The sequence below is a fragment of the Poromitra crassiceps genome (assembly GCF_964638095.1).
Source record: "Poromitra crassiceps genome assembly, chromosome: 11".
NCBI classification, from domain to species: Eukaryota; Metazoa; Chordata; class Actinopteri; order Beryciformes; family Melamphaidae; genus Poromitra; species Poromitra crassiceps.
Window position 1 is genome coordinate 1073286 of NC_139643.1, and position 72089 is coordinate 1145374.

The 72089-nt window shown below is 45.5% G+C and overlaps 1 protein-coding gene across 1 annotated transcript; it reads right to left on the reverse strand.

The window, feature by feature from the left end:
* Window positions 1-30298: 30298 nt before the first annotated feature.
* Window positions 30299-49204, reverse strand: LOC310785718 (zinc finger BED domain-containing protein 4-like; the record flags this gene model as incomplete). Its single annotated transcript, XM_083646854.1, has 5 exons — window positions 30299-30378; window positions 30618-30675; window positions 31270-31473; window positions 46844-47354; window positions 47877-49204. The coding sequence occupies 5 exons, from the start codon at window positions 49202-49204 to the stop codon at window positions 30299-30301; spliced, it is 2181 nt and encodes a 726-aa protein (XP_083502980.1).
* Window positions 49205-72089: the final 22885 nt, after the last annotated feature.

The window sequence follows — 72089 nt, forward strand, 5'->3', positions numbered from 1 at the left end:
GAATATTGAATATTAGTGGATTATTCATTTAGTCAGAATATTGAACAAAATATTTAAGTCAATATGAATGCTTTCATATCAAACATGTTTGATATTTAGGACTGAAAATCTGCGCGCAAGCCTCCCGTCATTATCGTTAATTGACCAGCGCACTGCAGGCATCAGATAGGCTAGCAAATAGCCTACCAACAGCACAGAACCATGTATTTTGGGGAAAATGTCACTAATTTAGATCACAATGATTGACCATTGAATAAAAAGTTGTTATAGTCTACCGAAGCCCCTGCCACACGCTTGTTAAACTGCCGTGAGATTCATTTGTCTGGGAAGCATATGCAAGTCTGTACAAACCATGTAGTTGAGTTTAACATTATACAGTAAAATGATAACAAGCCCATACATCATCTTCTTTCTGTTCGGCTACTACCATAAGCAGAAATGATACCTTCATTGTTGTGTTGATGGATAGTGACTGGACTTGTTAAGGGATGAGTAGCCTACACACGTTTCTCAGGTGATTCAGCAGATTCAAGTGATCTGCTGCCACCTATCGTCTAATAAATATTACTGCAGCCTAATTGTTTTCATCAAAGCGGCACCCCGCGGGAAAAGGCAACGCCAGCTCCTCCCGACTCTGCAGACCTCTGTAGTAGTTCCTGATAGAAGTCCTGGTTAAAAGCTGTAGCGGTAAGCAGTGTCCAGTCGTTTAAAGTCAGTGAGTTTCTTCAGTCTCTTGGTGCTGGCTTTGTGCTGTGTGCTCGGATGTGTTATGCTAGGCTAGCTAGTTGTTAGCCTAGCCTAGCGTACTCCTGTCTGTCCTGTCCGTCATGCCTAAACGTTGTTTTTTCGGCTGTGAAGGAAAGGTTTTGTTTGCCTTTCCAAAAGAACAAAGTTCCAGACAGCTATGGACAGAATTTGTTTTTTCGGGCCAACGACCACCGTTTTTGTGGGACCGGGGAACATAGAACCCTTCCTAACCTCCCCCAGACCCTAACCCAAAACCTAACCTCTCCCACCCCTCACGCCTAAACCTAAGGTCGGCATTGCGGGTGGTCGGCATAGCGGATAGACACCCCAAATGTTACGGAGAGTGTTAAAAACGGGGAACATAGGACCCGGGGAACATAGGACCCGGGGAACATAGGGATGACCCCACGACCACATGCCAATGTTTATATTTGTGCGAGGCACTTTACCGCAGATTCCTTCTCCAACAAAGGGCAGTATGGCGCTGGATTTTCAAGAAAGCTTTTGCTCAAAAACGGGGCTATTCCATCTCTAAAGGCGGCAGAAGAGCAAGCTGTAAGTAACATTGAAATGTTTGTCTTCTTGTAGTATTCATACCACCAACCCGAACCAAATGGCCCGCGATGTAATGTTGCCTACACATAACAACACAGCCATGCACCACAAAGCCTATGCCTGTATTTGAACCATAAACGATTAAAATCGTCAGTAAATGTAACGATCCTCCAACTACCTGATTCAAGTAATGGTTACTATTCCCTGTTATTTAGTTAATCATGCTGCACAATGCTCTGCTAATGGATTATTTCTGAAGACTAAAGTTATTTTATTATTGTCTTTTCCCAATTAGAGTAATGTGACATCACAGCACATGGGATGCCAAACTGACCCTGAACATACAGTGTCTGTTGCAACGCAGTTCAGCCATCACATAGTATCTGTTGGTACACAAACCACACAGTCCTACCCTGCTGCTTCTGTGAAATCTGTTGCCACACAGTTGGCCTACGGTACATTGAAACAACACGTGAGGAGCAAAGATGTGTATGTAATATGGGCAATAAATGGATGTTATTTACTGCTGGAGTTAGATAAAAGATCATTTTAATTTATAAAGTAGAACAGTGGTTCTCAAATGGGGGTCTGGAGACCCCCAGGGGTCCGTGGCACTTTGCCAGGGGTCCGCGAACAGTTTTCAGCTAAAAAAAGATATAATACTGTATATAGTTTTTTTGGCAAAAGCTTCATAGTTCAACAAAAATATTTAATGCTTCAAATCTAAAATGGTTCATGGATTACATTCTAATCTAACAAACCTATCAATTTAAAAGTCAAGCACGTTACCATGGAAACAATTAAGCTTAGCCCAAAATCACAAATCAGAATGAGGGGGTCCCCGGTATATTTTCTATCTTGTAAGGGGTCCTTGGCTGAAAAACATTTGAGAACCTCTGTACTAGAAACATAAAGAGATATTGGCATCACAGTATCACAAACTAAAAACTATATTTTCTTTGTTTCTAATCAGGCACACAGGTTAGAGTGTCCTACAACAGTGTTGCCACAGAGACCATCCAACCAGACCCAGATTTTCTCTCATCCACACCTGTAAAGGGTTCTGGGCTGGGGGTCAGACCAGCAAAGAGACCCCGCCTGGAATTGATGGAGGAGGATGAAATCCCACTATCCCAAGGCTCCACATATGAGCCTTCTGACTCCTCATATGAGCCTGGTAACACTTTGACAGATCCATCTGATACTAGGTAAGGCACTGTTGCTACTTGAGTTTTTACATTTTGTCTGTGGGTACAAATCTGAATAAACTTTTCACCCCTTTCCTGATAGTGGGATGGAGATGGGATCCAGTTCTGATCACAGTGGGCACAAGTACATTGTGTTTGAGAGCTGTCTCAGAGACCTCTTCCAGACCTGTCCAGTGTGCAAACGGGAGTGTGAGGTGCAGCAGCGGAACCTGGGGACCTTTGTGTCCTTAAGCCAGCTATGCCCCAACTGCCAATATAGCAGAAAATGGCAGAGCCAGCCAATGAGAGACCACACCCCTGTCGGAAACCTCCAATTGTCTGCAGCTATTTATTTTACTGGTGGATCTTTCTTTCAGGTGGAAAAGGTATTCAGAGACTGCAGTGTGTACATCAAAGTATGGCATATGTTTCATACAAAAAATAATAAGGATTGCTGTGCTATGTTCACAGATCTGCAAAGCCATGAATGTGCAGATATTCCAATACGACACCTTCAGGAGGCATGCCAGGATGTTTCTGGAACCTGCAATAAACCACAAGTGGAAGAAAGATCAGCAGATACTGATGCAGCGTCTGAAAGAGCAGAGCAAAATCGCTGTGAGTGGAGATATGAGGGCAGACTCGCCAGGTGAAGACTCAAACATGTCTGACTTGTTTGTTTTCTGTATTATGAATGCTGATTGCTTATTTTGTGAAAATATAATTGATTTATGTCTAAAAAGTACAAGATAAGATATATATATATATTATAGTAATTTATAATTTAATTTTCTTTTATAATTTGTTCTTATATTAAAAGGACACTCTGCCAAATTCGGCAGCTACACCCTGATGCACCTGGACAGCAACAACATTGTTGACATTCAGCTTATTCAGGTAAACTTGATGTATGGACAGAAAGTCAACAAGACTTGTGTGCACTTGACTATAGTGTGATACAAATATCACCCTCCCCCCCCCCCCCCCCTTCTAGAGCAATGAGGTTGGTGGCAGCGCACTCATGGAAAAAGAAGGAATCAGAAGAGGCCTAGATGTTCTGGAGGCAAACAATGTGACTGTGGATTACATTGTGACCGACAGACATCCACAGGTGCAGAAGTTTCTGAGTGAGCGAGAGGTCACCCAATACTATGATGTTTGGCACTTTGAAAAGGGTAATTACCACGATTTTTGTTGAAAATGAATACCGTATGATTCAGATTCATTCATTCATTTATTTAAAGAGTGGGACATTACACGTTAATGAACAGTACAGCCGTACAGTAAACATGTCAGGTTATAGCCCAAGGGCTAGTTTCCACCTGTAGTCCCATGGCAGGTTGATGTAATCATGAAGGAGAAAAAATATTAATAGTACAAAAAAGATTAATAATACGGAAGATTAGTAAAACCAAAAATGATTAAAACACACACAATTAATAGAACCAAAAAATTAATAGTACAAAATGTTAGTAAAACCTAAAATGAATAAAACACACAGAGCATGCAGCGAAACATGACAGATGTTAAGTGTGGTCACATTGTTGTTTTGATCTGAGCCATAATTTCAACTGGCCTTTGAAAGTGGCGAGACTAGGGCATTCTCTAATAGAGGGAGGTAGATTATTCCAGAGGGTGCTTCCCGTAAAGGATAAGGTCTTCTGGCTAAAAGAAGTTTTTCTAAAGGGGACCTCGCAGACCTTGTTCGTGATGGCCCGAGTGACACGGGTCGAGTTGGCGGTCGAACGATATTTGATGAAGTCAGCAAGAGGAGGCAGCGCCAGTCCATGTCGAACTTTGTATATTAGACAGGCAGAGGCGAAATTTCTAAAGTTCTCAAAACTTAGCATGTCATATTTACGTATGACATGACAGTGGTGATGAGAGAAGGGTTTTTTATCTAGTATTTTCAGAGCTTTTTTATAAAGTAATTTGGCTGGTTTGAGAGTAGTTACTCCTGTCAACGACCAGCTAGTTATACAATAATTCAGATGCGAAAGGATCATCGAGTGTAAAAATAAAAACGCAGCGTCTGTGGACAGACAGCTCCTTATTTGTCTGAAGTTATACAAGTGGAATTTAATTTTTTTGGAGATCATTTTAATGTGGTTGCTGAACGTTAGGTTGGAGTCCAACATCACACCTAAGTATTTAAACTCGTTAACCACAGATAATTCCTCTGACCCCAAGAAGACATTGGAGCGCGGAGGTGCAATGTTTCTTTTAGAAAAGAACATACAAACAGTTTTTTTTGCATTCAGCACGAGACAAGATTTAGTTAGCCATGCCTGGATATGAGAGAGAGCTGAAGATAAGACACGTGCCGCCTCCCCTGGGTTTTTAGCCCTTGTGAAGATAACTGTGTCGTCAGCATAAAGCTGGACATCTACATTAAAACAGTAATCAGGAAGATCATTAATGTACAAAGAAAAGAAAATTGGCCCCAAAATTGACCCTTGGGGGACCCCTACTGGACAGCTCAGGTAAGGGGAGCTGACTCCGCCAACCACAGTGCACTGCTCCCGGTGAGACAGATATGATTCAACCCATTTAATGGCCGCAACAGAAAAATTGAAGCTGGACAATTTAGAGAGGAGCACACTGTGGTTGACGGTGTCAAACGCCCTCCTAAGATCGAGGAACACAGCTCCCACACAACCATCCCTGTCCAAGGAGCCTTTTATTTTCTCCAAGAGCAGGACCAAAGCAGAGTCAGTTGAGTGATGTGGACGAAAACCAAACTGCATGGGGTGCAAGGGGGTCTGGCTCGTCTCAAGAAATTCTATAGGTTGTTTAGCAACCCATTTTTCAATGATTTTAGAGATTATTGGTAAAATACTAATGGGTCTAAAGTTGTTCATGTCAGATTTATCACCAGCTTTGTAGATTGGGGTAACTGAGGCCAGTTTCCATGCCTTTGGGACGGTTGAGTGCTTGATGGATAAATTAACTAAGTGCATAATAGGTGGCGCTAATGTCTCTTTATTTAACTTCAAGAAGCTGGTGTTAAGACCATAAACATCTTTAGCCTTAGAGCTGTTCAGAGCACTAATTATATCAATGACCTCAGGTACAGAAATGTCCTGGATGGTAAAAATTGGTACTCCATTGACTGTAGGGTTATTCACCATATTTACATATTATGAAACTAACTAAACATTCAAAGTTGTGCATTACACTATCAAAACTCTATGTTGTCAGGTTTGTCCAAAAAGTTGTCGGCACTGGCTAAAAACAAAGAGTGCCCGGTGGTGAGCAAATGGTTATCCAGCATCAAAAATCATGTTTACTGGACAGCCAGTACTTCAGATTCTGGACCAGTGAAGATTGCTAAATGGAAGTCCATGCTTAACCACCTTCAAAATGTCCACACTCATGAGGATCCGCTCTTCCCCAAGTGTTCTCATCCTGATAGAGTATCCAAAGACCCCAGCAAGTGGTTCAAACCAGGTTTGTATCAATCACTTTTCATCTAAATAGTACAGTAACTGCTAGGACATGATTGCAATAATAATATGGAATAACAATAAAATCAAACTATATGTAATATACCAAATTCAATGAGCACTTGTTTAAAATATGTTTGTAATTTCAGGTTCACTGGCCCTGTACAAAGTGGAGAAAATCCTAATGAACAAACAAGTTCTCGGTGATGTGGGAAAACTGAGCCATCACTACCAAACTTCCTCATTGGAGGCCTTCCACAGCGTCATTCTACGCTTCGCCCCGAAGAATGTCGTTTTCTCTTTCATTGGAATGCTGTGCAGGTAATAATTGTTTGAATAAATGGGATTAAGAAATACTATTACATCTGCTGGCTCACATGTACAACACAAAGCCTTTCGAATTTGATGTTGATATGTGTCCTATTTCAGCCTGACCTGAACTGTACTTAAAAAAAAAAATGTTTTTAATTAAAGACACAGGCTTCTACTTGTTTTTCAGGCTGTACCTGGCTGGCATGCATTTCAACGAGAATGCAACAACTTCAAAGGGAAAACCTGTCTACAAGCTAAGGTTCCCCAAGTCCAAGAAGGGAGAATGCACAGCAAAGCCTGTAAAGATGGAGCCCACATTCAGTAAGTATTAAATACAGAACTTTTATTATAAATAAGAAAATACACAATGTTACATTTGTCTATAGAAAAATCAACTTTGCGTATTCATTCCAATAGCCTATACAACAAACTTCTAACTTTAGTGGCATCAGTCATAAATTACAGTAAATGTTCTATTTACAATTTTTTGCAGACTATGTAAGTGACCTGATGAGGCTGGTGTTTGAGGACGTTTTTGAGCACCCCACCCGATACAGAGAGGAACTCCAGCAAATCCCCATCCCAGAAGACCTGAGTGCCCGGTTTGAGAGACCCTCAACAGAGGAGGTCATTGCCAGGCGTGTGTCGCGCTTCAATCAAGAGGCAGCCGGAACCCAACATAGTTTCCACGAGGATCAGGAAACTCCTGGCGTATCCGGCAGACGATGCACGCCGGTATTATCACCCTGTTATGCCGACCAAGTGCTGACCAACACCAAGTGACAAAACTGCGGTAAGCCAGGTACCTGTAAGATCTGAAAGAGAGAGTAGAAGGTACATTACAGAAAATAATCACTGTATTCGTTGTGCATGAATCAATTAAATGTGCATAAATGTATTAGTTTTCTGTAACTTTGGAAAAATAAAATTCTCAAGTGGTGAAGGTATGGCAAAGCTGTTTTCAGTCACAACTGGCTTGATGAAAAGATTTGGCTACACAGAATTGCTATTGCTAACACAGGTCTTGGCGATTTATCACACATAGGAATCGTTTTGAAATGTGGCTTCATAAAGTGTTAGAACCGATGTACTTAAAATGGCCATGACCGACCCCTCTTTTCCCCCTCCGTTTACCCTCACCCCCCCCCACCCCCCCACAGGCTGTTTGAGACACCTCCCCGCTCGGCATCCCGAACAGCACCATCGACCAGCACATCCCTGCTTCGCTGGAGGGAGTAGGTTAACACAGTAGTAGCCTAGCATAACACATCCGAGCTAAGACAGCACACAGTTGCCACCAAGCACCTGGAAGAAACCCACTGACTTTAAATGCCTAGCCCGCTTACAGCTTATAGCTTTTAACCAGGACTGCTATCAGGAACTACTAGATACTCAGATAAACTCAAAGAAGAAGAAAACTTGAATGAATTGTGAATTACAATTAATGTTATTGTTTTATTTTTGTGTATGTATGTGTATAGGAATATGAAAGGATTTTTTGAGAGCTGGAAGCAGTTCGTATCAAATGTAGCTTTATTTATTTTTATATATTTTATTTTTATAAAAGTTTAGACACTATTTAGGAATCTAGTGCTGCTTCTATAAATGTGAAATGTGAGTGAAAATGTATTGATTGGTTGCTAATAATCATTTACTCTGTTCATTGTTGATCGTTCCCATACCATCTTTTCAATGGGCTTGAGAGCCACATCACTGTGATTTTTGGGTGCTAATAAATCACTGGAAACGGAGACCATGTGATTTCACTAAGTAAATCGTGTGATTTCACTAAGATTTCAATGACTAAGTTAGCCCAAGGAGAGAATATAGTGCATATACTTGGTAATAGCTTTCACACTCCCATGTTATCCCCAAATCTATATTATACTTGCGCTGTTCGCGTCAGCTGCATTGAGTCACATTTTCGAGGAGCTGCACGCAGGCTCGCCAGCTGCAGCAAACCCCATGGCACATTCAGCAAGACTGGCTTTGACGCACAGCCATGTAAAGGCTTTTAGTTATAGCCTATACATCAAGTTGATGTATTATGCTACAACTAAACAGACAGAGATATTTGACTTTCCACACAACTTTCATTCAACTTTATCTAGCCTATTTCATGTTTGCATTTCTTGTTTTCCTTATGTCTGTCAGACAAGTTTTATTTTTTTTTATCTCTCGGGCTGTCCTCTCCCTGGGGAAGGTTTCTTTCAGAACAAAGCAGGAGAGTAAGTTCTATAGGAGGGCATCAAGCCCAAGTGCTCACTTTTAGGAAAACATTAACTGCACGTGTTTTTGTTTAGCACTGCACAGCTGTGTATACTCCTATTAGATTGCTCCATAGAGTAATGGGCCCAGAGAGTGTCACTGCTTATCTGTATCACATTTATTACATTTTACTTTGACAGGATGAAAGACTTACTCTTCAACTGTTCGCCTCCTAAGAGGTCCATAGTCTGCTCTGTACATGTTGTGAATATTTTGTAGGACGTATGGATTGAAGCAGTTTGGCTGGAGTCCTGGGTGGTCAGTCATACATGATGGGATATTTGGGACTTGATTCATTCTTCTCATGACCTTAATGTGGATAAAATAAAACCAATTTAGAAAATTGCAAATTCAGTCAGGAAGCAATACATACATACATGTCTGTGCAACTGAATAAAAAAAATACAGAACTATATCTCAGATATTTCGTAAATCCTTTTCTAAACAGTGGAATATTTTCAGACAAGCTGTTGGGGAAAAATATTCTCAGACTCTTAGCTTGAAGATATCTATCTCTTATTAGAAATGTGTATAATATGCAAGGATTTTACAATATGCACCATATTGCAGAAAACTTTCAGTAACGTTAGATATCCTGCAATGCAGGTTAGTGACACTGTCAGATAGGTATCTGACTGGTATATCTACGAGACCGTTGTGTGAAACAGCAGAATAACAGCTGCGTTACCTGTGGTATTTCCTGACAGCAGACATTCTCCACTTCAGTCGGCATTGTTTCACAGTTGCCACACGTACACCTATAACAAACGGGCAGATTTATTTATGTCAGACTAACGTTAATCCACACTTTAGTTTTATGTCAGGTCGGCAGGTAATGAGCATAATAATATTTACCAAACAGAGATGTCCTGATGAAGTCTTTGTTACTGCTGCTCCTGCTGTTCAATTTCGTCATTTTCAGGGTCCGATTCTGGTTCAAACATGTACGGCTGGATTCCATTCATTGCCATTTCAAATGGGATGCGTGAATGATGAATGAATGAGAACTGATTACGTTGCTAACACTAGCAGGCTAGTCTCGCTTCAACAGGCTAACGCTAGCTCTCTGGGCAGAGGTTTGCAAACAAACTTCCTCGTGCTGCCCGCCTGAAGTATTTCCCGGAGGGTGGGGGCTCTTAAAGGGATAGGACCTAAAATGGAGTGTTTCAGAGAGAGGCTGAACTGAAGGGGGCAGTGAGAGCCAGTACAAGATAAACAATGAGTTTTTTCATCTATGAATGATGCAATAAGTTACTCTACTGGAGGCCAACAATAAAATAATAATACATTATATTAGCAAAATATGGGCCCTTTAAGGGATGTGAAGGAGCAGGGGATGGTCACAGTCGATCCTTTCACAGCACAAATAGGGGTTGGATAGTTGAACCTTTCACCCAGAGCACCTGGAAGAAAGAACAAGACATTGGATTAGAGAGTTGCTGGATGACACTGTAGTCGTCAGGATCCTTCTTGAATCTTTACGCAGATGAGCGCAACATCACAAGGACTTCAGCAGCTCCTGGATCAACTTTGGTTATTCTGTAACAACTGGGAGCTCCAAGTCACTTTTGGAAAAAATAAAAAAATAAAAAAATAAAAAAATAAATAAAAAAATAAAAAAATACATATGTACATAAATAAATAAATAAATAACCCTAACCCAAAACAAAGCCAGTAATCAATCACACCAGTAAAATTTAGGTGAAGATGAAAAAATATGTACTATTTTAAAACATAAGATATGAAATGTGTGGAGTATGAAATAAGTATTTTAAAACATAAGATATGAAATGTGTGCAGTATGAAATAAGTATTTTAAAACACAAGATATGAATAAATATAGGCATGATACCATATGATTAAAAAAAGGCTTGATAAATGTCCTGGATAAATATGCAAGGAGCTCAACAGTAGAAAAAGCTTAAATTTGACAGTAGCTATCATTAGAAATAACCAATAAAGAGGAAGTCAACACCAGAAAATAGTTGTTAAAATATAGTATTTGTTATGGTTTGTTATTGTATTTTGGGATATTCAGGTATTTTAACTAGTTTAAATACCTGAATAGTAGTAGTTTAAATGGAGCCTTGGTTAATGAGATGGTTTTAGAGATGTCAGCTGACAGCATGTGTAGTTTATACAAAAGTCAAAATAACAACAATGCTGTCCTCTTACCAGCCAGAAGCAGCACAAAGCTCCAGGGAATCTTTTTGGCCCAAGCCGCCACTCTCCTCTGTGTCTTTTAACCTGTTCACTCTTCTTCTGCTGCCTTTAAACACGGTGAGACCAAACAGCAGTGGTGTGTGAGAGGTTAATAGACTCACTGAATATGTGACTGACTGGTAGAATGACAGATGATGACTCTGACTTCCTTCTTTCTTTTTCGATAACCGTTTCCTCACACATGGGGCCCTATTCTCCGACAGGCCTTCGGCACTAAAACGGGCCTTAACCGCAAAAAAACGTGCCTTGCGCCTGTTTTGGGACGATATCAATATGGCTTTACGCTGCCAAATGCGCTTTAGGCCGAATGGGCGTGGCGCAGTCCCAGAATGGGCCAAAGTGGGCGTGTCGGCCTTAAATCTCGGCGTACTGATATCTTGGCACCTGCCTTAAATTTAGCGCTTTGCGCCTTTGAAAACCAGGCCTATTCAGTGCGCCAGTGCTCTTCTGCTGCCTCTCCCCTGTCACCCTTCTCTGTCTCTCTCTGAAACCAGGCCTATTCAGTGCGCCAGTGCTCTTCTTCCTCTTCTCTGTCACCCTTCTCTCTCTGACTCCCTAGCTTAGACAGGCACAACACACTTCCCATATAGGAAAAATAAATTGTAAGTTGTCTGGCCTGTCCCAGCATGCATTGTGCTTCTCCATTTCGCTACTAAATAGCAACCAAATGAGGCGAAATAGATATAAAAGGTCGATCTAAATTAATGTGTAATGGTAACACAACCTGCAATTGTACACATTTCAATATTGGACCAAATAAAACATCGAAATGAAACACCACCCTATGTGAAACATATATGTCCTCTTGACCCTATATATACCCTGTGTGGATTTAACGTGATTTAGATAAGTGACAGCGGAATGCACTGCGGAACGCCTTCTACTGTCATGTGCTATACTGTGATGTCCGCTCCAATAACTTGGCCCAACCTCACATTTAGTTTTACAATAAAAACACATTTATGCAATGACTTTACATAATGTAGGGTATATTTATGTACATCATTCTACCTGCAGCAGGGGAGAGAAAACGATATCGTTCTGGACAAACTTTCACCAATATAAAATTAATCTCATCATAGCCTATAGGGATAGGCTATATTTTTCTAGCTGATGCATTTAGAACATTCTTTTCACTTTGATCTTGCTATAGTGTAGCGTATTTACATGCTTGCAGTATTTAAACTGCAGAATAATAGCCTATAATGACAGACAGACTGGATGAAGGGCTTTCGTCTGGTTTTGCGGGATCACTGGAATTGGAGCTAAAAAGGCAAGCGTGGGATTCGTTTATTGCAGTTATCCAATGAGCATGACGGTGCATAATTTTACGCTTAAAAGGCGTGGTTGTAATGGTTGAGGCTGCGTCTAGCGCCAGCACGACGATATCAAGTGCGCTGGTCCACGCCCACTGATTTGAGCTGCGCCAGGCGATCGGCCTAGAAACAGCGCCGATGCAACGATAGGGACCATGATCTGCAAACTAGATAAAAGCTTCCAAATCTAGCTCACTTCTCTAACACCACCGTTCCTGTTATCTCCATTAGCTTTTACCGCTAGTCCAAAGTAACACAATGAATATGAATTCAGACAGTTTAGTTCAGGCTTTCCCAACCATGGGGTTGCATGGAATTTCTAGTAATTGATCAATACAAAAATATTTGATTATAATAATAAAAAGTACACAATTTAAGACAACTGAGCGTATCCATTTTCACAAAAACATCAGCTAAATGACCAAATGTAAATGTAAATATACATAATTTTGTCATGATAGAGCCATAACATATGACCCCCTTATTAAAAGAGAACTGTTTCTTCAGTAGGGAGGTGGCCTGTTCAGTGATATGCTGCAGGAACTGAGCTGTAGGCATGTTAGTGGGCTCTGTGTTAACCAGATATAGCCCATATATCTAGCCTATACTTACAGTAACTCTTTTTACATTTTCATTATTCAGAGTCATTGTTTGTTCAGTATTAATTTGCAGCTTTGTAAATTACAAGCTCACCTGTACATATCCTGACGTGTACATATCCTGACCTGTACAAGTCGTGACCTGTACAAGTCCGGACCTGGGAAAATAAAATCCTCACTAATCTGTGGCTCATCCTGGCTATTCTGCCTCTGGCTGCTGTCCACAATACATGAAATAGCCTATGTGGTCTAAGCATTTACTTGCAAGTTAACATAGTATTACAAACTATAACATGATCAAAAACAAGTAAATTTTAGGAAAAATAAAAAATAAAAATCTGTTTTGGATGTCTGGGGTCACTAGAGTTTTGTGACATCAAAGTGGGTTCACAAGTATACATTATGAAGATACAGTAGTTGGCTGTAGCGGCCCGGGACTGCTCGAGCCATTGGGTTAATTATAAGTTTGAAGTGTGCGTGACTTGGAAAAAGTAAGAGCTATTTCTATCTGTATTACATGTTTAATTAGTTATACTCCATGGCATGTGTATTGGGTGATAATTGTAGTTAAGAAAATAGTGTAACAGCTGTGCTATCATTTAGTATATACAACAAGTGCATAATTTCAACCCAGTTATAGTTGTGCAATATATGTACAGTATATTTGAAGATTGTATCTATTGTTGTGGGCTGATAAGATGTAGATGGTGTGTGTTTCATGGCAGATTGTTTTGGGAATGTATAGCCTAGATGGAACTCAATGTTTTTGTTTAGAAATGTATTATTTAATCAGACACCTGAATATTTCTTCCATCAGATAGTCAACATAAGCAGCAGACACAACCATTACACCAGGGATGCCAGCTCAGGATACTTAATACTCCCAACCCCAAGAACAAACTTTCTCAAACGCACAGTTATCTACCGTTCAATAACATCCTGGAACTCACTACCTCCTCATATACTGTAACTCAGACACAAAATAAATTGTCATTTAAAAATCAACTCAAGACACACCTAATGCAGCTGACCATGTGACTGAACCAAATGTAGTTGATACTTTTCCTATTCTGTTCTAATTTATATTGTATTGTTTGCACTGATACTGTGCACCTAAGCATTTGATTGCTCAGTATCATTTTAATGTATGTTCTATGTTATGTATTGTATTGCATGTGCTTTGTATGTCTTGTTGTGTTTTTTTTGTGGACCCCAGGAAGATTAGCTGTCGCCATGGCGTCAGCTAATGGGGATCCTTTCAATAAACAATAAACAATGTAATCTTTGTAATGGCTAATGTTAAATTTGGCTGGAAGCCATTAATGAGCGATTCCACATTTGTGGAATTGCATTGCAATTCCACATTTACCCAAGGTTGTGTAAATGTGCTATATAAATAAACTTGACTTGACTTGACTTATGGTAAAAGCTGTTTCAATCATTCCCCGCAAATGCCCCTATATTGCAACACTTATATGTTTCAATCATTATACTGCAAATGCCCTATTGCACCACTTAAGGTAAATAGGATGCAAGAGACGCACGCACGCGCGCGCGCACACACACGCACGCACACACACACACACACACACACACACACACACACACACACACACACACACACTTTTTGGCCTCTGCACTTCTAAAATTAATCCGGCACCCTTGGTACAGGGATCAAATTAAATTCTATAAAAGATCACTGTGGTGAAATTGGGTTGTTTCAGCACACCAATAGTTACAACGTAGTCTCTTAAAACAGATGGTTGGCTCCTGCAATTTTCAAATGCTTCCTCCTAAACGTCTGTACTTCAAGCTGGGAGAACTTGCCCAAAGCAGAAAGGGAAACTCATGGATAATAATGAGCGATGATAGGCGGGTGTCTGGATGTAAGGTGATTGGAGAAATACGAGCGGATGTCCCGCAGGCTGGTTGGTTTGAACTTCCTCCGGTCTGAAGCATTTTCCCCCCCCAACTTCCTTTGACCAGGTTCTGTGGGTGTTAAAAAGGGTCTAAGACTGCAATAGTTGCGTGCCTCCTATGTGACGTGCAGAGGGATATAAGAAAAAGTAGTCCCGCTTGCAGATGTCACAGGCCAGTTTCTCTAAACATTTTGTACCTTTATTTTAACTCTGAATCACCTGAATGAATGTGGGGAGGAGTGACCCTGATTGAAGACAGGTGTAGGTAATTAGTGGAGGGAGCTTTGTGCAGTGGGCTGGCGTCCTTCTCTTCTCTTAAAAAAAGGCAGCCATAGAGGCAAGAGAGAGGAGAAGCAGAGGGAGACAATCCGACGAGTCCCGGGCAAGACAGACACCCAGACATGGCATCCAGATCTACGGCTGTTGGAGTAACGCCGGAGGAGCGACCTGACAGAACAGACTGCGTGGCTACAGAGGGGGAAGCGTCGCTTGAAGGCAGAGAGGGGGTTTATCACGATAACCCCCTCTTCAAGATAAGTAACCCCTCTAACAACGATCCCCCTTTTTACTGTCTCCACCATTGCTGATTTTTCCACTGACGTTTTATTATTGATTCGGATTGGCCAAACCGGATTGTATTACATATGACACTGTACTTTTAGCCATGGCTCTAGTGGTAATGGCCTCTGCCTAACCCAGCCACACCGGTGTCTCCAGAACCAGACTCAGTGTAATTTTCCTGCACTTTAAGCAACGGCCCAGCCAAACTCCCTTTGTTTTTTGTGCTTTTTATGAGCTGTGTTGGCCACGAACTGCCCTTGAAGTTTGTCATTTTTTCACGTGTGCAACTAATTGGAGTGTGGAGCTTTGTCCGCTCCCCTCCTCCAAACTACCCAAGAGGTTTATAATTCACGAGTGGAATTGCTTGCAGTGTCATCCGGTGTTTCGGGACTGTTGGACCAATCACTGACTTTTTATTAGGGAGCCTGGGCCTGTTGATCTGTCGAGTGACTGTCCCCCTTGCTCACCCTTTCAGTCTATCCTGGAGCTGGACGGAGGAGGATTGATCGAGTGGAGGACCTTGGAGGGACACCTATCTCTGGACTGGGGCGGGCCTAGAGTCGCACCACATGATTTTTTACTCAGATTATTATAAATAAAGATCATTGTTGTATCCTATCTCCTGTCTGTGCCTGGTGGTTTTGGGTGGCTCCCCATATATATATTTGTGGTGTTTCCAACACTGTTGGCCACCGGTTACATTTGGCGATTGTCGGCAGGATTTTTATATACTTGGGTTGAGCCCCCTAACCATCTGACATGCCAGGAGAGGGATCACAGGGTCCAGGCCAGGCAGAAATGATTTTATCATGGACTTTATTGTTTGTCATATTTGTTCCCTGCATAACAAGGTACAGGGATGTGAACCTTTGTTATGTTTGTGGCCCTGCATAACAAGGCACAGGGATGTGGACTTTGTTTGTCATGTTTTAACCCTGCATAACAAGGTACAGGGATGTGAATTTTTGTTTGTTATGTTTGTGGCCCTGCATAACAAGGCACAGGGATGTGGACTTTGTTTGTCATGTTTTAGCCCTGCATAACAAGGTACAGGGATGTGGATTTTGTTTGTCATGTTTGTGGCCCTGCATAACAAGGTACAGGGATGTGGACAGGGTTCTAAGGGACTAGAACCATTAAGTGTGGGGGGATGTCACAGGCCAGTTTCTCTAAACATTTTGTACCTTTATTTTAACTCTGAATCACCTGAATGAATGTGGGGAGGAGTGACCCTGATTGAAGACAGGTGTAGGTAATTAGTGGAGGGAGCTTTGTGCAGTGGGCTGGCGTCCTTCTCTTCTCTTAAAAAAAGGCAGCCATAGAGGCAAGAGAGAGGAGAAGCAGAGGGAGACAATCCGACGAGTCCCGGGCAAGACAGACACCCAGACATGGCATCCAGATCTACGGCTGTTGGAGTAACGCCGGAGGAGCGACCTGACAGAACAGACTGCGTGGCTACAGAGGGGGAAGCGTCGCTTGAAGGCAGAGGGGGTTTATCACGATAACCCCCTCTTCAAGATAAGTAACCCCTCTAACAACGATCCCCCTTTTTACTGTCTCCACCATTGCTGATTTTTCCACTGACGTTTTATTATTGATTCGGATTGGCCAAACCGGATTGTATTACATATGACACTGTACTTTTAGCCATAGCTCTAGTGGTAATGGCCTCTGCCTAACCCAGCCACACCGGTGTCTCCAGAACCAGACTCAGTGTAATTTTCCTGCACTTTAAGCAACGGCCCAGCCAAACTCCCTTTGTTTTTTGTGCTTTTTATGAGCTGTGTTGGCCACGAACTGCCCTTGAAGTTTGTCATTTTTTCACGTGTGCAACTAATTGGAGTGTGGAGCTTTGTCCGCTCCCCTCCTCCAAACTACCCAAGAGGTTTATAATTCACGAGTGGAATTGCTTGCAGTGTCATCCGGTGTTTCGGGACTGTTGGACCAATCACTGACTTTCTATTAGGGAGCCTGGGCTTGTTGATCTGTCGAGTGACTGTCCCCCTTGCTCACCCTTTCAGTCTATCCTGGAGCTGGACGGAGGAGGATTGATCGAGTGGAGGACCTTGGAGGGACACCTATCTCTGGACTGGGGCGGGCCTAGAGTCGCACCACATGATTTTTTACTCAGATTATTATAAATAAAGATCATTGTTGTATCCTATCTCCTGTCTGTGCCTGGTGGTTTTGGGTGGCTCCCCATATATATATTTGTGGTGTTTCCAACACTGTTGGCCACCGGTTACACAGATAGTGTGGGGAGTTGCGAGTTCAAGTTTGTTTGAAGTTCAGTCGAGACCGGATAATTGAATAGCTGAAAGTACCGCAGCTTATCGTGTGTTTGGCAACTTATTGTGGGAATTGTGCGTCTATGACTACAGTGAGTATTTTCCTGTGTTTATTATCGTTGAATGTTTAGTTTGATAGATCATTTCAAGAGAATGTCGCCAGTCGGCACTCTTTGAAGTGGTAATTAAGACAGCATGAATGTCGATGTAATATAAGACGCTTGGGGGGACGGGCAATCGCCCTACAGTAATTGTCTGTTGAGAGTGGTGCATTTAGATAAATAGGCAATTCAGTGTGCATTGATGATGTGTGGCGTTTCTATCATTTGGGGAGAGTTACTTATTTTATTTCCAGTATGTATGCGCTAGCAATGATGCGCCCAATTATGATCACGTGACTACACGCGCGTATGCATGCTTTCACCCCGTGGGCAGTAATCTGACAGCATGCCGGTGAATGGAAGGTGACTTGGGGATATTTATATGTTACCCCTACAGTGATGGCAATGGATCTGTGTTGATGTTATTTTGGGGTTAAAACTGGGATATTAAAGGGCATGTATGTCACATTTGATATTTATATAATATGCCACTTTACTGTTATGGTTAATGTTATCATAAGATATTACTATGTCAGTGTATTGTGGTAATGTTGATAGGCCTACTAATGTATTAGTATAATACAGTACTTATTATTTTATAGCCTACTTATTTCTATATTTGTATTCTGTTTATTTACAGAAACCACGTTTTCCACATCCATACAAGTGTCATTAACACCGGTCTAATTAGAGGAATAAAGGATAATTCAACCTCAACAAAGACTTTTATTGGGACCCCTCTTCCACCCCCACACCAGAGTTCTGATCGGACTCTCCACAGCTATTCGGCCTATCCTACCACCACAGAGGTTTTAGTATTTTTCAATGGTCCTTCGAGCCGGATAGCGAATTGCTGTGGAAAGATGGCACATCTTGGACCAGAAGAGATGGTCGTCCGACCCAGAAGAATGGGAACACTTCCCCCCCACCTGTTGGACTACGACCTAACCGGACCAGGGTCCCATAGGCGGCTGGATGCCCCACGTCTTGTGTGCTCTCAGCTGAGCACACGAGACAGTGAGCAGGAGTTACTGGGAGCAGCGGCGTCCTCCAGGGCTCCATCGCCGACTCATTTAAGCGGTGCACCAGACACCAGTGGGCTGATGCAGATGCTGGACAATATGGACCAGGAGGATCTGCGTCACCAAATGAATCAAATACCACATCTGTCCACCAGTGGGCAGCAGATCAATCCACCAGAAGCAGATCTTAGGCACCAGCCCAACCAAGTACCTGAACTCGTTGCTGAACTGAAGGAGATGAGACAACAGAACTTTGAGCTCCAGCAACAGGTCCGGAGATTGGCTACAGAGATAAGAGCTCCACCCAGACCTGCTGCACCACAGCCATTCCCAACCTCTCACCTGCCACCAAGCGCAGATAGCTATCGGCAGGAGAGATACCACCCAACACCGGCCCAGATGCAACACGCAGTATATTCTGATGACCACAGAGGGGCGTACCTCTACCCCCGCAGACCCGGGGAAGACCTAGCAGAGGATCTTTTTCCGTCTTAGAGTTTCACCCCAGGTGGCAGAAGACCCCTCTTATGCATCACCACCCCCCCCCCCCTCGAGCAAGCTACTCCCAAGTAGATCGGTATGGCCAGAGAACCCAGCCGTTGCCACCTTATGCCCCACATGAGCCACGGCATGGATATATGGAGGGAACAGAGAGAGGATACCCCTCGCAGCATTCCTACTACGCAGACCCGCCATTCCCTCAAGAGCATATGTACAGAGGGCCCAAGCCATCAATCCCACACCTGACATCGCCAGATGCGAGAGAGTTCTCAAGGATGAAGATTGCACTGGAGAACGTCCTCCCCGATGATGCCACAGAGCGATACAAGTTCCAGCTCCTTACAGACCACCTCAGATGTGAGGAGGCCTCGCTGGTGGCAGATTCGTATATCAACTCCAGGCAGCCTTATACAGATACGATGCTGGCCCTCACCAAGATGTACGGACAACCTCACAAGCTGGCTGTGCAACGCATTGCAGATTTAATGGATGGCCCAGATATCCGCAGTGGCGATGCAAAAGCCTTTCGCCTATTCGCTCTGCATGTACGCTCACTGGTTGGCATGCTACAACAGCTGGGGCAGAGAGGCCGTGTTGAACTACAGTGTGGTTCCCATGTATCCAGGCTGCTGAGTAAGCTACCCCATGACCTCACTGCCAGCTTCAAGAGATTCATCCACCCCATGAGAGTAGCTATCCCCACCCTCATTGACTTTGCTGAGTGGCTAGAATATGAGCTCGAAGTGCAAGAGGACAGTGTGAAGTGTGTCAGCTACAATAGAGAAGAGTCCTTCATGAGAAAGAGAGCCGGAGAGACTCTAAGAAACCCAGCAAGACCACTACCATTCTCCTGGGCACAGAGAAAGCAACAGAGCCAGGTACCCCTGCATTCCCGCCCAAGTCAGAGCCTTCAGCCAACAGCCACAGTAAAATGGAGAAGGGGAGAGCCTTTTGTCCATACTGAGACGACAACAACAACCACTTTCTGAACAGCTGTGCCAACTTCAAGCAGCTGAGCAAAGACCAGAAAGTGTCATGGATCAAAGGGAACAACAGATGTTGGCGTTGTGGCCGTGGCCATCAAGCGGCTAAGTGCACCCTCAAGGCCCCCTGCAAGACATGCAACAGGAAACATCTGCTGGTGCTGCACGAGGTGAACGAGAGAGCAGAGGGTGAAGCCTCAGCAACAGCCACAGCAGAGAGCTGTTTCATGAGCACATCCAGCCAAGTCCTGTACGTTGACTGCCCAGCATATGACTGCAAGGTGCTTCTGAAGATCAGCAAGGTCATCATAAGGAATGGTGACAGGGCGTTGGAGGCATATGCTGTTTTAGACGACGGTTCAGAGCGGACCATACTTCTCCACACAGCAGCAAATAAGTTAGGCCTTAAAGGCAAGCCAGAGGAGTTGGCCCTCCGCACAGTCAGACAGGAGCTGCAGATGCTTCACGGAGTGGCCCTATCCTTTACCATATCCCCGTTTGCTGAGCCAGAGAAGAGGTACAAAATCCAGCGTGCATTTTCCGCCGAGCAGCTAGGGCTGTCAGAGCACACCCATCCCATCAGTACACTGCAGCAGAAGTACAGACATCTAGCCGGGTTGCCTCTCCAGTCGCTGAATCAAGTCCACCCAGTGCTGCTCATTGGCTCTGACTGCACGCACCTCATTACCCCCATAGAGCCCGTTTGATTGGGCCCGCCTGGAGGTCCGGCTGCTGTGAGAACATGCCTAGGATGGACGCTTCAGGGCCCCACTCAAGATGTCAAGCACAGCTGTGATGCGCCACAGTGCTTCTTCACCTCCACATCATCGCCCACAGATCTGTTCTCGCACGTGGAGAAGTTGTGGCAGATGGACATGCTTCCGTATCGCAGTGAGAAGTTGGCTGTCAGATCACGTCAAGACCAGGAAGCTGTGCGCCTCCTTGAAGACCAGACGGTGAGAGTGAACGTCGACGGCATCGAACGCTACGCCACACCTCTCCTTCGAGTCAAGGACATGCCTCAGTTACATGCCTCACCGGAAGCTGTGCTGCCACAGCTGAGGGGCATTGAGAAACGTCTGGCAAAATCCCCAGAACAAGCTGCTGCCTACCAGGCAGAGATTCACAAGCTGGAAGCGGCAGGCTATGCTGTGAAGTTGGAGCCACATCAGGTGGAGAAGACGGAGGAAGCTTGGTATATACCACACCACATAGTCCATCACAATGGAAAGAACCGGGTGGTGTATAACTGCTCCTTTCAATACCAAGGCCACAATCTAAACGAGCTCCTACTTCCAGGGCCTACCTTAGGCACCTCACTGCTGGCTGTGCTGTTGCATTTTAGGGAGCATTCTATCGCCTTCAGCAGTGACATCCGTGGGATGTTCCACCAGGTGCGGCTGCTCCCAGCGGATAGACCACTGCTGCGGTTCCTGTGGAGAGACCTGAAGCGAGACAGCCCACCGAGCGTGTACGAGTGGCAAGTACTGCCCTTTGGCATGACCTGCAGTCCGTGTTGTGCGACCTTCGCACTGCAGAAGCACGTACTGGAACACAGCCAGCCAGAGGAGGATGTCCAAGCTGCCATTAAAGGGTCGTTTTATGTAGACAACTGTCTACACAGCCTCAGCTCAAAGGAAGCTGCCACGTCTCTGGTAGACAAATTACGCCATCTACTTGACAAAGGGGGATTTGAGCTGAGACAGTGAGCTAGTAACCATCCATCCGTCATCAACCACCTCCCCTCTGAAGTCAGGTCAGACAGCTGTGAGCTATGGCTCAGTCACGGTCAAACAGATGTCCAGGAGCCGGCCCTTGGTCTACACTGGCACTGCCAGTCCGACACCCTCGCCTACAAGCATCGCATGGTTGATTGTTCTGTGGCCACAATGAGGAACATATATCGAGTCTTGGCCAGCCAATATGATCCCCTTGGCTACATAGTGCCATTCACAATCAGAGCAAAGGTCATTGTGCAGCGTTTGTGGGACAAGGGAAGAGGATGGGATGACCCACAGCTCCCAGAAGAGTTGCTCCGTTCATGGCGCTCCTGGGAATCAGAGCTAGAACACCTGCCCAAGATCACGCTGCCTCGGTGCTACTCCAGCCACCAGATGGACCACCCCAGTAGTATGAGAGACGTGCATGTGTTCTGTGATGCCTCAGAGCAGGCATATGGCTCTGTGGCTTATCTAAGGACTGAGGACCCAGACGGCAATGTGGAGGTCTGCTTCCTGGCCGCAAGGTCACGCGTTGCCCCTAAGAAGCAGCAATCCATCCCTCGCCTGGAGCTGTGTGCGGCCCTCACTGGCGCACAGCTCTTCAAAGTCATAGCCACTGAGTTGACCCTCCCCATCCGTAGCGGCATATTATGGTCTGACTCACTGACCGTTTGCACATGGCTATCATCAGACTCATGTTGCTACAAAGTTTTCGTGGGCACTCGAGTGGCAGAAATCCAAGAGTTGACAGGATCTGCTACATGGAGATACGTGCCAACGCGTGACAACCCTGCAGACGACATCACACGCGGGCTCGCACTTCAGTTGCCCCAGAGCTCGACGAGGCAACAGGGCTCATCAGAGTTGGTGGCCAGCTCCGTCGCAGCAGCGACCTCGACCCAGACGCCATTCACCCTATCGTCCTTGACCCTCAGCATCCCCTCACCAGGTTGATCATACAGGACTATGATGACCAGCTGCATCATCCGGGGGCGGAGAGGGTGTTTGCAGACATCCGGAGACGATATTGGGTGCTACGTGGGCGTGAAGCAGTTGATCTACACGCTTTGCGGTGGTGGTTTTAGCGTAACCTATGTGGGGTTTGGCGTAACCTATGTGGGATTCAAAATAACGAAGGTTATGCCAAACCCCACATAGGTTACGCTAAAACCACCACCGCAAAGCGTGTACCTGTATTTGGCCAGTCGACAGGAAAGTATCGCGGGACTTCACGAGACTTGGTGACAGAGATCACGTTTGAGGTAATTTGATCCCTGTGCGACTTCAGGAAACAGCCTGGGGGGAAATAACACTCTGCTGGATGTTGACGGATCAGATTATGGCGATATTTGGCGAAAAAGGGAAGAAAAATAGCTATTTAGATGCAGGAAATACAGGCTCACACTTGGCCCCAAATCAACTCCACTTTACGACTGACTTGGACGTTATTGATCTCAAAACAACGCTAGGACGCCCAGATACGCCGCGGGGATCGCCGGGTGAGTGGACAAATCATAATTAATGGCAGGAGATGGATCCAGGTTCAAAAATACCGAAATTCTCCTTTAAGGATTCCCTGAATTTATCTGTTACTTATCCATTTAAATGTTTTAAACATGTAAACAATAAAACAATTAAATACAGATATCATGTGGTATCGAAATCAAAACCGATTACAATTGTCTCATGAAAAACAAGACAGGAGAAGCACATTAGATTGTAGTTACTGCGCTTTTCCCTTGTACTACCTACACATCTGTTTAAGGTAATACACAGACAGAGTGCCGTATCTGCATTTCTGGGGTCATAGGTCAAGTAATTGATAATTGTTTTGCCCCCAAAAAATACTTTAACATATACATATTTAATAAGCGCATTGCCACTTTTCAACCTATATCTAATTTGGCTGGACAGTCAAAAAACTTTAAAGCCATTTTTCTCAGTTTCAGTGTTGGCGTAGTTACTGCGGTCATGATTTGTAGGGCAGCATAGACACTGACGCGTTTCTGATGGCCCTGAGACGCTTCATAGCCCGGCGGGGACAGCCTCACGAGCTCCTGTGCGACCAAGGCACAAATTTCAAAGGAGGAGAAAGAGAACTCCAGCAATCCTTCGCAGCCCTCCACCCCGACCTTCAAGATCAGCTAGCAAGCCAGCAGATCCGGTTCTCCTTCAACCCTCCGGGATCGCCCCATTTCGGAGGTTGTTGGGAGAGGGAGATTCGCTCTCTCAAAGCTGCGCTCCAAGTCACCATAGGAGCCCAAACAGTCACTGAGGAGGTGCTACGCACAGTCCTCATCGAGATCGAGGGGATTCTTAATTCCAAACCACTCGGGTACTCCTCGTCAGAAGTTGCGGACCCTGACCCCATCACTCCCAACTGTCTCCTCATGGGGCGGCGGGACGGATCCTTACCTCAGGTCGTCTATGAGGGCCCTGAGATTTTGGGTCGAAGAAGATGGCGACATAGCCAGATACTGGCTGATCACTTCTGGAAGCATTTCCTGAAGCACTACCTCCCAGGACTCCAGGCCCGTCAGAAATGGCGGACTGAAGCAGCAGACCTGCAGGTGGGGGACATCGTCATGATCGTTGACAACCAGTTGCCCCGTGCCCGCTGGCCTGTGGGAAAGGTCACCCAAGTCTTCCCTGGAGCCGACAGCCGTGTTCGGTCAGCTGAGGTGTTGGTGAAGGACAGAGCGTACACCCGGCCTGTGGCCAGGCTCATCAGTCTCCCTGCGCTCGCTGAAGATGAGTGATCATCACCCGGCCATAGGGACCCCATGGCCTTTTCAGATGTTCGAATTCACTTGGCGGCTGTTAAAAAGGGTCTAAGACTGCAATAGTTGCGTGCCTCCTATGTGACGTGCGGAGGCATATAAGAAAAAGTAGTCCCGCTTGCAGATAGTGTGGGGAGTTGCGAGTTCAAGTTTGTTTGAAGTTCAGTCGAGACCGGATAATTGAATAGCTGAAAGTACCGCAGCTTATCGTGTGTTTGGCAACTTATTGTGGGAATTGTGCGTCTATGACTACAGTGAGTATTTTCCTTCTGATCGGACTCTCCACAGCTATTCGGCCTATCCTACCACCACAGAGGTTTTAGTATTTTTCAGTGGGCGTGAAGTACAGACTGGATATGATATAGAAGAGACAGTATGACTAGTTTCAACATGACAACATAACTAAAAATACATGACTGGAAGTATGAAAAGCATGGATTACAAAATAGTAGTTGTTGAACTAACATACATTATTTATTTTATTGTTTATTTGTCAGGGACAGTGTGCATGTACATTAATCATTCTCAGTAAAGAACAAAGAGATGCCTTGCACCAGATCATAGCTTCAAGCTAATTTACATCTGTAGTCCCTGATAGGGCACCATAAAACAAAATACATACAGTCAAACATGGGGCACCATAAAACAACATACATACAGTCAAACATGGGGCACCATAAAACAAAATACATACAGTCAAACATGGGGCACCATAAAACAAAATACATACAGTCAAACATGGGGCACCATAAAAATGCCAAAGGAAATCAACAGAAATGCTGATAATTCAGCGGACAACAACAAATCACAAACAACCGAGTGCCACATGAAGCAAAAACACCAGAAACTAAGATCTACAATGAATTACAATGTAATTAATGTAAGTATGTTACATATTATTTACATGAACTAACATGAATAGATAATGAAAAATATGCATTATTTTAGAACATAAAACTAGAACGACCGCAACGCGGACTTATGCCTCCGCCATTAGTTAATTCTTGAGTCCAAGTGGATGTTGGAGCCAAATTGGAAGAAATTGCATCAAGGCGTTTCTTTGCAGAATTGGATATTTGAGCCAAATGTGAAGAAATTTAGTCAAGGTGTTACTGAGATATGGCGTTACCGAGCTAGAAAATGGCATTTGTTAGGTCACTGTGACCTTGACCTTTGACCTTTGATAACCAAAATGGAATCAGTTCATCCTTGAGCCTAAGTGAATGTTTAAGGCGAATCTGATGAAATTCCGTCCAGGCGTTCCTCAGATATCGCGTTAACAAGCTTGAAAATGGCGTTCGAGAGGTCACAGTGACCTTGACCTTTGACCTTTGACCACCAAAATCTAATCAGATCATCCTTGAGCCTAAGTGAATGATTAAGGCGAATCTGATGAAATTCCGTCCAGGCGTTCCTCAGATATCGCGTTAAGCTTGAAAATGGCGTTCGAGAGGTCACAGTGACCTTGACCTTTGACCTTTGACCACCAAAATCTAATCAGATCATCCTTGAGCCTAAGTGAATGTTTAAGGCGAATCTGATGAAATTCCGTCAAGGCGTTCCTCAGATATGGCGTTAACAAACATCCGTACGGACGGACATCCGTACGGACGGCCGTACGTACGGACAACCCGGATCCATAATGCCTTCGGCCTGGCTTCGCCGGCGGAGGCATAACAAGACATGAAATATACTGTATGCAGGCTGAAATAAATAAGAAAAAAATAAAAATAAGAGTTTGTTCCTTTGCAAAAACGTATCTCCATTTGTACATATTATATATAGATGCATGAATATTGTAATCATTTTATTCATTGCATATTTGTTATAAATCATAATTAAGACATTGACTTGATCATTTTCACATAAATCACCTCAATGTTTTTATGTGCACTCCAAGGGGCATCAAACAAGTGGTTATTAAATTTAAGAATGGCATTTAACTGTTTATTTATTTATTTATTTCAGGGACAGTGCAACATTAATGAACATTTTCATGTAAATGTGCCGGATTATAGCCTTAGCTAATTTCCATCCGCAGTCCCTCGACAGGTGAGGTACAGAAAAGTTTAAAAGAAGAAATAAGAAAATTAGTGCATACGTAGGGCATTCATACACATACAGCAATGTAAATGACACATACATACACATAGGGTAAACACAAACAACACAACACAAATGAAACAAAAACAGGGAACATTAGGGATATTAACCAAGGTGGACACAGGACTTTCAAGGACATACAAAAACAACACATAAAACAAAAAGGTTTAAATGTGATCGCAGGTTTGATTTGATCTGAGCCATGACTTTAACAGCCCCTTAAAGGTGTGAAAGCTGCTACTCTCTCTGACTGACAGTGGTAGGCTATTCCATAGTTTGCTGCCCCCATAGGACAAAACATTTTGTCCGATAGAGGACCGTCTCAGAGGTAGTTCACAGTCGCCTCTCGACGAGCTTCGCGTGATGTTCTGGGTAGCTCTCCGTTTGATAAAGCATTCTAAAGGAGGTGGTGCTAGCCCATGAAGAACCTTATAAATCATACAAGCAATTTTAAATTTTCTATAATTGTCGAAGCTGAGGAGCTTAAACTTTAGAAGTATATTGCAATGGTGGTAAGATATAGGTTTCTTATCCAAAATTTTCAGGGCCTTTTTATATAGAGACTCGATGGACTTCAAGGTGGTTGCTCCTGAGAAGGACCAGCTCGTGAGGCAGTAGTCTATATGTGAAAAAATCATTGAGTGAAGAAAGGTTAGGGCCGCACTGTCAGTCAGAGATGCTCTAATCTGCCTAAAATTGCAGAGATTGAATTTTAGAGTGTTCGATACCCTTTTAATATGACTCTTGAAAGAGAGTGTGGAGTCCAAAGTGAGCCCAAGATACTTAAATTCATCCACAGTTTCTATCTCCACCCCTCCCACAAGGATGTTAAGATGTGGGTTTAAGATGGGCCACTGTTTTTTTGGTGTTTAATGCAAGATAAGATTTTTCGAGCCAGACCTGAATTTGAGTCATGGCTACAGAGAGGGTGTTAGAGGCTTCTTCCATAGTTTTGGATGGAGTGAAGATTACTGCGTCATCTGCGTACATTAAGGTGTTCATACTAGGGCATACATCTGGTAAATCATTAATATAAAGTGAAAATAATATAGGTGCAAAAATGGAACCCTGAGGCAGTCCTGTAGTACATTCTATATAGGGAGATTTAACACCCTTTACCATTACACACTGTTTTCTATCTGAGAGATAGGATTTCATCCACAAGATGGCTGTCGTGGAGAAGTTAAAGTGGGAAAGTTTAGCTAAAAGGGCTTCATGATTGACAGTATCGAATGCTCTTCTGAGGTCTAGAAATACACAGGACACAAATTTATATTTGTCTAAAAAGCACTTTGTCTTTTCCAAAAAAAGTAAGGTGGCAGACTCTGTTGAGTGATGAGAGCGAAAACCAAATTGCATAGGATGTAGGGGCTTGTGACTATTATTTAAATGATTAATTAATTGATTAGTTATAAATTTTTCTATTACTTTGGAAAATATGGGTAGTATACTAATGGGTCTATAGTTTTTGGGGTCCGTTTTATGACCAGATTTGTGTATGGGGCTTACTATGGCTAGCTTCCAAGCTGCCGGAAAGACAGAGTGCTTAATAGACAAATTGATCAAATGCGTAATAGGGCAAATCAGGTTATCTCCATATATTTTCAAAAAGTTACAGTCGAGACCATAGTCGTCTCTAGCTTTAGAGTTATTCAAGTTGCCAATAATTTTGGCTGTTTCAGCTTCAGTGATTTCTTTAAAGGAAAAAATAGGATGCGTGTAATTTATTGGACAATAGGAGTCTTGATTAGAGGGGGGGAAAAGCTGGGCTATCTCCTGAATAGACTCTACGAAGAAGGAGTTCATCTCTGTCGCAACGGTGACAGGGTTGTCAACCAGTTGACCATTTATAATTAATTCAAGGTCATTTGAGTTCTTTTTATTTATTCTACCAGTTAGTTTATTTATATTTTGCCAGACTTTCTTCCCATTTCCTTTAGCATTTGAGATCTGAGTCATAAAGAAGTTGGCTTTCAGCTTCCGCATTGTTTGTGTAACCTTGTTTCTCATTGAGGTGAAATTTTGCCTGTCTATTATTAATCCAGTTTGTAAAGATTTTTTCAGGAGTAGATCCCTGGCCTTCATTAATTTTAGGCAGTCACTATTGATCCATGGCAGATTGTCTTTCCTTCTTCTCTGGCTCCCTCTAATGGAGAAGGTATCAATAATTTCCTTGACTTTTGCTATGAGATATTTTGCATTGATATTTACAGGGTAGCTGTAACAGGGATATTTAAATATTTACAGGGAAGCTGGGGAACCGCGTGTCTCACCTCTGTGCCCAAAAAATGGTGGTTTTGGAAAATGCATACGGTCTCATTAGTAGGCGTTCATCAAAAACCAATCAAATAAAAATCCTTAGCTACGAGTTAATGGCAAAAACATAAGACACACAGAGTTAGTGGCTGCAATTTAATCAAGAATTCAACTGCCAGAGAATAAATTATGCTATAATAAAAATATCTACGCACACACACATTGTGCATAGTGAGCAGTGGGAAATGGCTGTGCCTCACGTCCTTAAGAGAGAACAACTAGTCCGTGTACATGTGCCATGACCCGGGCCGCTATAAATATACACGTGGCGGGCCTGCCGGGCCAATACCCACAGAACATGCCACAAGAAAGAATGGTCCTTTTGCAGCGGGCGCAGCGGAGAAGGCTGCAGCCCCGGAGCTCGGCTTCTAGCAGGTCTCCAATCAGAGCGTGGGGAGCGCAAAACACATGTTAGCTATGTTATGGTTAGAATTAGCATCGCTGGTTTTCAACGGATGTGGGTTTGATCCCGCTGGCCTCCAGGCTCAATCAAGTCAATCTCAAATTAGTGGGCTGCCTCTTTTTCCGGAAGACAGATAATTCCCCGTTGATTGTGGAGAAGGAAAAACATTGGGGAAAAGCAAACATGGCCGAGGAACGTGGCGTGGGCGAGGCCGGCCGGCGCGCCTCGACGGACGCGGGCGGCGCACTCGTGGTCTTGCCAAAAATGACAGGTGCAGCTACCAGCAGTCACCGAAAAACACATACACACACACTGGGGAAGGGAATGGGAAAGATTTATGCACGCTTTTTTCAGCTACAACTGCTTTTCTCTTGTCTTCAGGAAAAAAAAACTAACTAAAACCCCCCCCCCCCCCCCCCCCCCCCCAGAAGCGGGGTCCCAACGCCGGAACCAGAATCCATAACTCAAATAAGAATTCAATCTAAAGTTATGATTAATTCAACCAAAATGTTCTATTAGAACAGAACTTAATTCAAATGTGCAATTTTTTTTATACAATCAAAATTCAAATGTTGCTTCTTTTTTTAAGTATAAATAAATCAGGAAAAACAAAAACAATCATCACTGTTTTTAAAGTTTGGTGTAAACTAGATATATATTTTTTACTAACATTTTTTTTGTCTAAACAGTCATAATCGTAAATGTTTAACTTCAGTTAGTAGCATAATGATAAGTCAAACATGTGCTAAACAAACCTGATTACTGTCACCCACCATCACCTTCTACTCACCCTCCCATCAGCAACCTGGTACCAGTAAGAAGCAATTTAAGATGGGAGGAGAAAAAGAATTAAGTGGGATGAACAGAAAACAGGCATGGTTAAAACAAAAAACAAACACGCTATTTATTCATAAGGAGCTCTGGACAAAGCGTCCGCCACAGCATTGTCAGAACCCTTGATGTAACGGATCTCTAGCCAGTACGACTGTAACAATAGCGTCAATCTGATCAGTCTCTGATTTGGACACTGCAGAGAATTGAGAAAGGTTAAGGGGTTATGGTCGGTGTAGACCACGACAGGCACAACACCAGAGCCCACATAGACATCAAAATGGATCTGTTCAATGAAGTGAGTTTTTGTCGGAACGTCACTAAATAGACAAGGAAATGATTTGATCAGCTTAATCAAATCCGCTTGATGTGATACTGATAAATGATCCAGCAACCCCTCTAGGTTGTGCAAAGACTCAGAGTTTTTTAACCGACCTTGCAGCACAGCAGAGCCCATGTCAGGTAAACCATCCTCCACCTCAGCATCCACAGTCTGTGGGACAGAAAACACAGACACCCTCCCCAAAAAACACGCCGGCCGTGCGCGCTCCGGAGATGGGAGTTCCACCTGGGATGACTCGAGAGAACGACAGAAATAAGGCTTTAATAAATTCACATGGCAGAGTTGAGTTGCCTTTCTGCGCTCTGGAGTGGCTATGATATAATTGTGTTCAGACACCTGTTTTAGGACTTTGTGCGGGCCAGTAAATTTCGCTTGGAAAGGCGAAGTGGTCATGGGTAGCAGGGCTAGCACCTGATCCCCAGGACTAAACACTCGGCGCTCAGATCGACGATCAAACAACTTTTTCATTTTTCCTTGTACAGATGCACCCGAACGAGAACGAGGCAGCGGACCTACACAGTCTATGATTAGATGATCAAAAAGCTGGCTAACAGCTGGAATAGGGAACAAAGGAGCTGGTTTGATACGTTGATTCGGTTTGCTAGTCAGTTGACACGTGTGACATGACTTGATGTAGGTAGTCACAGCCTTCTTCACACGCGGCCAAAAGAAATGACGCAAAACCCGATCATACGTTTTCCTGACACCCCAATGTCCCGATTCGTCATGAGCCACTTTAATCACCGACTGCTGGAATTTGGCTGGCACAACAATTTGGATGATGGGGTCTCCGACAAAACTGTCACCGTGAGGCACCCATTTTCGGACCAACAGGCCGTTGTGCATGAAGTAACCCCGAGAGCTACTTTTTACCTCCTCCCCGGAAAACACCTGCTCAAACGAACCCCGCAGAGAAGGATCCGCCTGCTGCTCCACCTTCAGTTCTTCCTGCGTAACCGAGAGAGGCACATTAGACAGGGAAAATGTACACGGTTCTGATGAATTACATTTCTCACCACCAGGCTCAGATTTTGCACGCGCCATAGAACGTGTTACCGCACATGCAGTGAAAACCTGGGGAAACTGCATCTCATTTTCATCAGGCTGCGTCCTCACCAATGGAACTGAGGAGACTACAGGAGATGGCGGCTGAACATCAGCCCATACACGCACCCCTGCGACGCCATTCCCCAAAATTAGCGTGATGCCATCAATTGGCAGCGCAGGACGCACGCCCACAGTGATTTGGCCTTGGAAAAGATCACAATTCAGCATAATGTGGTGAAGTGGAATGTGCAAAACGTTCATGCCCATCCCCAGAACAGGAACAGAGCAGCCCGCCTCACTTTTCTTTGAAAATGGTAACACTGAGGCCTGTATGAAGGAATCAAACGCAGCTGTATCCCGTAGGATTTTGACTGACACTTTCACCTCACTCTCTAGCAGAGAAACCCAGCCTTCTGATACGAAAGGTAAGAAAGCATCCAGTTCCCCAGACACACTTTTCCCCTGCACCCCATCACCTGCATCCATAACAGGCAACGCTGGCATAGAAACAGCAAGACAAGCACCTTTTGCCTGTACTCCTCCCCCATTTGGCTCAGTTCTATCCTTTAATGCATAAGTCAGATTTAACATGCCCCCTTTTATGACAATAGTTACAGATCTTTACATTATCCGAACTCTGCATGACACGGCCGCGCACATCAAACTTGTTTATATGGCCAGGAGAATAAACACCACTCTCACTGACTGCCTCAAACCCAGTATTACGCATGCGCGTCTCGCCAAAGCTACGCCTGTGCGTTAAAACGTATTCATCAGCCAAAGCACCCGCTTCAGCAGCAGTTTTAACTTTCTGATCACCAATGTATGTGGCAATATTACCAGGCACGCAATTTTTAAACTGCTCCAAGACTATCAAGTCACACAGTTGATCAAAATCCACCACCTCCAACGCGGAACACCAGCGCGTAAAATGAGCAGTCAGGTCACGGGCGAATTCGAGGTGCGTTTGTTTATCGCCTTTCCGCCACGTCCGAAAACGCTGGCGGTAAGCTTCGGGTACTAATTCATATGCCCTTAGCACAGTGGACTTAACCACATCATATTTCTGACTGTCTACAAAAGACAATGATGAGTACGCCTCCTGCGCTCTACCGGTCAAGACGCACTGGAGCATTAGCGCACGAGCAGACTGTGGCCACTTCCTTGTCTCCGCCACACGCTCAAACAAGGAGAAAAACGTTTCTGGCTCCCGTTCATTAAACTTGGGCAATAATCGCAAATTACCCAAGATATCAAAATGATCTGCCGACTCAAAACCAAGCCCGGAGCTATCCAACTCCTCAGACCTGTCAGCATTCATTTTACCATCTCTGATCAAATCCAATTTGTATTTCTGTAAGGCTACTTTTTCTTTCTCTGCCTCACACCGCAACTTTTCAAATATTATTTGCTTCTCAATCTCGGTCTCCTGCTTCCTTTTCTCGTGTTCAATCTCAGTTTCCTGCTTCCTTTTCTCGTGTTCTAACTGTAACTCAAGCAACTATTTTTGCTGTTCAAATGTTAAATTACTTGCAAAAACAGGCGGAGGCAAAACAGAAATTTTACGAGGAGAAAGCTCCTCCGGAGTAGCAGCCAAAATATTCATGTCGCACAGATTTACCTTCAAAATACTTTTAACAGTGTCTTTTAACCTTCTATCAGAAATCTCAATTTCATAGTGACTCGCAATTTTTAATAGTTGCTCTTTGGTACACTTGTCCAAAAACCCCTCCGATGGAGATTTAACAAAATCAGCAACTAGATCAGACATTTTTTATTTATTTTAAATTTATCCTAAGTAAGTGTCAAAATGAACGGTGCCGAGGTTCAAATCACCCCAAACAGTACACAATCCCCTCTACTCCCACTATTTTATCCCCCTAATCTTAACTCCTCCCTAGTCTTCATGCGAAGTAATGGTGGGTAGTTACACGCTAGCCAAGACAAGGAACAATTAGAGATTGCCTGTTGTCATGACCCGGCATGCAATGACGCGCTGTCATGTCATGTCAAACTCCGTGGGTCGAACATAATCAAACCTGCTAGCTGGTCAAGGCAACTACTAACTAGCAACCCCACCATCGGACTAGGGATGCGATCCCAAGCAAAATTCATACGAACACAGCTCAAACCATTTTTTCGCAGCACTACCAGGTTGAAAAAAATGCCCAACGATCCTAAAGAGGAATCGCCGCTATACCTACAGAGGACGTGTGCACCCACAAAAAAAATTGCACCTATTTGACACTTACCTTAAGATTGCACCAAGTCTGAAATTACAAAAAAGCACCATTAATTCAGATAAACCAAATCAATGCCATGTATCTCCACAGTAGCCAACAGACTACAAAAATAACCAATCAAGGTTTCAAGCTCCGTAGAGACAAAATTGACAAAACTCTATTAGCCAAATTCAACGATCTACCAGTTTTAAACCGGACCGGACATAACCCCCAATTTGTCATGACCCGGCTCGTGAGCCATGACAAAAAGGGAGACACACAGCATTGCAAGGATAAATAAGAGTTTTATTACTCCAAAATTAACCAAAATGTGCAACAAAGAGTCAAAATGTACTATGGAGTGTGGAAGTCAGTGATATCAGTGTATCAGCTGTTGGATGAGTGGAATGTAGTGAGTGCAAAGTGTTGTAAAGTGCAAACTAAGAACTAAAGAACTAAACAAAACATGGTGCTGGCATGGAGAGGGAGAGAGAGACAGACTGAGGTCTGTCAGCCAGCTTTAAAGGCTCCTGAGGACTGATCAGGTGCACCCAGTTGCCCTGATTAGCTCCACCACTACTCGACCTGCAGGTAATTGACAAGGGGAAACACACACACACACACACATACATACAGCAGGCCCTGCAAGGCAGAGGGCCATCACAATATATACAGGATGAAGGAAATGCTGTGTGAGATTACAGTATATATACAGGATGAAGTAAAATGCTGTGTGAGATTACAGTATATATACAGGATGAAGAAAAATGCTGTGTGAGATTACAGTATATATACAGGATGAAGGAAAATGCTGTGTGAGATTACAGTATATATACAGGATGAAGTAAAATGCTGTGTGAGATTACAGTATATATACAGGATGAAGGAAAATGCTGTGTGAGATTACAGTATATATACAGGATGTGGATTATGTGCAACATAACCATTATTACAAGTAATAGTAAAAATCCTGTATTTATGATTTGTTATATATATTGATGAAGATTAATTTGATCAAAAGCAGCAACAGTTTAAATGGTTGAAGAGATGGTTTTAAAGACGTGGTGTTGTCAGCTGACAGCATGTGTATATATATATGCGGTCTGCATGTTGGCCGAACATCATGAGGTTATTGTTTTTTAAGAGATTGCTGAAACTTTTATGCAGGTTGCATTGTATAAACAGTCATACATTTGTACAGTAATAGATTGCTAGTCCTTGCTTGTTCGTCTCTACGGCTACTTACAGCTGCTAGATAGATCTGATAAATCTGAGACATGTCTGGATATTAAAGAGGTTCAGTACATCCAAACCCCACAGTTAACAATGGATGCACAAAAGCAGAATGGTTTGTTTTCTTCAGTTTCTGAATTGGACCCTGATGAATACATGTGTGACTCTTGTGTCACATTCCTCTTCACAATCCCTGAAGGCTTTCTCCACCTCTTCCAAACCTCATATTGTATATATCACTGTGACAAGAAATGGACCTGAACTAACGGGAAAACGGATGAACCGAATAAAAAATGATTAAAGTCTAGCTGAAATGACAATTCAATCAAACCAGTTAGACTCTCAGTAACTTTGACAGGGAGAGTTGTCATGAATATTCATGTCAAGGAGTCATCTGATTTGCTGTGAGCCTGCACTACTGACGTGACAACTGATTGGCTGCATTATGATATTGATGGATAGACAACTGCAACATGTCCTGACTTGTCACTACTACTTGTCACTACCTTCACTAAGGTGATGGACAGCTGGCTGTGTGAGAGCTGAGACATCCATCTGGAGTGAGATCAGCTCCTTGGAGATCCTACTATCCCTGGGCTGCTGCTTCTTCACCCAACCTGCCTTCAGCACTAGAACTACCCAGGTCATCATAATCCAGCTCAATGTCCTCCTCTCTTCCTTCAGCACTGGGATCATCCAGGTCATCATAATCCAGATCAATGTCATCCTCTCTTCCTTCAGCACTGGGACCACCCACATCATCATAATCCAGCTCAACGTCCTCCTCTCTTCCTTCAGCACTGGGACCATCCAGGTCATCATAATCCAGCTCAATGTCCTCCTCTCTTCCTTCAGCACTGGGACCATCCAGGTCATCATAATCCAGCTCAATGTCCTCCTCTCTTCCTTCAGCACTGGGACCATCCAGGTCATCATAATCCAGCTCAATGTCCTCCTCTCTTCCTTCAGCACTGGGACCACCCACGTCATCATAACCCAGCTCAATGTTCTCCTCTCTTCCTTCAGCACTGGGACCACCCACGTCATCATAGTCCAGCTCAATGTTCTCCTCACTTCCTACAATACTGGAACCACCCACGTCATCATAACCCATCTCAATGTCCTCACTCCGTTCAGCACTGGAATCATCAAGGTTATAATAATCTGGCTCGATGTTCTCCTCTCTTCCTTCAGCATCTGAACCACGAAGGTTATAATAAACCAGCTCAATGTTCTCTCTTCCTGGCTGGTGCCTCCTTCTGGCCTGGAAAAACATGACAGCAGCTGTTACTGGATCACACCTCTCTTCTAGCTAAAATGTACAGTCTGTTTCATTTAACCAATCGTCTACTGAGTAAAGATGTTCAGTACCTTGCAGTAGAAACAGAGGCCAGTGAGCAGCAACAGCACAGTCAGCAGCGGGACAACATGTCTGATGATCAGATCTGCTGGAGAGGCTGAAACAGAAACATCTCATCAGATCCGCTGACATCATGAGAACAGCTCCCATTAAACATAAATCTCGTGTTGCCCTTAGTGATGCACAAATGTATCGGTTAAATATCGGAAATGGACGATTTTTGCATTGTTGACTACAACTGTCTCATCGGCCGATAAGATTAAATACACCGATGGCAGTGGCTGATACTCATTGTATATTGTGTCACCATCACTAATCTGTTACCAAAGCTGTTCCAAGTTTGAATGGAAGGACAGCGTACCAGCATGAGGTAAGAAAAAAGACCTTCCTTAAACCTATATGTTAATTTGCTTTCTAATTGATTTATTTAGTTTCATTTCAGAAAAGGAATTTTTTGTTACGTGAAAGTTGTTACAATTTAAACTGAACGTCTGTACTCAAGTTACTGAAATATTAAGTAAAACTACTGGTGTTAAAAAATAAGGCTGTCTCTGATGACCACGACTTGTTTTCATTTACCATATCAGAGACCAGAGGTAAGTTGGTCGAGTCCAAACTGCTGATGATTGTAATAATGCAAAAATCCCCAAAAGTTTATCCATGCAAACGCTAGTTTCACGAGTCCTTTACACCCCTATAGTGTGTAGGTATGTTCATGCACCCCAACAACCATTGGGGGGCAGATTAAGATGAGTGAGTGAGTGAATGCATGGATCAGCATAGCTGTAGGACGTACATTACGTCATGGGAACATTTTATGTTACAGTAATGGGAGTATGCACTGCTGCATGCAAACAGGACTATTTGTGGAATATTGTCTTTTTTGGAATAAGGGCAAAAACTGGAATATTCTCTGTCAAGTTACCTGAGACAGTGAGAGACAGGGGCTGGCTCTCAGAGGAGAAGTTATGAGAGTAAACATAGATGTGATAAACACAGCTGTAGATCCCTTGGTGGGCGTGGCTTGCAGCAGGAAACAGGAAGTGGGCAGTGAGATTGCTAGGTGGCTGGGTGTGGTTGAGGGCAGAGTGATTGACAGCTGGCTGGATGTGGTTGAGGGCAGAGTGATTGACAGCTGACTGGGTGTGGTTGAAGGCAGAGTGATTGACAGCTGGCTGGGTGTGGTTGTCTGCTGTGTTGAGGGCAGAGTGATTGACAGCCGGCTGGGTGTGGTTGTCTGCTGTGTTGCGGGCAGAGTGATTGACAGCTGGCTGGGTGTGGTTGTCTGCTGTGTGGGAGGCAGAGTGATTGACAGCTGGCAGGATGTAGTCCTGTGCTGTGTTGCTGGAGGTGAGGTGGAAGAAGCCTCCTGGGTACTGTGGCTGGATGGAGCAGCTGATGGTGAAGCTGGAGCCCCTGAACACCTGCTGGGCCTCGGAGACCCCGTCCATGGAGGAAGAGAGGGAGATGTTTGGCTGAACCAGCAGATCTGTAAACAGAGAGGGAGATGATTGGCTGAACCAGCAGGTCTGTAAACAGAGAGGGAGATGATTGGCTGAACCAAAGTGATGAATGTTGATGGTTGAAAGATGACGGTTTGTCTGTTAGCAGCCACCGTACAAGACAGAGATAGGCTAACATTTATATGTAATACAGAGAACTGCTACATTGTAATACAGAGAACTGCTACATTGTAATACAGATAACTGCTACATTCATAATTATGTAATACAGAGAACTGTGTCGTATATGGCCCATCTACCCTTTAATATTTTATATTATTTTATATTTTATCATTGAGAGGAGTGCAGTTATGAAGTGTAGTGTTAACTAAACAGTGTTAACTAAAGGGGAATTAACTAAGTTGAGGCTAGTGAAACAAAAGGGCAGGCAGGTTCAGGCAAGCTCCTCTTTGAAGCATTGGAGAGGAGCAATAAATGGACAGCTGAAGACACACACAGGAGTTTTAACAAAAGGATTAGATTAGCATCTCTGGGTGGGACTATCACACTGTTACACACAAACAGAAGATAGGAGGAATGACTTGTACGAGAAACAGGATGAACGCAGTCAAACACAGTCACATGCACGCATTCTGGGGTGATTTGAGGGGGAAGACAGGGAAATAACCCTTCAGGCCGTCGTAAAAAGGGATAACACCATTTGGTTGGGTTAAGAAAAGCAGGAAAGCAGGAAGCCCTTTCAAAGATGAGAGAAACAGCCAGGTGGGGGTTTGATTGACAGGTGACACACTGCAGCTGTTCCTCAGACAGCACATACACATGTAGGAAAGGGAGCTGATTGGATGAGAGAGTGGGGTATGACAGGATGACAGTAGGAGGTGGCTCAACCTAGGAAGTTTTTAAATACAGTGGACACAGGGTTAGAGGTCAGAGAACAGACTCAAGACCATCTCTCCATGGATTCAGCCATGCCAAAATACCACAACTTGTTCTGCAAATAAAAAGACTCTTCAAATAGACTTCATCATGTTATCCATTGTTTTCTGTGGTTCATCTCTCCTCCTCCCACTGTACTTAAAATACGACAACTGCTACATTGTAACACAGATAACTGCTACATTGTAACACAGAGGAGTCAGAGAGCAGCCTGGCACTGTGGAAGCAGCTGAGGATGTGATGTCACTGTTCAGTTACCTGAGCAGATCAGCTCCAGGCTGGAAGAGCTTCTATATGATTGTGACTTTCCTGCACACTCCCTCAGTGCAGACTCAGACCCATCACAGTCAGAATGAATCGCCCAGTAATTTTTCATTGCCGTGAAAGATCTTGATGAGGTATAGTTTCTCCATTGTGTTGAAACAGCAGAGCCACATGCCAGCTGTCTGCACACTACAGCTGCTGACGTCAGGTTCCACTGAGAGTGCTCACGACACACTGTTTTCCAGTCTCCATTAGATGTTTTAATCTCCAGTCCACCAGCACACCGGCTGGCTCCTCCCACCAACCTGACATCATCAGGCTCTGAACAGAAACAAGAGTCATTAGTAAAAGAAGTAAAGTCACTTTGATTAAAACAGAAATTAAGCCAAATACAAAGTGCAGCTCCTCTTCTACCTGAGCAGGTGAGTCCAACAGCTTTGCCAGGTGAGCAGGTGTTTCTAGCTGAGCCTGAGCTTCCACAGTCCAGGAGAACAGACTCATTGCCTTCACACTGGAACTCTTTGGTCCACATTGGAGGCTCCACTTCTCCATAGAGCGCCCCCTGGAGGACTGAATGAGCCCCACAGTCAAGCTCCCTACAGACCACCTCTGCATCCTGCTGGTCAAAGTCAGCTTCACACACTGAGGACCATGACTGGTTAGACTTCACCTCCAGTCTGCCTGAGCACAGACTAGTACCATTCACCAGCCTCACAGACTCTGGAGAGAGAGAGAGAGAGAGGGAGAGAGGAGGGGGGAGGGAGAGAGAGAGGGAGGAGGGGAGAGAGAGAGAGGAGAGAGAGAGAGGGAGAGGAGGGGGGAGGGAGAGAGAGAGAGAGAGAAAGAGAGAGAGAGTTTTAACAAGCCTTTATTGAAACCTCTACCTCTGTACATCTTCAAATCGTCACTTCATGGCAGAGGACAACCAAGTTTCACAAAACAAGAAATCTAAATCAAAGCAACTCCAACAAATAGTCAACAAAGCAACAGCAATCAAAAGAAAACAGATCAGTCATACACATTGTCAAGCCCTCCTCATCAGCTGTGTGTTAAAAAGCAGCTCTCCTGCCTCCAGCCTGCACACAGCTTCCCCCAGACACCAGCTGCTCTGAAACACTCCCATGTCCTGCATCCTTTTGTAGTTCTTAAAGTCTATGGTTACTCTCACCCTAACCAGAGCCTTCAACAAGACTACAAGGCCTACTTAGACGTCTGCATCTATTTCCTCTTCCTGCTAAGACACACAGCCATCTTTGCTGCCCCAGCAAGACATTTACTATATAGCCCCTTCTCTGTTTGCTCTTGCTACACTGGAAACTGAACATCAAGACAGAAAGAGTCAAAACGACCCCAAGACAAGTCAACAAAGAAGTCAAGTTACCATGTTGAAGAGAGGAGAGGGAGAGAGAGAGAGAGAGAGAGAGAGAGAGGGAGAGGGAGAGGAAGAGGAAGAGGAAGAGGAAGCGGGAGAGAGGAAGAGGAAGAGGGAGAGAGAGAGAGAGAGAGAGAGAGAGAGAGAGGGAGAGAGAGGGAGAGGGATGGAGAGAGAGAGAAAGAGAGAGGGAGAGATGAGTGAGTGAGAGGGAGGGAGGGAGTGTGAGAAACAGAGAGAGGGAGAGAGAGAGAGGGAGAGAGAGAGATAGAGAGGGAGAGGGAGAGAGAGAGGAACAGAGGGAGTAAGAGGGAGAGAGGAGAGAGAGAGGGAGTGATAGAGAGATGGAGTGAGAGGGAGTGAGAGGGAGAGAGGAGAGAGAGGGAGTGAGAGAGGGAGAGGGAGAGAGAGAGAGGAGTGCGAGAGAGGAGTGTGAGAGAGAGAGAGAGAGAGAGAGAGGGAGAGAGAGAGAGATTTTTATATCATAAAACATAGATTAAATACCCGCTATGCCTATTTCTGGACTTTTTAACCATAATAACCTCTGAAAAGTGCAATAACAACACAAGAAAGACTACTATTCAAAATCAAATAAAACATTTATTTCACAGCAGCAGATTAAGGCATTAATAGAGCTGAGCTTTGCATAACGTGAAATGCGGGACCTGTCTGGAGCACTCTGAACATATATGTCTATATGAAAAGTCATAGAATAAACAATTGCTGCAAAATCGACAAAAAAATAAACAAAATAATAGCCAGTTAGTGCCAGGTTCATTCAATTAAAGAAATAAAGTGATCAGATGCGTTGTCTCCATCTTTCTGCTCATGGCATGCTGTGTGCTTGGGTGCAGCTGATTTCTGTTTGTGTGTGTGTGTGTGTGTGTGTGTGTGTGTGTCTGTTTTAATCACGTCATGATCACTACATGCAGTGAGGTTCAAATTTAATAAATAGCTACATCTCTGACACCTTGTCAAGTCAAGTCAAGTCAAATTTTATTTATATAGCACCTTTCATACACAAGGCAATTCAAGGTGCTTTACAAAAAAATAATCGAAAAAACAAGCAGCAAAGCAATGCACATATAAAAAAACACACATAAAAAACACAGCCGACAGTTTTAGTTAAAATATATACTCAAATTAACAAACATGAAACATTATTTCTGTTTTAAATAAGTTACAAGGCACTCTTCAGTATTATTATTACATGTACAGTCCATTTGTTGTACAGGAATCTTTTTTTTTTTAATTACAGGCCGAGAGAGGCAGTAGTTTAGTAGCAGTTAACACATTGAATGCCAGCCATGTTTTCATTCCTGTAGGTAAGTTGTGCCAGGGGTGTTTTTGACGATTCTGGCTCATTTTAGAAGAGCCGAGGATTCTTTTCTGTTAAGAATTCATGAACACCATTCATCTAAAAATAACTAATAGAATGTGTGCTTTCTCTGTCTAAAAGAGTTAGTTTGCAGAGTTAGTAGTTATGTAGATATTAGCCGTTGAGTACAGCATGGTTTCAGCGTCTGGAAATTTATTCAGAGATAAATGGCTTTTTGTGAAACAGTCACTTTAACCATTCATTTTTGGCATCAGTAAGACCGTCAGACATTCTAAACAATAGTTTTGAACAGTAATTTCCTCCATAACAACAGGAAACACCCCTCTCATTCAAACTCCTCCCTCCGTGTGTCTTCTCCTCCTTCCTCCTGGCTCTAACAGCGGGCGTGTCAGAAGCGCGTTGCTGCTGCCTGCCTGCCTGTCTGCCTGTCGGGCAAGACGAGTCTGAAATGGATTACTGTAAAATCGCGTCGCCATTTCTTTGAATGGCTTGCTCCCGCGGTGTGTGTGTGTGTGTGTGTGTGTGTGTGTGTGTGTGTGTGTGTGTGTGTGTTCGCGCGTTGCTGCGCGGCTCTGGGGGGAAGGGATCTCTGTCCGTTCTGTGTGTGTGTGTCCGGGCTTCTGACTGTAAAATCGCCAAGCCATTTCCGCGGGAGGCGGCTGCTTTTGTGGCTTTTGGGTCCCGTGGCTGTGACTTCTCTCGGTCTCTGTCGCCACTTAGTGGTCGGTAAAATAGATTACACACATGCTCTTGCTCCAAATAGTTATCTCGAAGATGTAAAAGGGGTTGATTGATGTCCCACCGTCAAAAAAAAAAAATGTTTATGTAAGACGAGTTAGTCCGTCCTTGGCACTTAAGCGCTGGATTATGTAAGACGAGTTAGGTCGTCTATGGCACTTAATGAGTTAAAAGCAAGAGTAAACATAAAGGTCTTTAGCTTGGATTTAAAAATAGGCAGAGTAGGGGCAGATCTAATGTGTTCAGGGAGTTTGTTCCAGTTATGAGAGGCATAGTGGGAGAACGCGGCTTCACCATGTTTTGATTTGGTCCTCGGGACAATTAGTAGACCAGTGCCTCAAGATCTCAGGGATCTGGATGGTTCATAGTGTAGAAGCATTTCAGAGATGTAGTGTGGGCCTGACCCGTTGAGAGATTTGTAAACTATTAGCAGAATTTTAAAGTCTATTCTAAGATTTACTGGCAGCCAATGCAGGGATTTGAGAACTGGTGTAATGTGTTCAACTTTCTTGGTTCTTGTTAGAACTCTAGCAGCCGCATTCTGAATGAGCTGTAGTTGTTTAATAGCTTTTTTGGGAAGACCATTGAAAAGACTGTTGCAGTAGTCTAGCCTGCTAGAAATGAAAGCATGAATTAGTTTTTCAAGATCTTGTTTGGACATGTAGGCCCCTATCGTTGCATCGGCGCAGTTTCTAGGCCGAGCGGCAGGCGCAGATCAAAGCAGTGGGCGTGGAAAGGCGCACTTGATATCGTTGTGCTGGCGCTAGATGCAGCCCAAAGCATTACAACCACGCCTTTTAGGCGTAAAATTATGCACCGTCATGCTCATTGGATAAGTGCAATAAACGAATCGCACGCTTGCCTTTTTAGCTCCAATTCCAGTGATCCCGCAAAACCAGACGAAAGCCAAACGCTCTGCCCCCCCCCCCCCCCCTCCCTTCATCCAGCCTGTCTGTCTGCATTATAGGCTATTATTCCATATTATTATGCTTCTCAAACCAATCTAACTGCAGTTTCAATACTGCAAGCATGTAAATACGCTACACTATAGCAAGATCAAAGTGAAAATAATGTTCTATGCATCAGCTAGAAAAATATAGCCTATTAGATTGGTGAAAGTTTGTCCAGAAAGATATCATTTTCTCTCGCCTGCTGCAGGAAGGATGATGCACATAAATATACCCTACATTATGTCAAGTCATTGCATAAATGTGTTTTTATTGTAAAACTAAATGTGAAATAGGGCCAAGTTATTGGACGGACATCACAGTATAGCAGATGCCATTAGAAGCGCGTTCCGAAGCGCGTTCCGCTGTTACTTCTCTAAATCACGTTAACTCGACAAGGGGTATATATATGCCCAGGAGGACATATATGTTTCACATAGGGTGGTGTTTTCATTTCGAGGTTTTATTTGGTCCAATATTGAAATGTTGACAATGGCAGGCTGTGTTACCATTACACATTAATTTAGAACTACCTTTTATATCTATTTTGGCTCATTTGGTGGCTATTTAGTAGCGAAATGAAGAAACACAATGCATGCTGGGAACTCAGAGAGAGAGAGAGAGAAGGGTGACAGAGAAGAAGCAGTGAAGGCAAAGAATAGGCCTGCTTTTGAAAAGCGCAAAGCGCTAAATGTAGGCCAGCTCCCAAGATATGACTAGGCTGGTATTTAGCGCCGACACGCCCACTTTGGGACTGCGCCACGCCCATTCGGCCTAAAGCGCATTTGGCAGCCTAAAGCCTATTGCTATCTTGCCGAAACAGGCGCAAGGCACGTTTTTTTGCGGTTAAGGCCCGTAATAGCGCCGATGGCCTGTGGGAGAATAGAGCCCGTAGCCTCTAATCCTTGCTATATTTTTTAGATGATAGAAGGCAGATTTTCTTATAAGCTTGATGTGGGAGTTGAAATTTAGATCAGAGTCAATAATAATGCCAAGATTTTTTACCTGGTCCTTAGGCTTCAAAGATAGGGATTCGAGGTGAGCAGTAACTTTGAGCCTATCTTCTTTTTTGCCGAAGACAATTATCTCTGTTTTGTCTTTATTAAGTTGGAGAAAATTCTGGCACATCCAATCATTAATTTGCGCAAGGCACTGACACAGTGTCTCTATGGGGGCATAGTCATCCGATGAGAGGGCTGTGTAGAGTTGGGTGTCATCTGCATAGCTATGATAAGCTATTTTGTTTTTTTGCATAATTAGGCCCAGAGAGAGCATATAAAGGTTAAACAGGACAGGACCTAAAATTGATCCTTGGGGTACCCCACATGTCATTTTGGTTTGGTCAGATGTGTAGTTGCCAATGGAGACAAAGTAGTTCCTGTCTTGCAGATAAGATCTGAACCACTCTAGGACCGTGCCGGAAAGCCCGACCCAGTTTTCCAGTCTGTCCAATAGAATTTCGTGGTCAACCGTATCAAAGGCAGCGCTGAGGTCTAGTAACATTAAGATTGAGATTTTACCTGAATCAGTGTTCATTCGGATGTCATTTATAACTCTGATAAGCGCAGTTTCGGTGCTATGATGGGGTCGGAAGCCTGATTGGAAGGGATCTAGGAGATCATTGGAGGATAGAAAGGTATTGAGTTGTTGGTAGACAGTTTTTTCGAGTATTTTGCTAATAAAGGGAAGATTTGATATTGGTCTGTAATTGCTGATTATAGAGGGGTCGAGGCTACGCTTCTTTAGCAAGGGCTTAACAACTGCAGTTTTTAGAGATTTTGGAAAAATGCCTGTAAGAAGAGAGGTATTAATTATCTTCAGTATGTCGGTCGACAGGCAACTGTAGACATTTTTTAGAAAGCTTGTTGGCAGGGTGTCTAGGCAACACGATGAGGATTTAAGGCCTCGTATCGTTTCTTCTAGTTTCTTGTGGTCAATGACATTGAACTGAGTCATGTTAATTAAGCACCTATTCTGTGGGTGCGGCGGAGCCACATTTGTTCTTGATGTGGAAATAGTTAGTCTGATATTTATAATTTTATCCCTAAAGAAGGTCGCAAATTCATTGCATTTGACATTGGATAGAAGATCAGGGGCAATTTGTGGGGGGGGTTTGTCAGCCTGTCAACAGTGGCAAAAAGAGTGCAAGCGTCATTGGTGTTTTTGCTGATAATGTCGGAGAAGAAGAATTTTCTGGAATTTTTTAGTTCCTGGTTGTAGGAGTGAAGACTATTTTTATAGATGTCATAATCGATGTGAAGTTTAGTTTTCCGCCATTTGCGCTCTGCTTTCCTACAATCTCTTTTTTTGTTATTTACAGAGGGAGCGTTTCTCCATGGTGCTTTTTTCTTACCGGAGATTAGTTTAGATCTAATGGGAGCTACAGCATCAATAGCCTTTAGGGTTTTAGAATTGAAGTTATCTAGGAGATCATTGACAGAGGCTGAGGAGAGGGAAGGGGCCAGCGAGAAAGCCTCCATGAACCGTGTGCTAGTGCTCTCGTTGATGTGACGCTTTTTGATGGTTTTTGACCGAGTAAGAGCGATAGGGGTGACCTTGAGTTCAAGAAAGATACAGAGATGGTCGGACAGAGCAACATCACTAGCTGAAAGAAACGATGACTCAAAGCCCTTGGTGATAAATAAGTCTAGGGTATGGCCTCGATTGTGAGTGGGCCCAGAGACATGTTGTAACAGGTCAAAAGTGTCAAGGAGGTTATTCAATTCTTTGGCATGTGACAACCAAAGCACAGCAAATAGCGCTTTCCTGCCAATTCTAGGGGTGCACCGATCACGTTTTTTGCCACCGATCACCGATTGCCGATCGCCTATGAGAAATATCTGCCCAACCGATCACTGATCCGATCACCGATCACCGATCACCGATTAAATACACACACACGGAATAGTGAATTAACACATTTATTAACAGGCTGGAAAAAAGCAATTGGCTGTTTACTCATGGGCTAAACGTTATTAAAATAACCTTATACAGCCTGGGAACATTAGCTCTAGTTGCATTATTGCAATGCAAAGAAATGTAAAAAGAAAATTATAAATAAGTTCAAAATTCAAATAAAAGACAATATGCCTTGGAACATTGGCTTGCAGAGATGTTGCATAGCAATTATGCAAAGTAACTACTGTTTAAAGAAATACAAATTAAATAGGTTAACCAATCTATATGGTGTATTCAAATAAAGCCAAACTCAAACCCTTCCAAATAAAATAAAATATAAGGCAATATATGCCTCAGATTTTGAGCTTGCAGAATTATTTCAAATAGCCTAACAATAATATCCGCCCTGCTGTTCAGGATATAGGCTAAACAATGACTTCTAAACAGAAAAACATGGCACTTGCAATATAGCCTATAGTCTACTCTACATCATGCCTACTTGCTTGTTCAGCATGGTCGGGAGGTTTTTTTTCACAAAGAGCAGCATCTCTGCATTTATAGACAAGAGTCTGTTTCTGTGCTCATTCACGATGTTTGATGCAGCGCTGAACAAGCGCTCACTCTCCACGCTTGTGCAGGGTGCCGACAGGTACGCTCTTGCGACTTTGGCGAGGGCAGGAAAGCGATCCTGGTTGGTCTTCCAATATGCCAGGGGCTGTGCTGTCATGGAGATGGTTGGCTCAGAGAGGTACAGAACGAGCTGTGCCTGCGCCGCCGCCGCGTTATCATCACGATGGGCTTGAGGCTCTGGGCCTGCTTCTTCCATGATCTCACCAAGCATCGACGAGATGGAACCGGCTCGTGGCACCTTCTCGGCTGGCTCATCTGTGTCTGACTCGGCTGAAGCTGTGGGTGCTTGGTCGGGGTCGGGGTCTGGTTCCGCCAGCAGATCCAACAGCTGTCCCTTGACTTCTGCCTTCACTTGGCTGGAATATAATCTGTCCTTGTATCTTTTATTTGAAGCAAAGAAAACATCACATTAATTTAGCAGCCTATGTTGTTATTTTAAACCAGCATAGAATAGGCAAAGGAGACTATTTTATACTATAGCCTAATCTTAAATAGGCCTAAACTGATAGCCTATCTTTTATTTGAAGCAAAGAAAACATCACATTAATTTAGCAGCCTATGTTGTTATTTTAAACCAGCATAGAATAGGCAGAGGAGACTATTTTATACTATAGCCTAATCTTAAATAGGCCTAAACTGATAGCCTATCTTTTATTTGAAGCAAAGAAAACATCAAATTAATTTAGTAGCCTATGTGGTGATTTAGACCTCCATAGAATAGGCAAAGAAGACTATTTATGTAGCCTAATCTTAAATAGGCCTAAACGGAATAGTAGCCTAATCTACTAATCCAATACATTAATTTAGTAGCCTATGGCGTTCATTTAGACGTTTATTTATTATATTTGGCTGATTTATTCTATACATATCTTTGCTGATTATTCTACAAATGTTTTTCTCACCTTGGGTCCATTATAGTTGCCAAACTGTAGAGAGGATCTTTTTCTATGTCGGCAAATCTGCGGGTGACAGCTTCCAGCAGTGTGGCTTTTGAAGTCTTCACGCCATGATCCGAGGGGACGTCTTTGCCCAGGACACGTTTCAAAGCCATCACAGAAGGGATGGCATCAGCGGCAGTTGCGGAGACTTTGCTTATTTTCTGTGTGAGTTCTTCAAACGGTTCCAGTATGGATATTATGTTTTCCATCAGTCCCCACTGGTTTGCAGTGAAGGAGGCAGGTAGCTCAAAGTCGGCTGCATAAGCACTCAACGCCCGTTTTTGTTCGAGCAGGCTTTGCAGCATGTAATAGCTGCTGTTCCACCTGGTGGCGACGTCTTGCTGCAACCTTTTGGGAGTCTGTTGGAGATCTTTCTGCACATTTTGAAGTCTGGAATATGCCAGGGGAGAGTGTTTAAAGTGGCCCACGATGCGTCTCCCTATAGCTAGGATGTCACCTATGCTGCGCTGTGACAGCACTCCTTCATTTACAGCAAGCTGCAGCGTGTGGGCCATGCATCCCAAACTTTTCCAGCCTGCATCTTGCATGGCTTTAACCATGTTTCGGGCATTATCTCGGAGTATGACATGCACCTTTTCTTTCGGGATATTCCATGTCTGGAACATGTTCTCAAATGCCGTTACCAGCGCTGCAGCAGTGTGAGAGCCAGAGAACTCTTGTGAATGGAGCATCACATTACGCAGTTGGAAGTCTGCATCAATCCACTGGGCTGTCAAACTCAGCATTGACATGGGGCTGACATCGGAGCTCCATATGTCACTTGTAAAGCTGAATGAGGAAACGTTTTCCTTCAGAATGTCATCAATGTGTTTGTACACTGCCTGGTAGAGCTCGGGGAGGGCAACATCGGTAAAATACCTGCGACTTGGGAGGGTGTAGCGTGGCTCAATATGGGCGAGCAGCCGTCTGAATCCGATGTCTTCAACCACGCTAAATGGCTGGTCATCCAGCCCTATGAATTCCATAACTTTTCTTGTGATGGCCTTGGCCTTCCCACTATCACGGCTATATGCGTTGGTGCTCTCTAAAGTGGGTTGTGTCAGCAGCCGCTGTGGTGTTTTTTCTGCTTTCTTTTTATCATTCTCTGCGGTCTGTTTAACAAACTCGCCATGCTGCGCTGCGTGACGGGTCTTCAGGTGGCGTATTAAATTTGTCGTGTTGAAACTTTTCACCTGGCTTCCTCCACGAGGTATTTTTTCCTTGCACACATCGCATACAGCAAGTGAGGCATCAGTCTCACACACTGTGTAGAATTTCCACACCGCAGACATGTTTTGAGGCGAGTAAACTCAGCTGAGAGAAAGGGCTGAGCTCCACGTGTTTTACTTGCTGAGAACTGGGGTGTGCAGCTGTGCGCATGTGTAGCTACTTGCTGAGAAGGGGTGCGCGCATGTGTTTTTTTTGCACCAATTGACTCTGCGGATCGGCTATGCGATCGGCAACATTAAAGGACTATCGGAAACAGCAGATCACATATTTGAGGTCCAAATCGGCCGATACAGATTGCGTTCCGATCGATCGGTGCACCCCTAGCCAATTCTGAAACAACAGAGCTATGTTTACAGGGGGTAGCCTACATCAACTTAAACTGATCAAATTTGATGAAGACTGCACAAACAGCAGCCAAAACATGTCAGGTACAAACATTGCATAACTGGCCTGTATAGATTAACTATTCTTAAAAAAAAAAATTAAGTGAGGGGGCAGAAAATTGAACTGAGGGGGCTAAGCCCCCTTAGGCCCCCTCGTGGCGCCGGGCCCGGTGTGTGTGTGTGTGTGTGTGTGTGTGTGTGTCTTTGAGACATGAATGAATCAGCAAACTTGTTTTTACTGAATAGCCGTTTCAGTTCTCTGCCCTGATAGCCTGCTGACTGTGCTGCTTTCAATCTCTCTCAACCACAACACAACACATTGACTTGTTATGGGAGCTGAGTGCAGCAACACAGAGTCCACACACACACACACACACACACACACACTTGATGGTTTTACCTGAGCAGTTGATCTGCAGGCTGTCAGATGAAGAGTCAGACCATGTATATAAACACTCCCTCAGTGTAGATCCAGACTGAAGACAGGAAGAACTGAACATCCATACAGATCTTACTGAGGAAGCCTTTCTGCTTTCTGTGGAAACAGCAGAGCCACAGCCCAGCTGTCTGCACACTACAGCTGCTAACTTCAGGGTCCAGGCAGACCACCTGTCATACACTGGTCTCCAGACTCCATGTTGTTCCATCTGCAGTTCACCAGCACAGCTGCTGGCTCCTCCCACCAACCTGACATCTGAACAGAGACAAGAGAGTCATTAGTAAAATAAGTAAAGTCACTTTGAATTAGGGCTGAAACAGATCACAAAACTCACAGTTCAGATTGTATCACGCTATTGAGTCACAGATCAGATCAGTTTTCAGTTCAGTAAAAATAATAATTAAAAATTTGATACTTTGGCTCTTTTATCTACCGTACATTGAAAAAACATTCAAATATAAAAACAGTGCATGCATGTGGTCAGCATGGTGGTATACAAATAAAACAAGAATATGAAATTAAATAAACATAATAATTATTTACTCAAAAAACAGAGTTGGAAGAAAAAAACTCAATTAGAGTGTTTTTATTGGTCAAAACTGAAGCCACTTTTTCAAAACTCTTCATACAGTCTGCATTACCAACATGCATCTTCATCATCTCACCTCCAAAACTCATTCAAACCACCAACACACTTTATACATGTCTCACAATAAGCTCATTCAACCATAAACATTGTTCTTACTGAGCACACACACACACACACACACACACACACACACACACACACACACACACACACACACACACACACACACACAGCTCCTCTCCTACCTGAGCAGGTGAGTCCAACAGCTTTGCCAGGTGAGCAGGTGTTTCTAGCTGAACCTGAGCTTCCACAGTCCAGGAGAACAGACTCATTGCCTTCACACTGGAACTCTTTGGTCCACATTGGAGTCTCCCTGTCTCCATAGAGCGCCCCCTGGAGGACTGAAGGAGCCCCACAGTCAAGCTCCCTACAAACCACCTCTGCATCCTGCTGGTCAAAGTCAGCTTCACACACTGAGGACCATGACTGGTTAGACTTCACCTCCAGTCTGCCTGAGCACAGACTAGTACCATTCACCAGCCTCACAGACTCTGGAGAGAGAGAGAGAGAGAGGCAGAGAGAGAGAGAGAGAGAGAGGGGGGGGGGAGGTCACCAAAGTATTCCAGAGCAACACACACACACACACACACACACACACACACAACAAAGTGTTGCTGACATGGTTGTATTTTTGTACTCTCATGTTACAGTAACATTGTTTTATGTTAAATAATGGGAGGCTACGTTGTACAACCCTGTGCAATGTGCTTTATACTCACTATGTGTCACGATCAGATACAAAACCTGGACCCAAATGCACGACTCAAGAGACAAGTTTCCAAAGTAAAAGGTCTTTACTCAAAACAAAATCCAACAAACAAAACAGGCAAAATTCCAAAAGGGTAACTGAGGCAGAAAATACAGATCAAGGTCAAAATCCGAATGCTATGGAGCTGAGCTGTGTCTGGGTGGATGGCAATTACAATCTGGTGGAGAGCTGGTGGACATGAAGATATACTAGGGAGCTGATTAGGGAATGAGGAGCAGGTGAGTGGGGATGATTGGCACACAGGTGAAACTACTGAGGGAAGACAGGCAGGTGGGAGTGGCTGGGTCTGGAATGACAGCAGAGTTAGGACAGAGTATGAACAATAAGACTGAATGAATGAGAAATGAATAACTGAATGCAAAAAGTAACATAATAAAGAATAATACTACAAAACTATGACAGAGCCCCCCCCTCAAGGGACGGCTCCTGACGTCCCACAGGGCTGGTCAGGATGGGAACGATGGAACGTCGAGATGAGATCTGGGTCCAGGATGCTGCGAGCAGGGACCCAAGAGCGCTCCTCAGGGCCATAGCCCTCCCAGTCCACCAAATACTGCAGCCCCCTGCCTCGACGTCTCGACTTGAGCAGGCACTGAACCATATAAGCCGGCCCACCATCAATGAGCCGGGCAGGGGGCGGGGGTCTGGGGACGGGCTGCAGAGAGCTGACCCTGACTGGCTTAATGCGGGAAACGTGGAAGGTGGGATGAATCTTCATGGTAGGTGGGAGGCGCAGGCGCACCGCCGCGGGGTTAATGACCTGGGAGATGGGGAACGGACCAATGAACCTGCGAGCCATCTCTTTAGATTCCACCTTAAGAGGTATGTCCCGGGTGGAGAGCCAAACTCGCTGACCGGGTCTGTACTGGGGAGCTGTGGAGCACCTCCTGTTGGCCGATCTCTGATACCTCTCAGACGTCCTGAGGAGAGCGGAGCGGGCCCTGAGCCAGGTGCGGCGTCAGCGTCTGATGAACGCCTGAACGGAGGGGACACTGGCCTCTTTCTCCTGTTCTGGAAAGAGTGGAGGTTGATAGCCACAGGCGCACTGGAAGGGGGACAGGCCAGTGGCAGAGGTGGGAAGAGTGTTGTGGGCATATTCAACCCACACCAACTGCTTGGCCCAGGAAGAAGGAGCATGTGTGGCGACGCACCGCAGAGCCGTTTCCATGTCCTGGTTCTTCTGCTCAGTTTGGCCGTTGGACTGTGGATGGAACCCTGAGGACAGACGCATCGAAGCCCCCAACAATCTGCAAAACTCCTTATAGAAAGCAGAGGTGAACTGTGGCCCCCGGTCATAGACGATGTCACTGGGGAGGCCGTGCAGGCGGAACACATGAGTCAATAACAGTTCAGCTGTCCCTTTGGCAGAGGGAAGCTTAGGCAGAGGAATCAAATGTGCAGATTTGGAAAAGCGGTCAACAACAGACAGAATAACTGTGTTACCTTCGGAGGGGGGCAGGCCAGTGACAAAGTCCAGCGAAATATGGGACCAGGGACGATGAGGTACGGACAGGGGTTGGAGGAGGCCTGCCGGACTTTGGCGGGACGTCTTGTGTTGGGAGCAAACGGGACAAGCGGCCACAAACTCCCCTGTGTCCTCCTCCATGGAGGACCACCAGAACCGCTGACGAAGGAGGGCCAGGGTGCGTCGCACTCCCGGGTGACAGGAGTGTCCCCACTGGAGGACCTGAGAGCGGAGATGATCTGGGACGAACAGGCGGCCATCTGGACAGTTACTGGGTGCAGGCGAATCAGAATGTGACTGTTTAACCTTACCCTCGATGTCCCAGACCAGAGCTCCAATCAGACAGGAAGGAGGAAGGATCCGTTCCATCTCCGTAGAATCCTCCTCCTTCTGGAACTGGCGGGAGAGGGCATCAGGTGTGATGTTCTTGGAGCCTGGGCGGTAGGAGAGAGTAAAGTTAAAACGATCAAAGAACAGAGCCCAACGAGCCTGGCGGGAACTCACCCTCTTGGCAGTGCGTAGATACTCTAAGTTCTTGTGATCTGTCCAAACCACAAAGGGGAGTTCCGCCCCCTCGAGCCAGTGTCTCCACTCCTTCAAGGCCAACACGACTGCCAGCAGGTCCCCGATCTCCTACGGAGTAATTCCTCTCCGCCGACGACAACTTCAGGGAGAAGAAGGCACAAGGGTGCACCTTCTGATCCCCGGCTGAGCGTTGGGACAGGACAGCCCCCACCCCTATCCCTGAGGCGTCTACCTCCACCACAAACTGCTTGGAGGGGTCAGGGTGCGTGAGAATGGGGCCACTGGTGAAACGTCTCTTGAGCTCCTGAAACGCTGCTTCAGCAGCGGGAGACCAAGAGTAGGGGATGTTAGGTGAGGTAAGAGCTGTGAGGGGCCCTGCCACGGAGCTATAGTTCCGGATAAATCGTCTATAGAAGTTGGCAAACCCTAGGAAACGGTTAAGCCCTGTACGGGATGTGGGCTGAGGCCACTCTGCAACCGCCCGAACCTTGGCCAGGTCCATCTCAATGCTTCCTCCCTTGAGCTCAGCGTCTGATGAACGCCTGGACGGAGGGGACACTGGCCTATTTCTCCTGTTCTGGAAAGAGTGGAGGTTGATAGCCACAGGCGCACTGGAAGGGGGACAGGCCAGTGGCAGAGGTGGGAAGAGTGTTGTGGGCATATTCAACCCACACCAACTGCTTGGCCCAGGAAGAAGGAGCATGTGTGGCGACGCACCGCAGAGCCGTTTCCATGTCCTGGTTCTTCTGCTCAGTTTGGCCGTTGGACTGTGGATGGAACCCTGAGGACAGACTCATCGAAGCCCCCAACAATCTGCAAAACTCCTTATAGAAAGCAGAGGTGAACTGTGGCCCCCGGTCATAGACGATGTCACTGGGGAGGCCGTGCAGGCGGAACACATGAGTCAATAACAGTTCAGCTGTCCCTTTGGCAGAGGGAAGCTTAGGCAGAGGAATGAAATGTGCAGATTTGGAAAAGCGGTCAACAACAGACAGAATAACTGTGTTACCTTCGGAGGGGGGCAGGCCAGTGACAAAGTCCAGCGAAATATGGGACCAGGGACGATGAGGTACGGACAGGGGTTGGAGGAGGCCTGCCGGACTTTGGCGGGACGTCTTGTGTTGGGAGCAAACGGGACAAGCGGCCACAAACTCCCCTGTGTCCTCCTCCATGGAGGACCACCAGAACCGCTGACGAAGGAGGGCCAGGGTGCGTCGCACTCCCGGGTGACAGGAGTGTCCCCACTGGAGGACCTGAGAGCGGAGATGATCTGGGACGAACAGGCGGCCATCTGGACAGTTACTGGGTGCAGGCGAATCAGAATGTGACTGTTTAACCTTACCCTCGATGTCCCAGACCAGAGCTCCAATCAGACAGGAAGGAGGAAGGATCCGTTCCATCTCCGTAGAATCCTCCTCCTTCTGGAACTGGCGGGAGAGGGCATCAGGTGTGATGTTCTTGGAGCCTGGGCGGTAGGAGAGAGTAAAGTTAAAACGATCAAAGAACAGAGCCCAACGAGCCTGGCGGGAACTCACCCTCTTGGCAGTGCGTAGATACTCTAAGTTCTTGTGATCTGTCCAAACCACAAAGGGGAGTTCCGCCCCCTCGAGCCAGTGTCTCCACTCCTTCAAGGCCAACACGACTGCCAGCAGCTCCCGATCTCCTACGGAGTAATTCCTCTCCGCCGACGACAACTTCAGGGAGAAGAAGGCGCAAGGGTGCACCTTCTGATCCCCGGCTGAGCGTTGGGACAGGACAGCCCCCACCCCTATCCCTGAGGCGTCTACCTCCACCACAAACTGCTTGGAGGGGTCAGGGTGCGTGAGAATGGGGCCACTGGTGAAACGTCTCTTGAGCTCCTGAAACGCTGCTTCAGCAGCGGGAGACCAAGAGTAGGGGATGTTAGGTGAGGTAAGAGCTGTGAGGGGCCCTGCCACGGAGCTATAGTTCCGGATAAATCGTCTATAGAAGTTGGCAAACCCTAGGAAACGGTTAAGCCCTGTACGGGATGTGGGCTGAGGCCACTCTGCAACCGCCCGAACCTTGGCCAGGTCCATCTCAATGCTTCCTCCCTTGAGCTCCATCCCCAGAAATGACATCTCTGGGACATGAAATTCACTCTTCTCTGCCTTTACAAAAAGGCGATTCTCCAGGAGTCTGTGCAGGACCCTCCTCACATGACCCTCATGCTCCTCAGGAGATCTGGAAAAGACTAGGATGTCATCGAGGTAAACATAGACAAATTTGTGTAGCATGTCCCTGAACAGGTCATTCATCATGGTTTGGAAAACTGCGGGAGCATTCGTTAGTCCGAAGGGCATGACTAAGTATTCATAATGACCACTGGGAGTGTTAAATGCAGTCTTCCATTCGTCCCCCTCCCGAATGCGGACCAAATGGTATGCATTTCTAAGGTCAAGCTTGGTGAAAACTGTGGCACCTTGGAGCTGTTCAAAAGCGGATTTCATGAGTGGGAGGGGGTACCTGTTCTTCACCGTGATGTTGTTGAGTCCTCGATAGTCGATGCAGGGACGCAGAGACTTATCTTTTTTCTTTACGAAAAAGAATCCTGCTCCTGCAGGTGATGAAGACGGGCGAATGATGCCAGCTGCCAGAGACTCACTGATGTACTTGTCCATGGCCTGCATCTCTGGAGCTGACAGGGAGAATAACCGACCCTTGGGAGGGGAGGTGCTAGGGAGCAGATCTACGGCACAGTCGTAGGGTCTGTGAGGAGACAGAGCTGTGGCACGGGACCGGCTGAACACCTCCTTCAACTCTAGATAGGTTGGAGGCACCTTAGACAGGTCAGGACACTCAGAAGGAGAATGAGGGTTATGTTCAGGATACAGGGCATTTCTTAAACAGACAGCATGACAGTGCTCACTCCAGCCTAAAATTACTCCTGTGGCCCAGTCAATGTGGGGATTGTGTCTAAGGAGCCACGGATAACCAAAAATCACTGGCAGTTGAGGGGCATGGATCAAATGAAATGATAGTGTCTCATGATGGTTACCTGACAGGCTGAGGTGCACTGGAGCAGTGCGGTGGGTCACTGTGGCAAGGAGGTGGCCATCGAGGGCGCTGGCCGGAAGAGGGGATTCCAGGGGGGTCTGCGGGATGTTGAGCTGCCGAGCCAACTGGTAGTCCATGAAGTTGGCGTCCGCCCCAGAGTCGATAAATATCGACACGGTGTGTGTGTGTCCATCCAAGAGGAACTGAGCATGGGTTATGGGTCGAGAGGGCAATTCCGGAAGTCGAGCTTGGCCCACCAGTGCCCTCCGGATTACTGATGAGCCCTTTCTTTTACCGGACAGGAAACGACGAAGTGACCATGTTGGCCGCAGTACATGCAGCGATTCTCCTGCCGACGCTGAAGGCGTTCCTCTGGAGTGAGGTGGGCCCTTCCCAGCTGAATGCAGGGCGAGTAGCTGCTTCACTGGCTCTGTGGGAACAGAAGACAAGCGGACCGGTGCACGGGAAACTGCAGACTGCAATATCTCCCTATTTCTCTCTCTCATACGGTTATTGATGCGTATGGTCAGATCAATGAGAGAGTCAAGCTTGCTAGGTAGTTCTCGAGCGGCCAGTTCATCCTTGATTTTATCAGATAATCCATGGTAAAAGGCATCATACAAAGAGGGAGAGTTCCACTTACTTTCTGTGGCAATTGTCCAGAACTCAATGGAGTAGTCAGCCACCCGTCGCTCTCCCTGTCTCAGGTTAAGCAGACCCCTCGCTGCCTCCCGGGCCGAAGTAGTGTGATCAAATACTTTCCTTAACTCTGCTGAAAATGTCTCAGCAGAGGAGCAGGCTGAGGACTGCCTCTCCCACTCAGCTGTTCCCCACAGCTTAGCTCGGTCGGTGAGCAGGGAGATGATGTAGGCCACTTTGGAGCGTTCAGTGGGAAAGGCGGAAGGCTGAAGTTCGAAGGCCCAAGAGCATTGAATCAAAAAATGCAGACAGCTGCTGGACTCACCAGAGAAGTGCTCCAGGGGGGAAACACGAGGTTCTGACCTGGACACGGCCTGCACTGGAGGACTGGTAGGTCTTGGTGCTGGGACCGGTACCCAAGCCAGTCCTTGGCTGGGCAATGTGAGCTGCCGTATCCCATCATGAAGTGCCTCCAGGTTCTTGTCATGGCGTGCAGATGACTCCTGGAGCGCCCCGGAAATGGTGCCGAGTTGGTTCTCAAATTGGCGTAGAGCACTAGTTTGTGCCTCTAGCTCTCTCTTTAAGTCGGCTGGGTCCATAGGGCCAAATTGTTCTGTCACGATCAGATACAAAACCTGGACCCAAATGCACGACTCAAGAGACAAGTTTCCAAAGTAAAAGGTCTTTACTCAAAACAAAATCCAACAAACAAAACAGGCAAAATTCCAAAAGGGTAACTGAGGCAGAAAATACAGATCAAGGTCAAAATCCGAATGCTATGGAGCTGAGCTGTTTCTGGGTGGATGGCAATTACAATCTGGCAGAGAGCTGGTGGAATGGACATGAAGATATACTAGGGAGCTGATTAGGGAATGAGGAGCAGGTGAGTGGGGATGATTGGCACACAGGTGAAACTACTGAGGGAAGACAGGCAGGTGGGAGTGGCTGGGTCTGGAATGACAGCAGAGTTAGGACAGAGTATGAACAATAAGACTGAATGAATGAGAAATGAATAACTGAATGCAAAAAGTAACATAATAAAGAATGATATTACAAAACTATGACACTATGCTCATGTGATACATCCAATAACACCTCTTTGAATTGAATTAGAGGGAGGGAGAGAGAGAGGGAGAGACTTTTGATGTTCCTTTAATGAACAGTCAACTTATCTTTAAAAAAACAGAGCGACCTAACAAAGCCAAAACCTAAACAAACTCAAAAACCTCGCCACCCACAGGCACACACACGCGCACACACACACGCACACGCACACGCATACGCACACACACACACACACACACACACACACACACACACACACACACACACACACACACACACACACACACACACACACAGAGAGCAGGGATTAAAAAACCATGCCAACAAAACCCTACAGATGCACAGAAAGCCAGGTTAACAAAACCACACCGGCTACTCTCACTCAAATACAAATGACCAGCCCCTCCTCCCCCACAGTGCAGACTGCCCCCCTCAGCCCCCAAACACTGATGAAAGCCTCCACATCATTATTCATTTCATAGTACATGTACTCAATCCTAAGGCGAGCTGTGATCATCCCCCTGACCATAGCCACAGGATCAGTGGGCCCAGCACCTCTCACCTTGTTCCTACGTGTTAGCCAAATGGCTAACTTAGCCTGCCCAAACAGAAAGTTCATCAAAATGCACACCTGTTTCCTTCTGAGTGCATACACAGGCCCCAAAATGAAAACTTCGACACTGAAAACCTCACCCAGCTTCACACACAAACCATTCAAAACAGTAAACACATGAAAAACATGTACTACAGTTTCATTGGCATTACAGAAAGGACATTCACTGCCGACCCCTGGAGTAAACCGGGCTAGAAACCTATTGGTCGCCAGGGCGCCATGAAGCACCCTCCACTGTAAATCGCCAGACATTTTAGGGAGAGAGGGAAGCTTGGGAGGAAGCTTGTAGAGCACTCTCCACCTAAACTTTACAGGGCTCTGGTCCTCTATCACCTCCTCCCACTGATGCTCCCTGACATCCTGTAAGGCCCCCAGGTTCTTCACCTTAACACAGACTGCATACAGAGCCTTGCTGCCTGCCTGTCTGAACCTCCCCAGGCTCGGAGTGGAGAAGCACAGCAGCCTCCCTGCCGCATCCTGCCAACCCCCATCCTCAGCAGCTATCTCCAGTTCCGGAAACGCTGGAGTCCCGTCCCCCTGTGGCACATTGAAGCAGTCCCGCACATTATCCAGCAAGTTCCTCAGGACCTCCCTCAAGAAGCCCTCTACCAGTCTCAGGGAGGTCACCCCTGCCTGCTGTGCCAGCTCATGGGGGGATTTCCACCCCCCTCCCCCCGGAGACCACAGGTGGCCCAGCTTGGTTATTCCCCCGGCCGTGAAGCGGTGTCTCAGCGTGGCAGAGCATGTAGACCCCAGTGGCAGCAACGGGTTGCGGAAGATGGGCTCCTCCCACAGCCATGGCCCCGGCACTACACCTCCCCCTCGTGTAGGCCTCAGCAGTCTCCAGGCTCTCAAAACAGAAGTGTAGAATCCTGAGAGCCCCGCTGTGTCCAGACCGTCATGCTCCATCAGGAATAACTGGCGGTCCAGACCTAGACCATCAGCCTTCCGCAGCAGCGCACGCGCCGGTTCTCCCCAACAGACACCAGCATGGTACAGCAGTCTTTGTGCCGCCTGGAGCCGAAAAGCTGCCACTCTGCTCTCCAGATGTATCAGCCCTTGTCCCCCCTCCTGAACAGGCAGGTAGAGAATAGCGGCCCTCAACCAGTGATGGCCCGACCAGAAAAAATCCACAAGCTTCCTCTGGATTTCGGCCAGTAGGCCTCCAGGGGGATTGAGCACAGCCAGCTTATGCCACAGGCAGGACGCTACCAAGTTATTGATAACCAGCACCCTACCCCTGTAGGACATAAAAGGCAATAACCACTTCCACTTAGAAAGCCTGGCATCGATAGCCTGTAGCCTCCCCTCCCAGTTCTGTGCTACATACCCCTCCGAGCCCAGGTACACCCCCAACAGTTTCACACCTGTGTGACTCCACTGCAGGCCCCCAGTTAGTGGTGGAGGCACCCCCCCTCCCACCGCCCACACTGCAGAGCCTCACTCTTACCCCAGTTAACCCTGGCAGAAGAAGCCCTCTGATAAATACGGAGACAGTCCTCCACTGCGCTAGTGTCCCGCCCATCCCTGACCAGCACGGTCAGGTCGTCAGCATAGGCTGAGAGACAGACCGGTAGGCTAAACCCTAGCTGAGGTGCACAGACTCCCTGCAGCCTTCTCCTTAACAGACAGAGCAGAGGCTCTATGGCCAAAGTATAGAGCTGGCCTGAAAGTGGGCAGCCCTGGCGAATACCCCTACCTACCTGCACCGGCCTGCTGAGGCCCCCACCCACCTTGACAAGACATGAAACATTATTATACAACATTTTTACCATTGCACAAAAATGTGGCCCAAAACCAAAATTCTGCAGCACTTTAAACAGATACCCATGGTCAACTCTGTCAAAGGCTTTCTCCTGGTCTAGGGAGATAAGCCCAAAGTCCAGGTTGCAATGATGAGATAAATCCAGCATATCTCTTATTAAGCACAGATTGTCCGACATCGAGCGCCCAGGGACACCGTACGATTGGTCCTGGTGTACCACAGACGCAATGCACAAGTTCAGTCTGTTCGCGAGGCATTTGGCAACCACCTTATAGTCCGCGGTGAGCAGTGCCACGGGCCTCCAGTTTTTTAGCGTGCACAAGTCCCCCTTCTTGGGCAGGAGAGCCAGAACTGCACGTCGGCAGCTCAGCGGCAGCTCCCCAGCCCGAACGCATTCACACACCGCGCTGTAAAAGTCCTGGCCGATAATGTCCCAGATAGTCTAGATGGACAAAGGGGTCCACGCGCATAGGGTGGATTTTTTTTCGCAACCTGTTTTTTCTTAATCCTTGAAGTGTCTATTTTAAGATTCTGCCAGGTCCCAGGCTGAAATAATCCCCCATGGGGTTCATTTTTAACTCTTTATGCACCTATATCACAAATCTAAAACCGTAAAACCAAACATAGAAAACATCATAACTTTTAAAGTAAACAACATACAGACACAAATGAGCACACTTTTTCATACAAGTTTGACCCAAGGAATTCAGTAAAGTTGTTATTTTTAAGATTAAAATACATCTTGACTCAATTTCTGGGGGGAAACGGCAAAAAAATGACAAAAAAATCAAGATCGCATCCATATTTTCCTCTTTTTTTGGATTTTTTGGGGGGATTTTTTTTCGCCACCTGTTTTTTCCTAATCCTTGAAGTGTCTATTTTAAGATTCTGCCAGGTCCCAGGTTGAAATAATCCCCCATGGGGTTCATTTTTAACCCTTTATGCACCTATATCACGAATCCAAACCCGTAAAAGAAAATATAGAAAACATCATAACTTTTAAAGTAAACAACATACAGACACAAATGAGCACACTTTTCCATACAAGTTTGTCCCAAGGAATTCAGTAAAGTGGTTATTTTTAAGATTAAAACACATCTTGACTCCATTTCTGGGGGAAAACAGCAAAAAAATGACAAAAAAATGAAGATCACACCCATACTTTCGTCTTTTCTTTATTAATAATAGGCAAAAACAATTCAAATCACTGTCACAAGCCACATGACCTTAACAAAAAAGGAGACCTGTACACCATCAAACCAATCTTAGACAGTAATATACAAATAACAACATATTTTAGAAAGCATCACCATCATTAAAGAGATCATCAACATCAATCTCTTCCTCCTCATGGTCCCACTCATAGTCCCCATCCTCCTCATCCACAGAGATAATGTTTGCATCATCTGTCTCCTTTGAAAGAGCTTTTCGTGCTTCTGACTCTGCTTTCTGAGCCAGTACCTCAACAAGAGAAGGGGGGAGGATGGGTCCAACTGTCCAGACAGGCTCTAACACCCCCTCATCCTCTGTCTTCTCCCAGCCTATGCCCTGATCATAGGGGTTTGGCCTCTCAAAGATGGGTTGGTCTGCTCTTTTGTAGCAGGCAACTCTGAAGTTGACCCGCTGTACATGGGGAATCAGACAGACCTTGGGAGGAGGCAGGCGTTCCAGGTCGACTTTAGACTTTCTGTCGAGGACTTCATCAGGACCCACCATTTTCCTCAGCATCTTGGCCCGTACAGCATCAACTGACGTCATCCGTGCATTGCCATACATCACGCAAGTGAAGGACTCCATATTCTTTTGCAGCTCATCTGTCACAAGCCAGTCTTCGCCTAGCTGACTAAACGCCTTATGAAATTTAGGATTTTTCTGTAGCTTCTTAATGGGATTCAGCTTTCCTTTGCCTTTGAAAGCGCTGGTACAGTCTTCCCCTGAAAAGACGTAGTACCCCAGCAGGGTGCTGCAGTACTCAGGGCCCAGCGACTCAGCCAGCTCAGACACATGTATTAATCTGCGATGGATACCAGTGCCGTGGTCAAGGTAGATGGTGAGGTTAATCCTACTCGCATGGTAGAGGAGGATCATCAGGATATCGGTATCAGGGGTCCTCACCACACCAGACTTGTACCCCCACTCGACAGCCTGGTGGAGGTACAGGACGACACGGCTGTCTGTCTCCTCCTGGTTTGACCGCAGGGCATAGACCTCAGAAGCCCGGACCTGTAAGAAGTAAAGTAATACTGCTGTTTAACATAATGTAACAGATATAACTTACTTCTCATGAATTACTTTAAATGTTCCAGAGCATAATCAATCTTATAGTCTACAGAATATTTTTCATAGCGTCGGTAATGGGGTGGCTGCTTAAGTCAAGCACTGATAGCCATTAGCCTTAACCTCTCTCATCTTACTTTGCCATTTGTTGTAGTTAGCTCATAGGATCTTCCGTCAACACACACCACTGCTTTCATGCACTTCTCAAGCCGGGACGCTGCCTCACTGCTCCCCCAGACCTTGAGAAGCAGGGCACACAGCTGCTTCTTGTTTAGCTCATTCCCCTAGGAAGGCCTTGAAGTCACAGGGCTTGCGGGTGTGTGGACCATCGATGATATATTTCTCGGTGAAGCCTCGTCTGAGCCTCCCCTGGGCTTTGATGGAGTCTGGCTGGTAGTAGTCTGTGGAGAAGACAAAGTGCTTCTTCGGAATCATACAGTCCAAGAGCTGCATGCACATCTCTCCACAGGTTGGGGGGAGATTGTTCATGTGGAAGAGGGCGTTGCCATCCTGTATGAAGAGTGCCTCCTTCGGGTAGGTCACCTCCTCATCTCTGTCCTGGAGGAGATAGGGAATGATGGTGGCCTTGTTTGTCTTGGCAAAAAAGCCATCGGGAGAGCCAAGCGCATGAGGGACAGGTGAGAGGGGGTACCGCATGAGTTCCTCAATGTTGATGGGCTTATCAAGCATCTGGGATTTAACCAGCAGCTGGAAGGCAAGGTTGCTCTGCTCCTTGTACATAAAGACCTGCAATGGTATATTAACTCATTGAGTGCCAGCCACTTTTGGAGAACGGATGCTCCCAGTGCCAGAGTTTTCAGAGCGTTTTCAGTGATTTCTCGAGGCCCACAGAATATTGTGTGATATTACTATGTAAACACCGAACACGCACAAGAACGAGCTGGCTCTATTGTATCATCAGCAAAAAAAAGTTTATTGATACCATTTTCCGTTCTTTAGTTATGAGCCGGAGAAGATAGGTTGTTTTCAGCGTTTTCAGGCTTTTCAAATTATTAGCTGAGATAATCCGCCTTTTGTGAAATGCAGCATTTCAAGCACATTCACTGAGTCTGAAGATAATATTTTCTGATGTAGTGACGTAGTTGTTGTGTGATGCCCTGCGTGCACCACCCCCCTCCCCCCCTCCCCCCGTAAACTCCTCCCCACACTGCACACAGCCTCACGCAACCATTATATTTTCGGAGTGCTGCGTTTGTGTGCTGCTGTCGGCTCTCAGCGCCACAGCAGGGAAGAGCCAACCCGGATTGCTGAATGGTTTGGCATCAGGGGCTGCTTTCCTGGCTGCTAATCGGGTGGAGAAACTATACAGACAGACAGACAGACAGACAGGGACAGAGGGGCTCAGTTGTGAGCGCGGATTGACTCCTGTTCGGAGCCAATGTCAGCTCCCGCGACAGAGCAAATGGCTCTGGGAGCATGCATCGGTTTGTCTTTGATCCACGGCTTTTAGGCTGTTTCTCGGACCTGTCTCTAATCTGGACTGCACCGAGCAAGCACTGTCGCCACCTAATGAGTCCGTAAAATAGGTTATACACCTCCAATAGCTACTATAGTTGTACAGGAGCTGCGGAAGGCTTTGATCGACGTCCCACCGTCAAAAAACGCATTGGACGTCGAAGGACGTCCGTGGCATTCTACGTCACTATTTAATTGGACGTCGAAGGACGTCCATGGCATTCAATGAGTTAAGGAATTATTGAAGTATTAATGCAATGTTAAATTAGTATGTTAAGACAATGACTGAATCAGTTGAGTTGACCAGGTGGCCCTTGTGAACCTTCTGTTGGTACTCCATGTATAGATGAATCACCTTGAGTAGTGACAAGTCCTTCAGAGCAGCATCAAGGTTCTCGCGACTGCAGCAGTGGATCAGATTGGTGAGGGTCTCGTGTGGGATCTCTAGATTCTCCTCATCCAGGAAAACATTGATCAGCAACCGTTCGAGTGCCTCCATGACCACCTTCAAATTGAAGAGAGCCTTGGCATATGATTTGCCACTCAGAATACTTTTCAGGCAACCACTGGTTGCAAGGCCAGCTTCTATGAGGATTTCTGAGTAGCCAGCACCTCGACATTTGTGGCCAGTGAGCTTGCCTATGTAATTCATGGCCGTGTGGAACTTGCCAGGGATGATGATGTGCTTCTTGAATTCCTTCTCATATTTCCAGACTATCGGACAGGCCTTCATGACCAGCCCCAGGTCAAACGTGTTGATGGTGTATGGCTGCCCAACCTCCTCTGTTGCTGCCTCAGACCTCTTGAGCAGCTCATACACCACTGCATTGATTTTCTCAGAGGCATGTTCCCTGTGCTGGAAATAAAGCCACCAAATGAAGGCACCTGCTGCTTGCTCTCACTGCTTAAACGTCTGCAGAGGAGATAGATGTAGTATTCCATCATTTAGGCATCATATGACCTGTGGTTTTCAGCAGGAGGGGTGAACTTGGCATCCTTGGGGAATGTGGGACCAGCTCTCTTGAATGTTAGCTCTGGCAGTGTCTCCGGATCTTGGATGACCTCTCATAGAGAGGAAGGGTCCTCTCATTGGTGCACTGATGGCCCTCCTTCACCTCTTGAATCATTATCCCCCCAGTGCTGTTAACAACATTTGAGCCATGAGCATTGGTTGTGATTTGGTTCAGATTGTCCCACTCACTGTGAAAAACAACATTTCCTTCACCAGTAATGATGTGAGGGGTCAGAAAGGTGGACATCTCATCAAAAGCCATGGCCATTGCTGTCTCAAGCTCGATACCAAAGTCATATGTCTCTGAGTGTCCGAGGCGTGCAAGGATGGCCGTGAGCTGCAAAGAGAGCAAATGTCTTTATTAATGATATAAACATGATCAAATACCAGTATAAAAAACAGGCCCTAAGCAACGACCATATATATGGGACGGGGTAAGCAATAGGTTAGCCGATTACTCACCTGTTTGCTTCGATAGAGGTGTCGCACTGTGGCACAGAGGAGGAGGTGCTTTGGGAGTTTCCACTTGCTGTTGGTTGCAGCTCGACAGACATCCTGTGTGATCGAATAGACCAGCCTCTGAGTCTTCTCACACTTTTCTCCATCAAGCTCAGGCGTCCCTGTCAGCACCACTCTCAGAAATTTTACAAGATCAGCTGGTAGCAGCTCATCCATCTTCACAGCATTCAGCTCCTGTGCAGTTGGGGGCCATGGCAGTTCATTTGACTCTTTGAATGCCTTTATGATGAGAGCATGGAGGGTATGGGCTGCATCATGGAGTTGGTCTGCTGTTCCGAGCTTGTAAGCACATGAAACTGCTTCAGCTAAGGTAATGCTTGAACTGTAGACCAGGTAGAGCTCAACACAACCACGGAGTGGTGCCTTGGAGAAGGCAAGTGCATGAGAGATGTCTTCGTCTCCTTGCAAATGTCTCATCAAGTTCTAGTTATTTTATTTATGATTATTAATTAAACAAAAAAGGAAAATATGGATGTGATCTTCATTTTTTTGTCATTTTTTGCTGTTTTCCCCCAGAAATGGAGTCAAGATGTGTTTTAATCTTAAAAATAACCACTTTACTGAATTCCTTGGGACAAACTTGTATGGAAAAGTGTGCTCATTTGTGTCTGTATGTTGTTTACTTTAAAAGTTATGATGTTTTCTATATTTTCTTTTACGGGTTTGGATTTGTGATATAGGTGCATAAAGGGTTAAAAATGAACCCCATGGGGGATTATTTCAACCTGGGACCTGGCAGAATCTTAAAATAGACACTTCAAGGATTAGGAAAAAACAGGTGGCGAAAAAAAATCCCCCCCAAAAATCAAAAAAAATAGGAAAATATGGATGCGATCTTGATTTTTTTGTCATTTTTTTGCCGTTTCCCCCCAGAAATTGAGTCAAGATGTGTTTTAATCTTAAAAATAACAACTTTACTGAATTCCTTGGGTCAAACTTGTATGAAAAAGTGTGCTCATTTGTGTCTGTATGTTGTTTACTTTAAAAGTCATGATGTTTTCTATGTTTGGTTTTACGGTTTTAGATTTGTGATATAGGTGCATAAAGAGTTAAAAATGAACCCCATGGGGGATTATTTCAGCCTGGGACCTGGCAGAATCTTAAAATAGACACTTCAAGGATTAAGAAAAAACAGGTTGCGAAAAAAAATCCACCCTATGCGCGTGGACCCCTTTGTCCATCTAGACTAAGAAGGCCTTGTAGAAATCCACAGGCAAGCCATCAGCACCCGGGGCGCGGCCCGGAGCCATTTGGGCAACTGCCTTAGTCAGTTCAGAAAAGCTAAGGGGAGCATCTAAATCAGTCCTTTCTGAAGGTGAGAATTGAGGGAGGTCCTCCAACAACACATCAGTACATACAGAGTCACATATATCAGCACCATACAACTCAGAATAGAAACGCACAGCCTCATCTCGCATTTCCCCAACCACACATGTCACATGACCATTAGGCAGGCGCAGACAGCGCATTTGCTTCTCCTCGCTTATCTTTTTCTCCAGCCCAAAGAAAAAGGAGCTAGGGGCGTCCATCTCACGCAACATGGTGACCCTAGCTCTCACGAGCGCACCTTTGGCCCTGTCAAGGAGGAAGACACCCAAATCTCTGCGCAGCTCCGACAAGTTCTCCTGTAGCTCGCCAGCATTACTGCCCACTAACTCAACCTCCACCTCTCTGATACTGTGCTCTAGTCTTACGAGCGCCCTCCTGGACTCTGCCGAGGACATAGCAGTATACTGCTGGCAAAAGTTCCTTACATGAGCCTTACCAGCATCCCACCACTGACTCAGCGACTCAAACCCCCCTTTCTCCTGCCTCCACCTGTTCCAAAACTCCTGGAAGCTAGAACAAAAAGCTGTGTCTTTCAATAGCTTTACATTAAACTTCCAATAGGCAGACCTGCGTGACCCGGCCGCAATAGCCAGATGCGCAGTAATTAGATGGTGATCTGAAAAACTAACGGGGCAGATCTCTGCTTTACATAGCCCATTACTTTGGTGGCGTAGAATATAAAGTCGGTCAAGTCGAGCTGCACTGACTCTGTCTCTCCCAGCTTTAACCCATGTGAACTGCTTCCTCCCAGGATGCTTGATCCTCCAAGTGTCAACCAAATCACTGGATTGCACTATCTCTCTCAGCTTGTTAGCAGAAGGGAAATGGGGCTCCACCCCACTCCTGTCTATGGTGAAATCCAGTGTGCAATTCCAATCCCCTCCTAAAACTAGCACTGCCTCAGGATTAAGGCCTGCAAGCTCCTGCCCTAGCTGAGAGAAAATGGCAGGGGTGGAAGGAACGAATTACAACTACTCACGTTACTGTAATTAAGTACTTTTTTTTGGTACTTGTACTTTTAAAAGTAATTTTTTCAAGTCTGTAATTTTACTCTTACTTAAGTATGGATTGCACCATGTAATCTACTTCGTTACTTTTTAAATCATACTGAGTACTGAGTACAATTTGAATTAATTAAATCCAAACATCCAAACCTTTGATCTGCATTTTACACAGCCAATAAACTATCAAGTGATCGCAAACAGGCCAATGAAAACCATGAAATGGGAGGGGGGGACACGCCCACAGGTTAGATGTTGTTTTCCAGCTTGGATAGGTGACATGACCACGCCAGAGACGGGAATTTAATCAGGAGACAATGACTCTCACCTGAGAGTGAGCAGAGGGGAGACGCTGATTGAGAACTGAAAAGGCAGTCAGTCTATGGCTGCGGTGTTGCTGCTGGAGCGTTTCTCTCATTGATACGGCTGGTGACTCTCTGGGACGAGGGAGACGTTCGCAGCTGGTTAGGGCTGCCGACGCTGAAGACAGCTAGAGAGGGGGAAGTTATCCCAGTGTGGCTGTAAGAGGGGAGGTCAGCTGCCTCCTGTACTAGTTAGTCAGGGCTGGGGCTGTAGGAGTGTCAACTGGCCGCCGCTCTCCAGCCGATCCTCAGCAGCGGTACACTGCCGTATGCTGTCCACAAACTTTCCTGAGTCATCACTGACTTTGTCCAGCGCCGCCGACGAAGCCGTGATTGAGTAGCCTATTTTTTTTTTTTTACCATATACAGTATATGTTTTATGTCTGTGTTTGGGTCCTGTCTTTGTTTATTTGTTAGCTTATAGGTTTTAGATAATATAGTGACTTTTGTATTGCCCTTCGGTTTCCTGTGTGGGATCATTACAGCCTCTTTGACATTGGACAGGCTCACAACATATGTTGTTGTGTTTCTGACTTGGATTGTGGTTGTTTCCACAATCTTTCCAAATCCTTACTACTGTACTGTACAGCCACCCTAGTGATGTCATCAAGGAGCGCAATAGTTGGCAAAAAGGTGAAATGTTCATCCTTCTAGCAAATCTAGGTAAATTTCAGACTTGAAAGCAGTCTCCTGTCTTTTCTGAGGTGACATGCAAATTAACTAGATTCATATGATCAAATGTTTCCTGTCCTCTTTAAGAGTCAAATGCTTACCAGTATTATTAAAAATGAATAACATCTTTGGGATAAGCAAACCTTCAGCAGGTGTGACTGACAGACCCCTCCCACCCACCAGTTTTCAGTTATTTAGGGTTTTGCTCCCTGTTGATACTAAGAAGCGATTGATATTTCATTCATATCATTTATTAGATAAATATGCTTTGTTGAAAGTGTAGAATGTAGTTTCTACATGGATCTCCCATTTCAAGTGAATGCCTGTGACAGCCTGCTATTAAAAATCGATGGTTAAAAAAGTAACTAATACTCTGAGTAGTTTTTTAGAAGAGTACTTTTTACTTTTACTTAAGTATATTTTTAACACCAGTACTTTTACTTGTAATTGAGTAATATTTCAGTAAGGTAACAGTACTTCTACTTGAGTACAAACTTTCAGTACTTCTTCCACCACTGGAAAATGGCTATTCTCTCCCTGTCCAAGTTGGGAGCATACATGTTGATAAAAACAAACTCCTTGTTATTAATACTCGCCCTCACCAGCAGTAGCCTACCATTATGGACCTCCTTCTTGGAAAGAATATTAACCCCCAAGCCTGGAGCAAAAAGCACAGCCACTCCAGCACTAAAAAATGTTCCATGGCTCAACACCAAACCCCCTCGCCACCAAAGCTCCCAATCCCTTTCATTATTCACATCGCTGTGTGTCTCCTGTAAGAAGATGACATGTAAATGTTTATGTTTAATGTAATCAGCAAGCAGGCCCCTCTTAACCCCGCCTCTGGCACCGTTGATGTTAAGTGAGCCAACCCGCAGCACCTCCATAAAGGAAAAGAGAAAGAGACAACAGAGAAGAAACCAGCCAGGAAGGAACCCAAAAGGTGTGCTGTAAACTCTGTCCATTTACATCTGTAAAAGATCGGAACCATTATTCACTGCAGTAACCCATTTGTTAAGCCTGGCCCTCTTCTTAGGTGTCAGGACTGCCAAAGTACATGTCTTGCTCACGTGACCAGCTGACTTCAGAAACTTTCCAGCATCTGGGAAATATGCTGACAATTTAACATTTTTTTTGTACTTTGAACGGCTCAGGAAATTCTCAATTTCCCCAACTGTATACAAACTCCTACCCCCCCCCCCCCAACATCGTCCTCACCCCCAGTGTCAGATGATTCCTGTTCACTCACCTCCCCCTCCTCCTCCTCCTCCCCACCCTTCTCCATCTCTATATGCTCCTCCCCCTCCTGTCCACCCACACTCACCACACTCACCTGGCTCGCACCCTTCTGAGTTTCTGGCTGCTTATCTCCTTTCTGGTTCTTTTTACCACCCCCAGAGCTGCTCCTTACATTTAGCCCTGGGCCGCCCTCCTTACCACCAGCCACCTCCTTCCCCCCTCCAATTATCCCAGTAACCTCCATCACGGCCCCAGAGGGCCCGGGGACTGGGCCCCGGCCTTCCCCCCTTAACTCCGGCCCTGCCACCACAGCAGTCCCCCCATCCCTCTCTCTAGGACCCACAAACACCACCAAATCTGTGCCCTCCTTCTCTATAGGAGCATCCACCTGGCTCTCCTGGCCCCCCTCTCCCCCATCCCCCCCCACACCTGACCCGCTGGGTAGCTCCTCTCCAGCCCCACTCTGTAACGTTACCAACACAGCACTCCCCTCGCTAGCCTCCACTGTAGGCTGCTCTCTTGGCCTAGTGGCCTCCCTCTCTGCCTGTTTATGTGGGCATGCAAACCTCTTATGCCCAATGTCCCCGCACTCAAAACAACGCAAAGTATCAATACTCGCATAAACACTATACGAGCCCTCCCCGTGCTTATCACTGAAATTCACATTCAAAACCTGGTCGGTGCTTTTCAAGTACATAAAACCTGTCTGCGAAAGGACAGGACATGTTTCAAACCTGGCTCCTTACACCCGAGTGAAATCATCCTGAACCCACTAGCAAACTTCCCAAAACGAGACAGCTCTTTCACTAACACATCATTTTTGATAAACGGAGGCACGTTTGACACTACTACACGTGTAGCTGGCGCTGACAGCGGAGCTACCGGTACCAGCACACCCTTCACCCAAATGCCACTAATCATCACTTTGTTTACCAAACTTTCTTTCTTCAAAAACACCACCACTGCCTTGTTCATTCGGGAAGCGTATCCGAGCTGTTCGCTCCCTACCTGTTGACTGACGGCTTGCAAAACGTCCTCCACCGTGATCCCGCTGTCAGGCACACACCGTATCCCGTGACGCAGCGAGACCTCTTCCTCCGCCCCACCCGACTGAGAGGCCATGCTGCCCGGCGGGCAAAGCGCCACACACCGGGTCCCCCAGACCAGGGTTGAGAAAAACCCCCGAACGAGACCGCTTAGACCACTTAAAACACTAAAGACCCCAGCACCGAAGAGAAAAAAGGGGGAAACAAACGAGAAAGGGAAAAAGTGAGGAAAAAGGCCAGAAGCCGAGAGAGGGAGAGAGAGAGAGAGAGAGAGTGAGGGAGAGAGAGAGAGAGGGAGAGAGAAAAAGAGAGAGAGACGGAGAGAGAGAGAGACACACACACATACACACACACACACACACACCTCTCCAGAAGAAGCACATCACCCCCCCCCCCCACACACACACACACACACACACACACGCACACCTCTCCAGAAAAAGCACATCACAATACCACACACGCGCACACACACACACACACACACACACACACACACACACACACACACACACACACCTCTCCAGAAAAAACACATCAGCCCCCCCCCCCCACACACACACACACAGAGACACACACACACACACACACACGCACGTACGCACACACCTCCCCTTCCCTCTCTCTATTTCAAGCACAATCAATATGTAAATATCTGTATATATTTCAAGTAAGGGTTAATGCATG